Raw genomic sequence first — 72,089 nt, forward strand, 5'->3', positions numbered from 1 at the left:
ATAGAATACCTTTCATCCCCCTGCTGACATTGCTTCTCTGCGCCTTTGCCATCTTGTTTACTGATTATCACTTGTAGCCACTGACGTCCTCAACTGATACTAGAAAAAAATAAATACAAATAGAGCACACTGATGAATAAAGGTTACTGGCAAACACAAAGCCTTATCATATTTCACCTCCTTCTGGTGAGTCATTAAACTGATTTCCCATAAAGTCAAGAAATGAGGTAAAAAATATACTCTTAACCTCAAGGTCCTTCATAGTTGCAGCATCTCCTGCTTAGCTGATCTTTATTCTCCTTAAGCTCCAATTCAGGTTTTGTCACCCTCAAACCTGCTCTTCAAAGCACATTTATTTAGTAGCACTGCAAACTGATGAGAAAGGAAAGTGACAGTGCCTTTATTCATTACGCCTTTAGGAGATATTAATTTCTGGATCCCGGTAGATCTATGTTGCTTGCATCTTTATATCATTTGGGCAGGGCACCAAGCTTGATCAATTGATTGGTTCTATGAATAAAGTTTTAATCACAAATTAAAGTTTCTCTCAGTAAAACAACAAAAAAACGTGACGCTAACACCAAGAAAAGGCTCCAGGATTGGAGGTATTTGATGGAGCTTTTCATGTGAAGTTAGGAATATACTATCTTGAGTTAAAAATAATTCTCTGTTATACTCTAAGCCAAGATGCCCCTAATCCTAACGGACCAGGCTGTATATATCCACGGAATTCACCAGACGCTAGCAATTTTTTTCTGAATATAAATCGCTCTGTTTGCCAATTTCTGATAATCCAAAGTAATGGCAAGCTATTCCCCAAATACTGGCAAACCATTGCTGCCATGTGAAAGTTACTGTAATCTATTATTCTACACGGCTGTTACTTTCACCCCAAACCCTTTTCAGAAGTTGAAAAACAGTGAATAATGAAAAACATAGATGATGGAGAAATCATGGCCATCGTGCCCATTCGTGATCTCTATGCATTGATCTGAAAATCTAAACAGATCCTATGTGTGTACAATTTGTACAGATGTACTCCGTTCAGGCCTTTAAATCAAAATTTGGTGGCTTATGGTCAAGGGTCATCTTGTTGTCCCTACATGTTTTTATTATCTATCATTTTGATCATCTGAGGAAAAAATGATTGTGGTAGTTTTTAGCGTTAGGTCATAGCCAAGTTTTCCTATATGTTTCCCCTCAACGGTCTGTTGTTAAGGGGTCCTAAGCAAAAGCTGTGATCAGTGAATTCTATGCAATCCCTCTTTGTCAAGGAAAGCAAGATGGAACTTGAGCTGTAACCACAGAAACAACTGCTCCTTGCTATGGTTCTTGTGTAATCATGGAAATTATATGTGCCTGCATATGCAATTTAAGCAAGCATTAAATTAGAAGAAATGTTTGCTTTTCATCTCCTTAACTCCAACTATATTTCCTCGCTCCGTGTTATATAATAAACCTAATTTTTGTTCAGGGAGTAATTGAATAGGCTTATTCCATTCCAAATTAACAACTTTCAGCCAACTTACTAAAAAAAGAATATGACAATCTGTAGGAAGTTTAAAGTTCAGAAGCTAGCTTGATTATCATTTATTTTATGTATTTTTTTATTTAGTAAGATTATGTGCTGCTTAATACTTACCGGTATATAAAATAAGCATTAAAATCACTGATAAAACCAGATGTTTAAAAAGAAATTAACCCCCATATTTTCACAATATAAATAAAACCATCAGTTTAAATATATATATATATAATGAAATTGCATGTTAAGATAAGAATTTACTTAACTGGGTTGGCTGGCTTGAACAAAAAAGTTAACAGGCACCAGAAACACTACTTTGAATGTGCCTGCCTAATTTCACTAGACAAGGTGTTCCAAAGTGTAGATTATTTATTTAACAAGATTTATAGTGTATAGCATTTAATCATTAAAACTTCTAAGGATTTCACCTAAGATATACATTAAAATTACCATTGCAACCAGATGTTAAAGACAATTAACCTAAAGAAATAGAATATAAATAAAACCAGCAGTTTAAAAAATATACAATATTTCTGAACATTTTTACAGTACTAAAAATTTAATTTAGCACTCCCATTATCTCTATTAAATTAAGTTCCTGCTGGCTGTCTATCAATTTATAACAAACGTTAGAGTAGATTTAATCTCAGTGGTAAAACTAGAAAAAGCAGACTCACATCTAATCAAGTTTATCCAATGACTATTGCAATAATAGGATATGAAAAGGGATTAAGACTTTTCAAAGGGCCCCAGGAATGTCACAGAACAGTGTGCAGGTTACATTGATTAGATTCGGGACAGGCAAAAGAAAATACTTCATACTATGCATCATTAGGAATTCAGTATCTCAAAATGTAGCCATGGTGGCATATTAATACTGTGAAATCCACTATTTCAAGATTCCTGCATTGCAGGTGGTTGGAACAGATGGTCCTAAGGATACCTTCAAAGTCTGCAATTCTAGGATTCTGTGATGTTGGCCAACAGCTTGGATGGCTTTTAAAGGGAATTGGGCAAAGTCATGGATAATGATAATGATGTTTGTTTGTTTGTTTATACATACATACACAGGGGACACTGGTGGCTCTGTGGATTAAACCACAGAGCCTAGGACTTGCCGATCAGAAGGTCGGTGGTTCGAATCCCCACTACGGGGTGAGCTCCCGTTGTTCGGTCCCTGCTCCTGCCAACCTAGCAGTTTGAAAGCACGTTAAAGTGCAAGTAGATAAATAGGTACCGCTCCAGCGGGAAGGTAAACGGCGTTTCCGTGCACTGCTCTGGTTTGCCAGAAGCGGCTTAGTCATGCTGGCCACATGACCTGGAAGCTGTACGCCGGCTCCCTCGGCCAATAAAGTGAGATGAGCGCTGCAACCCCAGAGTCGGCTACGACTGGACCTAGTGGCCAGGGGTCCCTTTACCTTTACATACATACATACCCCACCCATCTGGCTGGGTTTCCCCAGCCACTCTGGGCAGCTCCCAACACAGTATTAAAAACACGATAAAGCATCAAACATTTAAAACTTCCCTCAACAGGGCTGCCTTCAGATGTCTTCTAAAAGTCAGATAGTTGTCTATTTCCTTGACATCTGGTGGGAGGGCGTTCCACAGGGCAGGTGCCACTACAGAGAAGGCCCTCTGTCTGGTTCCCTGTAACTTCACCTCTCGCAGTGAGGGAACCGCCAAAAGGCCCTCGGAGCTGGACCTCAGTGTCCAGGATGAACGATGGAGGTGGAGACACTCCTTCAGGTATGCAGTGGTACCTCGGATTACAGGCGCTTCAGGTTACAGACTCCGCTAACTCAGAAATAGTACCTCGGGTTCAGAACTTTGCTTCAAGATGAGAACAGAAATTGTGCGGCGGAGCGGCTGTAGCATGAGGCCCCATTAGCTAAAGTGGTACCTCAGGTTAAGAACAGTTTCAGGTTAAGAACGGACATCCAGAACGAATTAAGTTCTTAACCCAAGGTACCACTATACTGGACCGAGGCCGCTTAGGGCTTTAAAGGTCAGCACCAACACTTTGAATTGTGCTCGGAAACGTACTGGGAGCCAATGTAGGTCTTTCAGGACTGGTATTATATGGTCTCGGAGGCCACTCGCAGTCACCAGTCTAGTTGGAGGATAAGACTATAAATGGTTTGGTTCATAGGCATTTTTATACCACTCAACGTTTAAACACCAGAATGCTATACCTTTTAAGACATGAGAGCATATGCAAAATAAAATGCAGAAAAACAGTAAAGCATCTTCAATAGTAGGCCACACTACAAGGAAAACTTCCATAAATATTAAATATTGTCTCCAGGGTATTCTACCTCTGTATCCCAGTTCCTGGGGATCATTAGCAGAAGAATGCTAACACTGTGGCCTTCAAGTAGTCCTGTGGTTGTCTAACATTCAGCCCAATGTGAGCATACAGATCTATCTGTGTCCCTTTCATTTTTACTAAAACTATATTAGAATTATGTTATTTTTATAGGGTGTATTGTATTGTATTGTATTGTATTGTGTTGTGTTGTGTTGTGTTGTGTTGTGTTGTGTTGTGTTGTATGTTGGAAATATTCCCTTGTGTACTATTTAAATTGAAGGGGAATAAAAGCTAGGTTTGATTTTAAATTGTTCTTGGCAGTTTTAAAAAACCTGTACACTTATTAGAGATAACTTTGAGACTTTAAATTACTTTTGAAAATACTTAATAGGGTGAATAGGCAGTTTAATGGACCTGTTTATTGGGGTCCAGTTGATCTAAAACTTTTTCCATTGTACATTAGAAACATTGCCTTTGAACCGTACAGAGATGGATACCATATAAAAAATAAACAGCAAACCTCAAAATGTCCCTTTCTTGCTCATTAAATAGCAATTGTTTCAAGATGAAAATGCCAGCCTACATGCCAAGGCTGGCTACTTCTGCTTTAATTGACCGATATACTTCGGCCTGAATCCCTTAATAAGAAAAAGAAGAAAGAAATTATTTTTGCTTTAAATACCCCATTAGTCATTATAATAAAATAAGCACTCAGTATTCACACTGCAGCGGTCCTTTTGCTCTTGTCCATTGGCCTTTCCAACCTGCTCTGCCATATTTCTTACCCTTGTGTTTTCAGAAGCTATTTATTTTAACAGGAACCTGTGGTGAAGTGAAGGCGACTTATGCCAATGATATAAATTGGCTCCCTCACAAAGTGCTTGGCCAAAAGGCCGATCATTTGATACACAAGCAACCAGCACATACAAGGTTGATGCAAATAATTAACATGGTTTCTTGAATCCCAGCTTTGTAAGGGTTTGAAGGCTTTTTTCCCCTTTTTTGTCTGTTCTCTGCTACAAAGCAGAGCCATCCAACCATCGTCAAACCTAGGCCTGGAGTTAGGACTTCTCCTGATGCCCATTGATGGGTATGTTCGTAGCAAAAGGAAGAACAAAGAAACAGTGGGGTCACTCAGAGGAGAAGATGGTGAAATGCAAACAGGGGACACAGAAAGGGCTGAACTCCTCAATGCCTTCTTTGCCTCAGTCTTCTCCGATAAAGAAAACAATGCCCGACCTGAAGAATTTGGAGCAAATGATTCAGCAGAGGAAACACAGCCCAGAATAACTAAGGAGATAGTACAAGAATACTTGGCTAGTCTAGATGTATTCAAGTCTCCAGGGCCAGATGAACTGCATCCAAGAGTATTAAAAGAACTGGCAGATGTGATTTCAGAACCACTGGCAGTCATCTTTGAGAATTCCTGGAGAACAGGCGAAGTCCCGGCAGACTGGAGGAGGGCAAATGTTGTCCCTATTTTCAAAAAGGGGAAAAGAGAGGACCCAAATAATTACCGCCCAGTCAGTCTGACATCAATACCAGGGAAGATTCTGGAGCAGATCATTAAGCAAACAGTCTGTGAGCACCTGGAAAGGAATGCTGTGATCACCAATAGTCAGCATGGATTTCTGAAAAATAAGTCATGTCAGACTAACCTGATCTCGTTTTTTGACAGAATTACAAGCCTGGTAGATGAAGGGAACGCAGTGGATGTAGCCTACCTTGATTTCAGCAAGGCATTTGACAAGGTGCCCCATGATATTCTTGTAAAGAAGCTGGTAAAATGCGGTCTTGACTATGCTACCACTCAGTGGATTTGTAACTGGCTGACTGACCGAACCCAAAGGGTGCTCATCAATGGTTCCTCTTCATCCTGGAGAAGAGTGACTAGTGGGGTGCCACAGGGTTCTGTCTTGGGCCCGGTCTTATTCAACATCTTTATCAACGACTTGGATGATGGACTCAAGGGCATCCTGATCAAATTTGCAGATGACACCAAACTGGGAGGGGTGGCTAACACCCCAGAGGACAGGATCACACTTCAAAACGACCTTGACAGATTAGAGAACTGGGCCAAAACATACAAGATGAATTTTAACAGGGAGAAATGTAAAGTATTGCACTTGGGCAAAAAAAATGAGAGGCACAAATACAAGATGGGTGACACCTGGCTTGAGAGCACTACATGTGAAAAGGATCTAGGAGTCTTGGTTGACCACAAACTTGACATGAGCCAACAGTGTGACGCGGCAGCTAAAAAAGCCAATGCAATTCTGGGCTGCATCAATAGGAGTATAGCATCTAGATCAAGGGAAGTAATAGTGCCACTGTATTCTGCTCTGGTCAGACCTCACCTGGAGTACTGTGTCCAGTTCTGGGCACCACAGTTCAAGAAGGACATTGACAAACTGGAACGTGTCCAGAGGAGGGCAACCAAAATGGTCAAAGGCCTGGAAACGATGCCTTATGAGGAACGGCTAAGGGAGCTGGGCATGTTTAGCCTGGAGAAGAGGAGGTTAAGGGGTGATATGATAGCCATGTTCAAATATATAAAAGGATGTCACATAGAGGAAGGAGAAAGGTTGTTTTCTGCTGCTCCAGAGAAGCGGACACGGAGCAATGGATCCAAACTACAAGAAAGAAGATTCCACCTAAACATTAGGAAGAACTTCCTGACAGTAAGAGCTGTTCGACAGTGGAATTTGCTGCCAAGGAGTGTGGTGGAGTCTCCTTCTTTGGAGGTCTTTAAGCAGAGGCTTGACAACCATATGTCAGGAGTGCTCTGATGGTGTTTCCTGCTTGGCAGGGGGTTGGACTCGATGGCCCTTGTGGTCTCTTCCAACTCTATGATTCTATGATTCTATGATTCTATGATTGAACTAACAATGCAATCCCAATCATGTCTACCCAGAAGTAAGTCCTATTGAGTTCAATGGAGTTGACTCCCAGGTAAGTGGGATTAGGAGCGCAGCCTGACTAATTAACTCTTTATTTTCAATTACCATGGGCTTAACTGGCAGGGGTTTTTTTATGTAAATGTCTTTGTCATTCCCATTTTGCCAACGGACAACAAACAGAGACCGAGAACCACTAGTCATCTCCAGAGCTTATGTCCTATAGGCTGAGTGGGACTTGGACCCAGCCTTTCCAGATTGCAAATAAATTATAAATAAATAAAACTTCAGATAATCAGACTCACTAGTAACCAACGCAATTGCTTCGCTTTCCCCGTTACCCTCTGGTAACATAGATATGCTTGCACTAGGAATCAGGTCTCATGGTGATGGGCTCTTTACCACGTGTAGATGAAAGATCCTTTCTGACCCGTGTTATGTTAATGGCCCCAAAGGGACAGAATGCTTCTCAGATGTGCAAGTTCTGTTTTCAGCTATGCAGTGTTACAAGGTGCATGTCTGAACACACATATATGTAACCCACTCTCCTGAAAGGAACGGAACATTTTGCGAGGGGTCAGGATGTGCATCCATTCAAAAATGTGTGTATACCTTTAACCTTTATGCCTGCTGCAACACCAGTAAGTAGGAAAATATATTCCAACCACAGAATTCCAGTGGTTTCAGCAGATACATATTTCTCCCTCCAGGCAAGAAAAAGCATTATCAGAGTTCAAAAACACTTTCCAGCCAGGCAAGGAGAGTGAGGAGCAGGACCAATGAAGAAGACTGGTCTGAGAGTAACACCCATCTGACAGAATTTCCTCAGCCACTCTGGGCTGCTCCATTAGAAGGAAAAGTCAATTTGTTCCTTAGTCTGTACCAATAACAGACCCTCCAAGGGTCCCTATTTTCCAAGGACAGTCCTGGATTTACAGAGGCTATCCCAGTTTCTGATTTGATCCCAGAATGTCCCTATTTTCCTTAGGATGGCCCTATTTTCATTGCAGAAATATTGTAGGGTATGGTAGGATGTCCCTATTTTCATCAGAGAAATGTTTCAGGGTATGGAGTTATCCAACCCCCGAGCCAACTGAAGGCAACCCAGTATAGGGAAGGTTTTTTTAAAAAATAATAATAATAATGCTTTATTATGTTGGAAGCCACCCAGTGTGGCAACCCAGTCAGATGGGTGGGGTATAAATTGTAAAATAATAATAATAATAATAATAATAATAATAATAATAATAATAATGGAATAGGATGTCTTTTCATCAGAGAAATGTTGGAGGATATGCAATAATCATGGCATGGTTTGCATACTTGTCTAATTTCCTTTACTTCAAAAAATTAAAACGACTAATGAAATATGCTGTCCTTTGTAACACTAGCAGGTGTTTAAGGGGGAAGGGATCCAAGTGAATCCCAGTAAACAGAAGATCTGGAAAACCTCAGCCACATGACTTACACAGTGGAAAGGTATTCATGACAACCACTCATGCAACCTTATTTAAATATATCCCAGAAGGGTTTTTCTATTCATCCTATTATGCTGGCCAAGTAGCTACAAAGGAAAAATAGACTGGAAAAACACACTGCCTCCTCTCAATGTTTATTCCCTTATGCGTGTCATTTACAACTGAAGTTGAAAACAATACTCGGGTGTAATAGAATTGGCTTTCCCACACAGCACCAGGTGGTCAAAGAGTTCCCCATTCAAACCTCAGAAATGTTAAGTTAACTTCATGTTCTGGCAAGGAAAGCTTTTAAGAAGTTCCACATGAGGAAATATTAACATGACCTCAACTTGAAAACGGCTCCTTCCGTCTCTCCACCCTGCCTCACAGGACTCCTTCAACCAAGACATTCTCTTAAAGAAGTCTCATCCCTTCTTATTTTTTCTCAGAATGTATTTGTTGGCTCAAGGTTTATGAAGCCTTTAAGTCAACTGACCTTTAGCAGTTCCTCCAACTGGTGCCTGTTAGCTCCCTATTAGGTATGGTAAGGTAAAGGACCCCTGGATGGTTAAGTCCAGTCAAAGGTGTCTATGGGGTGCGGCGCTCATCTCACTTCAGGCCAAGGGAGCCAGCGTTTGTCCACAGACAGCTTTCCAGATCATGTGGCCAGCATGACTAAACCGCTTCTGGCACAACATGACGGAAACCAGAGCACACAGAAACGCCGTTTACCTTCCTGCCACAGCAGTACCTATTTATCTACTTGCACTGGTATGCTTTTGAACTGCTAGGTTGGCAGAAGCTGGGACAGAGCAACAGGAGCTCACTCCATCACGGGGATTCAAACCGCAGACCTTCCGATCAGCAAGCCCAAAAGGCTCCGTGGTTTAGATCACGGTGCCAACCGTGTCCCAGCTCTCTATTAGCTCTTTCAGAAGTAACTGGTGCTCATTGGATGGGTAGTGTGGAAGAAAGGGAGACCAGCAGTAGGTGGAGCCAAAGCAAGATAATAGGAAGGGACCATGAGGGTCATCTAAGTCCAACCCCCTTCAATGCAGGGATCTTTTACCCAACATGGTGCTTGAACCTACAACCCTGAGATTAAGAGTCTTATGCTTTACCAACTGAGCTATCCAGCCTCAGCTATTTTTGTCCCTCATCCTTCTCCCTGCTGAGTTCCACATGGACAACAGCAAGGCTAGAGAGGAGAAAGCTGACAGGTTGTGCTACCCCACATAACTGGTTGTAAGTAGGAAGCCCAGGAAGCTGGGCTGGTTGATGGAGCAGTGCTTCATTCACCCTAAAGGGCCAGATTCTACTATCTAGTCACTAGAGTTCTATTACATTACAATCATATTGTTGAAATCTTTTACTGAACTGCTTTCTTCACTATACAGTGGTACCTCGGGTTACATACGCTTCAGGTTACATACGCTTCAGGTTACAGACTCCGCTAACCCAGAAATAGTACCTCGGGTTAAGAACTTTGCTTCAGGATGAGAACAGAAATCGGGCTCCGGTGGCGCGGCAGCAGCAGGAAGCCCCATTAGCTAAAGTGGTGCTTCAGGTTAAGAACAGTTTCAGGTTAAAAACAGACCTCTGGAACGAATTAAGTACTTAACCCGAGGTACCACTGTACATTACTGTATTATTTTATACTCTGGGTAAGAAAACTTATTTCCATCTGCAAAAAGACTAATTTGAGCAGAACATAAAGCACACAGCTCCCTTATACTAAACAGTGTAAACTTCAGCATAAATTGCGGCCATATTTTTCTCTGGAAATTTGCTGCTCTGGTTGCAGCTGGGCAATATGTGCAATATTATTGCTTAGAATTTATCACAAGCACCCTTTGCTTTGCCATGCTTCACTTACACCTTTATCTTTCTCCATTACTGACTCAGATGTAGCAATCAAAATATGGCATCAAATAAGGCAACACATATCAAAGGAGCTATGAGAGTTGCTATAAGATCCCTGGAACTGTGAGCAAGCATACTTTCCTGCTTCTGAACCACCTAGGCCTTGTTTGGCTTTTACATGTGGGCTGCCTGGATTTCCTTGTATAAAACTGTTCTACAGACCAGATTCTATAGTCTCCAGGGCACATGAAAGAATCATTCACAGTCCTAATGAAAACTCTGGATTTATCTGGAATGTGCATTATGGCACAAAGTCATTAGAGGCCTTATCACTATTCATGTATTCAGTATCCATGGTTACATCCAACAACTAAGGATACTATGCACATAGATTAGTGGCTTTAAATTCCAGCCCCAATTTACTTGTGTTCATTCAGAGTCCTCACACAAACAGCTGTATACATGGAGGGCTCTCTATATATAACTGAGAATGCTTCAAGGAACTAGGCTACAAGTATGTACTCTCCACTCGAGTGATGAGTACTGGTGCAGTACTTGTATAAGCTTCTAGTTTCATATGGCCTTTTTACCATTTCTGATCTTTCAGAAACATACACATTGAACATGGAAAAGCAGGCAGGTACCTTCACTAACAGTGCTATATTGTACAGCAGGGAGATCTTCTCTATTATCTATTGAGAACTAGCAGTCTCAGACGCAATGTTGCTTGGGAATTCAAAGAAACTAGAAAAAAATCAGTGCCATTTCGAATTTCAAAATGGCGCCCAATGGTTTCCAAACATAGGTGAAAACTTGCTCCTTGATCTCAGGAACCATCATGCAAAATTGGGTTACAATATGCTAGGAGGTGGGCAAATGCATAGTGAACAGGCAAAATGTATAGCAGATTTCCATAAAGGTTTGTTTCTGAGCACACTTCAAAGTTATTCCCCATAAACCTGTCCAGGTGTTAAGATCTTCTTCCAAAGCAGCCCTTCTGCAGGTCCCCTGCCTTCAGAAGTGAGGTGGGTGGTAACCTGATAAACAGCCTTCTCAGTGTTAACGTCTCATCTCTATAATCGTCAGAGATGTTCAGCAGGCATTACTTCTGCTGCCTTTTCGGCACCAAGTGCAGTCTGTTTTCTTTGCCCAGGATTTTGAGATTTTCTGCTTTAGCTCTGTAATTTAAACACTGCCAATTTCTAGCTTATCCTGCTGTTCTGAGCATCTTTGAGCTGGAGCTCACAGTGATGACGTATCAGTTTTCCTCAAAGCAAGAAGCATTCCATTGATGCTGCCTTCAAGCTAGCTTGAAAATTCAGACCTGCTCCAGCCTTCCTGGCTTACATGTCATGACTTTAAACCAGTGGTGAGGAAACTGAGGTTTGTTTTGACTCCGCCTACCATCAGCCTCAGTCAGCATGGCTAATTGTCGGGAGATTAGGAGATCTTTGGCCCTCCAGATGATTGCTGAACTATAGCCTCCACCTGTACTCTAAACTGTTTCCCCCCACTTCATGCACACACACTCAGAACCACCATGTTAGTAGGTAAGGTAAAGGTAAAGGTACCCCTGCCCGTACGGGCCAGTCTTGCCAGACTCTAGGGTTGTGCGCTCATCTCACTCTATAGGCCGGGAGCCAGCGCTGTCCACAGACACTTCCGGGTCACGTGGCCAGCGTGACAAAGCTGCATCTGGCGAGCCAGTGCAGCACACGGAACGCCGTTTACCTTCCCGCCAGAGCGGTCCCTATTTATCTACTTGCACCCGGGGGTGCTAGGTTGGCAGGCGCTGGGACCGTGCAACGGGAGCGCACCCCGCCGCGGGGATTTGAACCGCCGACCATATGATCAGCAAGTCCTAGGCACTGAGGTTTTACCCACAGCGCCACCCGCGTCCCCATGTTAGTAGGTAGTAGTTACCAATTGTCATAGGCATCTGAAGAAATATATACTAGCCATTTGTGTCTGTTGGAGAATATCCTGGTCACTAGACAAGACAAAAGATGGCTATTTGTAGGTTGTTACAGAATATTCATTGCAATATTCAAAACTGATGAACGAGGTTTCTAGTGAGTTCAACAGTAACCAAAAGAGAAAGAAAGAAACCTGCTTACATAACTTGTGTGGTTTAAGGATGGATTATTTGACATTAAACATTTTCTCCTACGTAAAGGGCAGGTGAAGTCTGTGGACATGCCATCTGGTAGCCAAGTTCCAGTTTTGTATGTATTTAAGGAATGCTTACAACAATCCTTTGAAAGGGCTTATCTCAAATCAGATTATTATTATTTTTTACAATTAGCTCTGTCGTTCACAACAACACATGTTGATCAGTGATCCCATGTGATTCAAGTTCCATCCCCACACTTCCCTGCCTGTAGGCCGTTTTTCCTGGAAAAACTCTCTTGGTTTTTCCATCTTTGAGATATTATTCATTTGCATTTGTGACTATAGAGGGAAATATTTTAAGCAGGAAATCCAATGAGAAAGTGTCTAGATTTGTTTCCATTTTGAGTGCCCAACTAGGTTACTGTCGGTGCAAGGGGAATTAGGCAAAAAGCTACTTTGCTGCCACTGAATAGCCAACTCATTTACATAATGCTTTTAACACAGCCTCTTGTAGAAAAGACCTCAAAGCATCTTACTGGGCCATTTAAACCTGCTTATTTGATGTGAGGAGGTTTAATACGTTTAACCAGCATTTACTTTCACCTGGAAAAATTAATTTTTCTTAATGAAGCAGTATTCACACTGCTATCAAGCAACAGAGTGGAGCAAATTTAATGTGTGCATGCCTATCCAAGTGTATAGAAGGCCAGTTCTTTACCCTTCAGTAAATCAGAATCAGATTAAACATTACACTGATCATAAACTTGGTGATTATTGCCATTTTTGTTTCCAGAAAGCCTGGTTTAGGAAACTTGCCACACAGGATTTGAGGCATCTTTATAACTATTGTAAAATATCCCAGATTGTCAATATGGCTTCTCACGCTGCCCTCTAGATTTAACCTTTGGAAATGAATGGCACTACTTTGTGTGGTTCAAATGTGACATATTTTGTTCTTCTGAGGTTTTGTCTTCATTTGCTGCTTTCTACTGCTGCAGCTTTTCTAGCCACAACCAGATGTTCTTCAGTCAGAGACTTATAAATCATAAAATCCAGATTATGAACCCAATCTATTACCTGTAATCTGTTTTTCAACCAGCTATGCTTTCAAACAGAGAAGGGCTAATTGCATAGGTGCTAATGTCAAAACAAAGATGTTATGGCCTAACCAAGGATATCTAGACTATACAACTATGTTTGGACATTTTTAGAAAATGAGACTAAAAATACAGTAGGGTTTCTTCACATTTGAACACAATTTTGAACACATTTGAACAATCAATCAATGGAACACTAGCCTCCTTCACACATTACTAACAATAAAGGGGGGCAGGATCATGTGATCGCTGGGGGGGATGGACCACAGAGTCTACCCATTAGTGTGGTCATCTGTGGGTGGCAAGGAAGTAAAGTGTGAAGCAAACTTCTATGGTTCTGTTTGAAGAATAAAAGAGACATAAATAGGCTGATTATCTCCAAGGGTGTTTTTTTTCCTGGATGAGATGTTCAACATTTTTCCTACTCAGCATTCTAATGAATCTGGAGTTTACATTGTGTAGAGGCATCATTAAGACTTATTATCTGTACTGTCTGAATCAATTCTTTCAGAGCAGCTACGGGAACATTTCTGAACCTTCTGCCAAACAACACTCCAATTCAACTAATATTTGTAGACTGCATGAGATGTGGGACAAATAATGTCTTTCCAATTTACGTGATGCAAATGAACCATTTAGGCCTGGTGGCTTCTGTTACCTCATGCTAGTGGTATTTATTCATTAGCCTAAAAAATATCTCATTTAAGAAATAGAACATTCATTTCCAATTGCTCATCACTTTCTCTTGTTCACACATTTTTGGAAAAAAGAAAAGAAAAGAAAAGAATGAGCAGTACAAAATGGCAACACATAACCAACAAGGATTAATTTTCTATACTAAAAAACAAACTGTATACACTATGGAAAGAAAATATTTAATGAACAGCTGAAATCTTATATCGACACTGAATTATTGACCATGACAGAAATATTGTTTGGTGATTACAGTCACCTCTTTTCCTCTAATTTTTTTAATGCTCCCAAGGGTATGCTAAACATATAAATAAAAGTTTTGTTTTACTGTGATTATATTCACTTTTATAATTAGCAATCTTTCAGCTGCCATTTTAATTTATTTATCAATGTATCACATTTGTATATGGAGCTTAGAGTGGCATAGAATAGGAGCCCTTAATGGTTTGCTTTATTGCAACAATTTTATAAATTAAGGTACTTACTCAATTTGAAAGAGAAACAAATCTTTAAACAGGCATGGCATTCAATTCTTTATAAAGATAAAGTATCCTTAATTTGCTTGCCTTACCTTTTGAAGGAAGAATTCTATTGCCAGGAATCAACTTTTGGAAACAGACTATTAGTAAACGGATGACAGTGGTAAAGACTGAAGAGAGACGTGTGTATTTTCCACTGAGTACTAATACAATTGTCAACTGTTCACAACAATATTCCTATGAAATTGCATTTGCTAAAGTCCATAGCAGAGGTCACCAATAATTTCACCTCATGGGCTATTTGCAAACCACATAAACTGTTGTGGGCACCCCACAACCAACTACACACCACAGCCTATTCTATTGACTAGAACCAAGGGCGCCGGCTCCTGGAGAGCCAAGGCACTGTGGCTTCCCAAATCTTTTTTTTTAGGAAGGGGTCAGGCCCCCTTAATATTTGCGTGGTGCCTGGATGTCACGTGGCATCATGAGTGTGACGTCAGGACATTGTGCAGCATCGTGCGTGGGCCTCCTCAGTCCTCCAGAGAAGATGGCACCTCTGGCTACAACAAGCCAAACTGCAGCAGGGGACATGAAATCGGGAAGGTATCCTGTGGGTGTCAAGGAAGGCCCCTCTGGTCTACAAATACCAGTAAGTCTCCTCTGTGCTTGGCATTAGAGGAGCAGGACAAGGTACCACTGCCATCTAACACACACTTTTAGCCAAGAAAAGCACATGTGCCCCCAAGATATAGGACACAACATACAATTTGAGGATTGGGGAAAACTGTGGAAAATAGATTTAAAATTCTTCTGAAAGAAAACTATATGAAAATGATGTATAGATGGTATATAACACCAGTACGGATAGCAAAAATGTACAAAACCGGGTCAAACATATGCTGGAAATGTAAAGAAAAGGAAGGGACTTTTTATCATATGTGGTGGGAATGTAGAGAAATTTTTAAAAAATTAGGAAATGATATATAATGAATTGAATAAAATGCTTAAAATGATATTTGTAAAAAAAAAACAGAAGCATTTTTGTTAGGGATTGTAGGACAAGACCTGCCAAGGAAAACAAAGAACTTATTTATGTATGCAACAACAGTGGCAAAAGTCTTGATAGCATAAGGATGAAAGAATGAGGAAACCCCGACAAAAGAACAATGGCAAGAGAAATTGATGAACTATGCAGAACTGGCTAAATTGACATACAAACTGCGAGATAAGGACAAGTGTGACTTCGAAGAAGAATCGGAACTTTTTACAAATTACTTTAAAAAAACAAAACAAAATGAATTGGACTCCTTGGCAGGTTTTGAATAAACATACACAAATTTATTGATTGTTAACATAGTAGACAGATAATATAAGGATTTAGACAATTTTAAAGTATGCAGAGAACAATATGTGTTGAGAAATCAGAGAGAGGAGCTGAGGGAAGTCTTGGGGGGAGGGTTCGATGGGGCGGTGGCAAAAAGGGGGGAAATAATGAATATGATATGTTTTGATATTTTGTTATGTTGAAATTGTTACTTAAAAAACTTTTAAAAAGAAAAGCACATGTGCCCACCACCAATTAGCGCAGGCCAGGTGGATACAGTGGTACCTCTGGTTACATACTTAATTTGTTCCGGAGGTCCGTTCTTAATCTGAAACTGTTCTTAACCTGAAGCACCACTTTAGCTAATGGGGCCTCCTGCTGCTGCCACGCCGCCAGAGCACGATTTCTGTTCTCATCCTGAAGCAAAGTTCTTAACCTGAGGTAATATTTCTGGGTTAGTGGAGTCTGTAACCTGAAGCGTATGTAACCCGAGGTACCACTGTACAGGTTTTGTGATCTGGGTTGAACCAGAAAAGATCTGCAACAAACATATACATTTGAGGGTGAACTCCAACCTCATACGGGTCTTCCTTGGCCACTGTGGAAAACCCTGTGCTTCTTGGCTTACCACCACCAAAGGTCCAATGTTGGTACAGCCTGGGAACAGATATGGGGCATGCTGGGAGGTGAACTTGGGAAAGATTTGAACTGGAAAGAGTCACAGCCTTCCCATTCCCTTGACATGTTCCTGAAAGGGGGAAATACAAACAATATGGAGCTAGTATATCTATCTTCCCACCACAACGGGAGGGGAAATGTAGACTGGATCAGACTGGAAAGGAAGCAGAAGGTCAAATTCCAGGCCCCCTTCCCTTCTGCTCAGCTGCTGTACATCCAGCAGAGTTCTGGACTGCTGGCTTGCCCACCTCTTGTTCTCTCTTACCATCTTAGAAGAGGAATTGCTCTGCCAATATCCTTGTACAATGCAATTATATTTGGGGCATGATCTAGCCAAAGTTAAGCACATTAAAGTCCAACTGAATTTGACTTAATCACATTCTTAACTCTCCCCCTGAGGTCAATAGTTCTTAAAAGTGCTTAACTTTGGCTGCATTGTATTCTTTGCATGCAACTTTCATCTAGCTAAGCTAAAAAATTATCCACCACTTAGGAATGCAATTTATTTTTTTTAAAAAAAAAACATTTTTGAAGTGCAGGAGATCCTTTGAAATTCATCAAAGAAATGCAGTATGGTAATGGAGGAAAGGAGAAACATTGTTTTATTCTAAGGAATCAAAAGAAATAAATTGGTTTTTAGCTGCTTACCTGTTCAGGCAATGCTGGTTAATTATTATTTTTAAGGGTGTAGTTTCATGGTTGTCAGAAATAGAAAAAAATACCGTTATGTTTTGCTGTTGCACAGAACACAGATTTAAGAAACTGGGATTTATTGGGGGGTTTTGGGTTGTTGTTTTTATTTTGATTATATATTTTGTGGTTTTATATTTTGATTTTGTTCTGTGAACCGCCCTGAGACCTCCAATTATAGGGCGGTATATAAATTCAAATAATAATACAGTACAACCTCTACTTACGATCGTAATCCGTTCCGGAGGCCCGTCTGCTGGGCGAAACTGGACGCTGTTGTGCACGTGCGCATTTGGCAGCAACGCACTTCTGAGCATGCATAGAGGCGGTAGCCACTTGTGCACATGCGCAGATGGCAGAAGCCACTTCTGCGCATGTGCGAATCGCGGCAAACCCGGTGTTTACTTCTGGGTTTGCCGCGGTCGCAACTTGGAACATCCGCAAGAAGATGTAAGTTGAGGTTCCACTGTAATAATAATAATAATGCAGGTGATATCTAGAAAGATAAAAATAAATCATTTTATTGTTAATCATTCACAAGTGATTAATTGAGGCATACTGAAATATCCAGTTTCCAGCATGACCTGTTGCTTTCTAGTCCTTTTTTGCTTGAATTAAAGTTAGCCAGTTCAGACTTTTAGGCTGCAATCCGATGCCCAGGTACCCGAGAGCAAGGCCTATTGAATAGTGGATCACTCAGGTAAGCACATTTCCACAAGCTGGGCTAATTGTATACATGAAGGAGCGTCTCCACCCCCATCGTTCTACCCGGACACTGAGGTCCAGCACCGAGAGCCTTCTGGCGGTTCCCTCACTGCGAGAAGCCAAGTTACAGGGAACCAGGCAGAGGGCCTTCTCGGTAGTGGCGCCTTCCCTGTGGAACACCCTCCCACCAGATGTCAAAGAGAACAACAACTACCAGGCTTTTAGAAGACATCTGAAGGCAGCCCTGTTTTGGGAAGCTTTTAATGTTCGATATATTATAGTATTTTAATATTCTTTTGGAAGCCGCCCAGATTGGCTGGGGAAGCCCAGCCAGATGGGCGGGGTATAAATAAATTATTATTATTATTATTATTATTATTATTATTATTATTATTATTCCACATACTGGTTTTTGACACTTGATCTCAACTTCACAAAAAAACTGTGGTTGCAGCTGGGAGTTACTAAGTGTGCTCCAACCACTCTGTGGAGATGCACACACTAAGCATATGCTGGCAATTGAGGAGCTCCATAACTTCAGATCCCCGCGGACCTTTGGATCGAAGCCAATGACTTCATTCCAAGTAGTAGATATGCATTATACTTCTTACTTTCATGGGTTAGTTTACAGCTAACAAGTGTTTACAACAGTAAATCTTCCCAAAACGCAGACCGTTATTGTCTGAAAAATATTGTTTGTCATATGACCTTTATTCCATGACACGGTTAATCAATCATTCTTCTCAAATGGTGTTTTTGCAGATTTTAATAGCACCATGGGAATTAATGGCTTGACAGTGAGTCTTTTTTGAACCTCTGTAATTTTAATAGTACCTGCAGAACATGAGTTAAATCTTCATTTACAAGGCAGCTCTGTAAAGCCTGCCAAGATTAGCATTTGTCAAAGTCTGCTTGCTAATAGGGAAATAAAAAAAATGCTAAAAAAAAGTCTTGGAAGAATGCAAATACCTATATTTTTCTCTTTCCCACTAGAACAGCTTTTAAGAACCTTAGCATACATCTATTTCAAAAATATAATCCATTTTTCCTGCTCTTAGTTAAAAAAAACTACGACTGAGCTACAGATAATATTTCCAAGTGCCCCATATTAGTAATTTAGGCTGCAATCCTACAGCCGTTTACCTGGGAGTAAACTGCATTATACTCATTGGGACTTCATTCTATAGGATACTGCACTGGAAAACAATATTTTTAAAACCGTCCAAATCATTACAGACATTTCAAGAAAGTCAAACTGGTATTCAAGGTCCTGGGTGTGTATTTTATTTATTTCTTGAATATTTCCAGCTAAGTGCAGTGTTGAAATGCACCAGTTGCCTGGTGTGGCCAGAGGCAAAAAAATATGCAGAGCAATAGATGTTACTCTTACATATGTACCGCAGGCTACATTCAAGCCATGCAAAATTCAGAGATTCCTACAAACCCACGTCTCTCCATCGAGAGATTATCGTGCCTCAAGGACCAAGCACAGAATGTGGCCGGTTTCAAAAGCAGAACTCGGAAAACATCCCATTCCGCACATTAATACTTTCTTTATCTTACTCTCTCTCTCTCCCACAGCTGTGGAGCCATTGGGTGTGTTTGTATTTGTTTATTCATTTATTATTATTTATTGTCTATCAATTTGGGGGGCACCCCTAATATTTTCGGGGTGGGACCGACCGAAGGGACCTGGGCAGCAGCAGAGCATATGCTCACCAAGGGGTGTTAGGCATGCCCCCAAAGGGGTGGTGTGAGCCCCCAAGGGAGGAGTGCACAGAGGGTGCCCTCCCCTGCGCCACAGTCCAGGGGCGGAGAGGGGCAGGGAAGCTGCAGCCTAGGCACAGCTTCTTCATATATCAGTTCCAACAGTCATACAACATATCTTCACATCTTATACAATATTTTTGACTTCCCTCAACACCTCTGATGATTTTCCGTTCTTTATCACTTGTTCTGCATTTGTTGATTTCCTATTACATTTAATTATCCTTAACTAATAATTCTCTTGCAATATTTCAAATAATCCACCTGACAAAACTTCTTGCAGTCCTACTAGCGTAATCTGTTCATCACAGTTACTTTTCAGATAGTTCATATATTTACTCCAGTCTTCTAAGAATCTCTGATCCCACAGGTTTCGAATCCTTCCTGTTAATTTATCTAATTCTGCATAGTCCATCAACTTCATCCTCCATTCTTCTTTCGTTGGGAGTTCTTCTTGCTCCATTTTTGTGCCAATGATATTCTTGCTGCTGTCATTGCATATCAAAACAACTTACAATCCTGTCTATTAATATCCTCTCCTGCAATGCCAAGTAAAACTGCTTCTGGTAGGCACATGTCCTTCTCATGTGGAGCCAGGCTCCGATGAAGGTGCCTGCTGTTGGGGTGTCTGTTTGTGCCGCCTCACAAAATTGAGCCCAGGACTACACCCTCCTCTGGGCCTGGGTCCCTTAGAGTTGGCACCCCAACTACATTTGGTCACCCACCCCTGAAATACAGGATTACGAGCTGCTTTTATAAGCCTGGACAGATCCTTTGACTCTTCCACACACCACATTCCTATTCCTCACCACAGACCTATAATGCACCATACGTTTCTCTCATATTTTATAATAATAATAAAATTTTATTTATATCACGCCCTCCCCAGCCGAAGCCAGGCTCAGAGCGGCTAACAACAGTTTGTTATCTTTTTTTAGCTTTGTTATCACATCAAACAATGTTTTCTCATACACAGCAAGCTAATTCTGAATTGTGACTTGAGGCCTATTGGACGTACCGGCAGCAACCTTAGCAGCATAACCTGTCAAAAAGAAAGAAAAAGAAAACTGAGAGAGAGAGAGAGAGAGAGAGAGAGAGAGAGAGATGAACAGCTATCTGTTTAAAGGCCCTAACTTCATTTGACAACAGATTTGATCCATGATCAAATCTGCAAGCACATTTTAGTTTTACTTGAAAGCAGCTGCTGGAACAGGTTGCTTCAGCACTTCCTGACACATGCATCATTTTCCTGGTTGAAATACCCCTTTCCCCCCCACTAAGCAGATTCAGTGGTACCTTGCAAGACGAATGCCTCGCAAGACAAAAAACTCGCTAGACGAAAGGGTTTTTTGTTTTTTGAGCTGCTTCGCAAGATGATTTTCCCTATGGGCTTGCTTCGCAGGACGGAAACGTCTTGCAAGTTTGTTTCCTTTTTCTTAACACCGTTAATACAGTTGCGACTTGACTTCGAGGAGCAACTCATAGAACGCGGTGTGGTAGCCTTTTTTGAGGTTTTTAAAGACTTTGGTGATTTTTGAAGCTTTTCCAAAACTTTCCCGACACCGTGCTTCGCAAGATGAAAAAAATCGCAAGACGACAAAACTCGCGGAACGAATTAATTTCGTCTTGCGAGGCACCACTGTTCCTATCTTTGTCTACAGTGGGACTCCTAGTGACTTCAGAGGACAACTTAGGCAGGAAAAACAGCATCTCTGTTCCCCTCAGATTTGGAGCCACCCATTCCTATCCCAGCTGCAACTGCTATAAAGACAAATCCAATCACAGATTTTCCATGTTCAACCCTGGGAATACAGGTCTTTATTTCCCTCAAATTCAAGCAGTTGGGGGACGGGGAAGAAATTCATGATGCGTTATAGCACCGATGAAGTCTTTAAAAACTGTAAGTGATCCACTTTTTGCAAGAACGCAATTTATTTCTAATTAAAGAAACAGCTACCAGAGTCATCGGGTGCAGGAATTGTGTGTGTGTGTGTGTGTGTGTGTGTTTATTTTTTTAAAAAAACACCTCTCTGTGGGATTTAATTTCAGAAAAGCAATTATACCCTGCTGTGTTACTAAATAAATCAACTTCACTCAATTATGTTTTCTTCTACTTGCGTATCTCCATGTTGAAACTGTTGTAAAGCAACTGGAAAAAATTCGTCCACAATAAAATGATATTATTCCACAGAGACCTGTAGTGCTTGCTATTAATAATACTTAAACGAAATAAAGCTTCAGCTGTCAAATGTTTGCCAAATTAAGTGATGGCTACAAGACGATGAAGCAAGGACAGACAAACCGAGAAGGTGCCGCCTCGCCCCCCCCCCTTCAGCAAGGGGGAAAAGCAGGGGGAATACTTCCATTTTGAATTCTGGTGCTGGAGGAGACTCTTGAGAGTCCCATGGACTGCAAGAAGATCAAGCCTATCCATTCTTAAGGAAATCAGCCCTGAGTGCTCACTGGAAGGACAGATCCTGAAGCTGAGGCTCCAATACTTTGGCCACCTCATGAGAAGCGAAGACTCCCTGGAAAAGACCCTGATGTTGGGAAAGATGGAGGGCACAAGGAGAAGGGGACGACAGAGGACGAGATGGTTGGACAGTGTTCTCGAAGCTACCAGCATGAGTTTGACCAAACTGTGGGAGGCAGTGGAAGACAGGAGTGCCTGGCGTGCTCTGGTCCATGGGGTCACGAAGAGTCGGACACGACTAAACGACAACAATTTGCTGGTAGTGCTCCCATACTGACAGCATAGCATCATTTCTGGAGACATATGTGGATAAAGAAAGCATGTGTATGAACTTAACACAAGAAGCAGTTCACAAACTACAGAATGTCTCTCCCTCTCTCCCCCCCCCCCCGGCCTACCATAAAGGAGGGGAAAGTAGCCAGAGTTGTGAATTTATTAAATAAGGTGGTTATATAGCGAATGACCCTTTATGAAGCTCCTCCATGCTTCTGAAGTTCTGTTTAAAATAAACACCATGCCAAACTCCGAAGCAATTCTACTAAAAATATTTCTTAGCAAAAGTTATTTCTCCCTAGAGTATCGTAACTCCTTCAGCAAAGTTTCAGCTAACAGTTTGCCTTTCACTTCTCCAAAAATAGTATGTTCTAGCATTTTATATACAGAGTGGCATTCAGATTTAATTAAAACATTTAACTTGGGAGGTGGAGGGAGGATTCGCTCTACCCCACATATTCCCATTCAACCATTTCAGTCAGTCAAACTGGCACCGTTACAGGTACCACTAAAAATTGATCTTTTAGCGTGGCAGCAACCAAACTTTGGAACTCCCTGCTTTCACTCTACTGCTTTTGGAGTCTGCTAAAAACATTTTTGTTTAGGCACTCCTATCCAGACACGTAGTATTCTGACAGGTGTTTAAATCTGGTTTTTAGTTTATTGTTGATTTTAATTATTTTTGGATGTTTTAAAATGTTGTTTTTAACTGGTTTTTGCTGATAGTTTTATTGTTTTATTCTTTTTGTAAACTTATTCAAGGTTTTATTACAATCTAGAAAATAAATCTTGTGAAATAACTCTATTTTCCCTTGAATGACTGATGGAAAGCACAACAACAAGAAGCACCAGAGTCAATCCTTTTTGCCCACCACTTGTGATGAATTTCATAACGAAATGCATCATTCCCTTATTACTAAACTGGAGGTGAAGGTACCTTGTAGTTAGCATAAACATATATTACAGATTACAGGAGGAGAATTGAGACATGGGAATTATTATTATTACTATTATTATTATAGGGAAAAGATCAAAACATGCATCTGCTAAATGCAAAATACCCCAAATCTTGGGCATGTGCACAAATTGCCACGCAGTTACAAACTAACCTGGAGAGAATTGCATCTACGAAATGCTCTGTAAATTACAGACAATGACCCTTTTGCATGGGGGTTCCATTCCCAGCCCCCAGCCCCACCTGACGGAGTATGCAAAAGGGTGCCCCACCCTACTATGCTCTGTCCTGCCCCCGTTCTGCCCTCTTCTGGGTCTAAAAGTATACCCGCATGTTGATGATTGCATGTCTATTGGACACACCTAAAATGGTCACCATCTGTACTGGCACTCAATCAGGTCTGGCTTGACTTAAAAGTAAAGGTAAAAAAGGTAAAGGACCCCTGGATGGTTAAGTCCAGTCAAAGGTGACTATGGGGTTGTGGAGCTCATCTCGCTTTCAGGCCGACGGAGCCGGTGTTTGTCCACAGACAGCTTTCCTGGTCATGTGGCCAGCATGACTAAACCGCTTCTAGTGCAATGAAACACCATGATGGAAGACAGAGCGCACGGAAACGCTGTTTCGTTGTCCCTGAGAGGGGGCAATGACAATAAAGATATTATTATTATTATTATTATTATTATTATTATTATTTACCTTCCCGCCACAGTGGTACCTATTTATCTACTTGCACTGGCGTGCTTTCAAACTGCTAGGTTGGCAGGAGCTGGGACAGAGCAACGGGAGCTCACCCCATTGCAGGGATTCGAACCGCCAACCTTCCAATCGGCAAGTCCAAGAGTCTCAGTGGTTTAGACCACAGCGCCACCCACGTCTAGCCTTGACAAAATCTTCCATTCATGGGGTTGAATTCAGGTTTAGAGATACTTAAGAGTAGACCCACTGATTTCAATTAATCTCAAGTCACATTCATCCCATACTTTTAAAGCACTATGATATCACTGTAAACTGTCATGGCTTCCCCCAAAGAATCCTGGGGATTCTAGTTTATTAAGGTTGCTGAGAGTTGTCAAGAGAACCCTATTTAGGATTCCCAGATCCTGAGGTTTCAGAACCCAAACCTGAGACCTAGGGACGGCCTCCCCCCGGTGATGTCACAGGGGTGGGCCCCAGTGATGTCATTAAGCATGACACATCAAGCATTAACTACAGTCACTGAGAGCACGTCGTTCAAATAAGAAACGCAAAATCTAACACATGAGCAAATATGTCACTGGCTGGAAAATGAGATAGAAACCTTAACTAAAGAGGGTGTTCCCAGGTCCAGCTGAAGTGGGGAGAAGTCATTCATTCTCACCTGCTTAGGGAGCCTGTAATAGATTTTGCAATGTATCATATATAGCATTGAAAAACACTTGAGAACGAAAAAAGGAAAGGAAAATAACTTGGAAATAAATGTCTGGAAACTGAAAACAATTCATATAGTATCCCTCTTAATACTAGCTATGGGAATAGTTCCAATTACCCTGAAGCAAAAGTTAGAATACACAGGCCATTGTTCCTAAATAAATACAGATATTAAAAGCTGCCTTTCTCCAGGCTTGCCATAGAACCAGGAAATTCCTCCACAACGATAGACAGTCCCTGCAAGATGAGGCTGGGATACTGGATCCTTGCCTGAATAAGCACAGCCACTGTCTAAAGGGAAAATAACAACTACAAGAAGAATACTCATCCAAGTTGTTGTCTTTGAGAATTATGCACTCATGATTTCCCCAACTTACAGATAGAAGAGGGAGGAGATGTGGACCCACATGTAAAATGTCAGGTACAATGATGGCAACATCTATTTTACTTCATGTTGGAAGCACATCAATTAACTTACAGAAACAGTGAGCAGATCCCCAACTAAAGTGGTTCGTGATATGTCAAACCCACTCCCATGAGACTCAGAATCAAAACCACTAAGGAAGAAGGACCTCTCTTCGGCTTTGAATTCAGACCCAAGCAGAGCTTTGCTTTTTAAAAAAATAATAATTCTGCATTTCCCCCTACAATTATCCATCAACTGAGAAATTATTCTAAAATTATCTAAATAAAGATGCTTATGCAGGGGTTTTGTTGCACTCATCTCAGTTTTGAGGTGGCCAAGAGTTTCTGAGTGTCCTTTCTTTTATCACCTCTCTGGTGGTCTTCATTTCATAGTCTTCCAAGGGCCCTCTTGTTTCCTGAGATGGGTTTCCTGGGAAATCGAATACAGCTGCTTTTTTCTTTTCTTAAATAAGTGTTTCTACTCTTAATGGAGTTCGTGCATGTTGGGTTATGGTGTTTATGTGTTGGGATATAGAAGGAAGAACTTCCTTAGAACCACATTCAGTGAGCACACCTGTCTCAAGCCCTCAGTTGATAGCCTCTCCATTTTCCTGCACCTTGATTGAAGCCTAGGGGTAGCTATTCTTATTGAGCTTTTTTTCAAATCAGAAGGCATATTCTGCCAGGGAAGCTGAGGAATGTTGGAGAAATGTTTAACGGGTAGAAAAACACACCACTACGCTTGACCACCTTGCAGTGATAAGGGCCACATTCACACGTTCAAAGCATTACAAAACCACTTTAAACAATCATGGCTTCCCCCCCCCCCAAAGAATTCTGTGTGCTGAGGTCTGTTAAGGGTGCTGAATATTATTCCTCCCCCGAGTTACAATTCCCAGAGGTCCTTGTGTTGATTGTTAATCCCCTCCACCACACCCCTGCAAACTGTAGGGGTCTCCTAAAAACACTTTTTAGCACCAAGGCAGGACTGCTCGTGAGGTGGACTGAAGCAGCCACCTTGGGGGTGGAGACTCATGGGGCAGCACCCTTTAAGGTGTCCCACTCTGATTATAGGACAAGACCTGCCAAGACAAACAAAAAACTTATTTATGTATGCTACAACAGCAGCAAGAGTCTTGATAGCACAAGAATGGAAAAATGAGGAAATCCCAACGAAAGAACAGTGGCAAGAAAAATTGATGAGCTACACAGAGCTGGCTAAATTGACATACAAATTGGGGGACAAGGACAACTGTGACTTTAAGGAAGAATGGGAGCTTTTTACAATTTATCTAAAAAGACAACAAAATGAATTGGACTCCTTGGCAGGTTTTGAATAAACATACAGAAATTTATTGGTTGATAACATGGTAGATAGATAATGTAAGGATATGTATAATTTTATAACATGCAGAGAATAATATGTGCTGAGAAATCAGAGAGAGGAGCCTAGGGAAGTCTCTGGGGGGAGGTTTTGAAGCAGTGGGAGGGGGGAAATAATGAATATATGTTTTGATAATTTGTTATGTTGAAATTGTTAATAAAAACATTTTTTTTAAAAAAGGTGTCCCACTAAACCAGGGTGGCAGCTTCCAGTGAACTCTCCCAAGATCTCCGAGAGCTCATATAAGAGGTCTGTGAGATTTTGTTGGAAACTGCTGCCACCGCACAATGCCAGTAAGCAAGGCTTTTGGGGGAGAGTTGGCATGGTAGCAGTGGCTCCTTCCCGTTTCTCCTCAGGAGGCAAAACAGGACAGGTGAACCTTGCCCAGCACGCTTAACAAATTGCAGCTCTCGCTATTTCTCACAGAAGCCATGGCTGTTTAAAGTGATATTGTAGCACTTTAAATGTGTGGTGTGGATGCATCCGAGGTAAAGTCAAAGGTATATCCCACAAATTTATAAAGGAATGCCCTATGAATGAAACAGAAAGGTGGAAGTCGCTTTTACAGGGGAGGAAAAAGTTGATAACATCAAAGGGTTTGGCACCATACTAGTCCCCAGGAGATGCTGTAGCGACTTTATGGATTGGCCACCCGCAAAAATAACAGTTTGCTATGCTGCGTTCCATCTTTCTGCCTGACAGTTTATTAAATTTAATCATTTGTCAGATCTTCATGTAACTCTTGCACTTTATCAACTTCATCTGTTACATTAATCTCATCCATGATTGCTCCATTATCCCGTTTATTAATCATGCATTATATTTTGCATCGAGATTTTGATCTTTTAATAAAATCGTTTTAACTGTATTTTGGTATGAAGTTACACCCTAACACCCTGTTCACATGTAGGATTTGCATGTGAACAGAATACTGAATACATATTTTGTCTTGTTTTTTCATTCACAGAAAACTTTGACACCCTCTCCTCTGTCTTACAGCCACCTATGACCACCAAAAAACCCCTGTAGAAGGCCAGGGACCCCTCCTGAGCAATAGAGAATGAGGGCCAAGGAAATGCCAATAAATTTTACTACAGTGGTACCTCTGGTTAAGAACTTAATTCATTCCAGAGGTCCGTTCTTAACCTGAAACCGTTCTTAACCTGAGGTACCACTTTAGCTAATGGGGCCTCCCGCTGCTGCTGCACGATTTCTATTCTCATCCTGAAACAAAGTTCTTAACCCGAGGTACTATTTCTGGGTTAGCGGAGTCTGTAACCTGAAGCGTCTGTAACCTGAAGCATCTGTAACCTGAGGTACCACTGTACTGTCAATTTCCATTAAATTAACTGACCTTAGGATCCAAGCCCGATCTGAGTCAATCCGCCCCCTAGCAGCCCCCTGTACGGCATCCCACTTTGATCAGCAGGGAGTCATCAAGTCTCCAAAGAAGACTTGTTTATGTGGGTTATGGGGGTCTGCTGGAGATATAAAACCTCCTTGAATTTCCTTAAGGCTGCACTCCTATGCACACTTTCCTGAGAGCAGCTCCATTTAGTGCATTGGGGCTTAATTCTGAGGAGACGTACATAAGATTGCTTGCAAGTTTGCTCATTTCAGGATTCAAGTAATGCTCTGGGGTGTCCAATAGATTGGGAAATGACACTTTTGAGCTCTCAGACAGTGGTAGACCTAAGCAGAATCCCCTAATGGTTCATCCCAGTAACCAAACCTGATTGGGAAGTTTTTATAATGGACAAGGTATATTTACAGGGAGGGCCCTACCATTACGCAGAGTGAGGTGGCCACTTCAGGCAGCAGCTTTAGGGTGTCATGAAATTTAAGTCTGGAATATTATGCACTTTGACTTTTGGGTGGGCCACCATTTGCTGTTCTGACAGTGTCTCTATTTCCTTATTTATTTCTTTGTGATTCTCTCCTTTGACCAGAGCTGAATGACTCCCAGACAAACCTCAAGTTCAGGACGTAGTGGAAATTCAAGTCCTACAGATAAGAGAAATCTTACATAAAACATTTATATACTGCTTAATTATTTGCCTTTCTCTTCCCTCAAAAAATCCGAGAAACTAGAATTATGAGTAGGCCAGCTAATTAGCCGAACACAGATAAGGTTTAGACACTGGAGCTTCAACTGAATGTTTGCTTCTGTTCCCAAATGCAGTCAAATTCCTCAGATGAAGAAACAGAAGAGAGAGTAACACTGTGGGTTTTTTTAATGGGAAGATTATCCTTAGGAGCACAATGAGTTTTGTCACAGTACTTTTGTTTGTTTGGAGTTAAGAACAAATGTTTTTATAGCAAAGCCTCCGATGATACCAATGTAATCCTTTGTTTTTCCAATTTCCTGTTATGTCTGCATATGACAGATTCGGGGCTAATATATGAACAATTCCAATATTATTAATAATAATTTCTAAAATATATTGCAAGCACCCCAGGCAATAACATTTTTGCAAAAGCACACACATTTCACTAGGGGTTAGCTTTTTTGTATGAATAGCAACAAAGTTATGTGGTACATTTGTAATTAAATCCCCTCATTACAATGTAGGGAAACGGCAATAAAATAGCATGCCATCATATCTGTTCTGATGGTTGCTATGCAATATTTGGGGGGGAAACAAGAATTGATTCCACACCATCCATTTTCTATGCAATTGCCATTCTTTGTTCAATCACTTCTTCTTTTTTACATAATCCATGTGGCATAATACTTTAATTGGTCCCTCCAGTATTCTTATATTTATTTGTGTCAAAAATTTAGGTTGAACTTAGGAAAGTTCCTAATGCCAAGTCAGAACATTGGTCCATCAAACTCATTACACTGGTACCTTGCTTCTCAAACTTAATCCGTTCCGGAAGTCCATTCCAAAACTAAAGCATTCCAAAACCAAGGCGTACTTTCCCATTGAAAATAATGCAACATGGATCAATCCATTCCAGACTTTTAAAAACAACCCCTGAAACAGAAATTTAACATGAATTTTTCAATCTAATGAGACCACTGATCTATAAAATGAAAGCAATAAACAATGTACTGCAGTCACACAATCAATCAGTAGCTGAACTGGGTTCCACACAGTAACAAAAACAAAAAAGTCACAAAAAAGCAAAATAAATAGCAAAAACAGACAAACCTCAGCATAACACTCAAAACGGAAGAGTGGCACTCAAATCGGAAGCGTGGACTCAAAATGGAGCACGTTTGGCTTCCGAAAAAAGTTTGCAAACCGGAGCACTGACTTCCAGGTTTGCAGTGTTTGGGTTCCAAGCTGTTTGAGTACCAAGGCATTTGAGAACCAAGGTACCACTGTACTGTCTTCACTGACTGACAGCAGCTCTCCTGGGTTTCAGGCTGGGGGACATTACCAGCTGTACCAAGAGATGCCAGGGCCTGAACCTGGGGTGCTCTACCCTTACCCAACTTTTTAGCAACATTTTCCCCAACAGCATGCAATCAGAGTTTTCTAACAAACAAGCAAATTAAACACTGACAACTGTTACCATGTGGTTCAACAAGTTCATGTTTCTTGGAGAATCAGGCAATCCATTGCTACTAGCCATGATAGCTGTTTTTCCCCTCTTTTTCAGAGGCTGTATGTGTCTAAATTTCAGTTGCTGCTGGTCACAAGTGGGCAGAAGGCTTATTACACTCAGGTCTTTGCCCAAACTGGCATCTGGTTGGCATAGGCGCCAACTCTATGGGGCTGAGGACAGCTCAGTCCCCTGAAATATGTGGGGATGGGGCAGAGCCTCCCCAATCTTGAGGGGCAGGCTGTGGCGGGCCTCACTGGGTGTCAGGGACTGGACTGGACAGGAGGAATGGGAAATGAGCCCTCGGTCTGATCGGCTCCTCTCAGAAGAGGAGGAGGCGTGGGAAGTTCCCGCCCCCATCATCTCCAGCAGTTTCAGGAGGAGAGGGAGACAGGGGTGATGTACAGCTGAATGAGGAAATGCCTAGTTATGAGATAGTAGAGGGGGCTGGAGTTAGAGAGCAGAGGCAGAGACTGTCATGTGACAAAAGTATTTGAGAGTAGAAGCTGTAAAGGAAGCAGTAAAGGAGCCTAGAAATGTTGTGAAATGCTGAAAAGCTGCAGAATCAGTTAGCATGCTGAATCACTGTGACTCATCTTGAGGATGACTCATTCTCTGTAGAAGTATTGTATCTGCTTGCAGGCAGACTCAGTGTCTGTGTGTGTCTCAGCATCTCTCTGTGTGTGGTGGAGCCTGGGCTCAATGGAAACTCTGTGTATGCTCTGAAGCTAGTTTAATCTTCTGTTCACTATGCTGTTATTTGCAAACAAGTTTATTTAAACTCAGTAAAGCCTTTATTATTTTACTGAAGAAGACTCTGCATTATTAATTTATGCTGCGCGTCAGAGACCGCCCTGGAGAGTATGGGAGACCCTCCTAGTTCAAGGGCTCAAGAACAGAGAATGAGAAGGGATGTGACTCCTGTGACTTCCCATAGGTTTCCAGGGTGTTGTGGGAGACAGAAGAGAAGAGACTCAGAGCAGCCAATGTCTCCTATGCATGGAGACCTGGATCTTTTGTCTTGCAACCAAATGACTGAATAAAAAGCCATAAAATATGAACTGTTTGTTCTTCTTGCCTCTGAGGCTACCGGAGGAGGAGAGGATACTCCACGCCTGACGCTGGGCCTCCCCACAGTGGCTGAGGGCCCTGCTGGGACTCTCAGCCTCCTCCCAACACAAGCTCCCCTCCAAATGTTGGGTGGAACTTGCTGCCTCTGCTGGTTGGACAGTTTGGGAACTGGAAGTGGTGCTAGACAGGACTTTGGTCTGATCTAGCAAGGCTCTTCTTAAATTCTTAAGTACCACTGAAATTAATGGGAGAAGTGTTTTCAGATACACTGGAATCCTACTGACCATTGCTGGAAGTGAATTTGTTTCTACTTGATCTAGTAATGCCACAGTAAGTACTTCTCAGTACTGTGGAACGCCCTCACACCAGATGTCAAGGAAATAAACAACTATCAACTATCTGACTTTTAGAAGACACCTGAAGGCAGCCCTGTTTAGGGAAGTTTTTAATGTTTGGTGTTTTTAATATTCTGTTGGGAGCCACCTAGAGTGGCTGGGGAAACCCAGCCAAATGGGTGGAGTATAAATAATAAATTATTATTATTATTATTATTATTATTATTATTATTATTAAAAGGTTAGGCATTGTCATAAAGAATTGATGTGCAAATGCAGTCGGTTCCTTATGGATATGGTGTCTGTAGTTGTGTGTTAATTATAGGACTTTCTAAATGAATATTCTATTTATCCCTCCCTGTGGAACACCCTTCCTTCAGATGTCAAGGAGATAGAGAATTACACAACTTTTAGAAGACATCTGGAGGAAGCCCTGTATCAATAGGTTTTTAACACTTGGTGTTTTATGTTTTTAGATATGCTGTAAGCCACTCATAGTGGCTGGGGAAATCCAGCCAGATGGGTTGAGTATGTATGTATGTATGTATGTATGTATGTATGTGGTGCTGTGGGTTAAACCACAGAGCCTAGGACTTGCAGATCAGAAGGTCGGCGGTTCGAATCCCTGCAACGGGGTGAGCTCCCATTGTTCGGTCCCTGCTCCTGCCAACCTAGCAGTTTGAAAGCACGTCAAAGGGCAAATAGATAAATAGGTACCGCTCCGGCGGGAAGGTAAACGCCGTTTCCGTGCGCTGCTCTGGTTCGCCAGAAGCAGCTTAGTCATGCTGACCACTTGACCCGAAAGCTGTATGCTGGCTCCCTCAGCCAATAAAGCGAGATGAGCGCTGCAACTCCAGAGTCGGTCACGACTGGACCTAATGGTCAGGGGTCCCTTTACCTTTACCTATGTATGTATGTATGTATGTATGCATGTATGCATGTATGTATGTATGTATGTATGTATAAATAAAAAAATAAATAAATCAAACCTCACTTCCCCTCCCACCTCCATCTCCTGCATATTTATTTACTCAGCAGGTCACATTGATCAAGCTGCTTTTCCATATACTTTATAAAGAATGGAATATAATAAGGAAGAGCTTTAAAACAGGTTGAAAAGGAAAGATTCCAAACTCCTGATATCCTGCTGCCCATTTTAGATGCAACACCAAGCCAAACCATGGCTTAGCGCAACTGAGCAAGCATGCAGGTCCTGGGAGTGAAGATCACAGCCTCAACAATCCTATCTCAGTCTTGCTGCTGTCATGCTTCCTGTCAAGCACTAAGTGAGTCCCATACATAGGCAAGAAACCCAGCTATGACCATCCTGAGCCTCCTGACTTTGCTCTTCCTTCTCCTCCTCCTTCTCCTTCTTCTCCTTGCTGATGCTGCCTATTCACTTGTCCCCTCCAGGGGCTGAAGCATGAAATAATATTTCCCTTTTTGAACAGTATGTCTTAGCTGTTGGAAGCTCTGCATTCCATGCACTGACAGGAGCAAGGAAAAGGAGAAGGAGCCTCCATTTGCCTTGCTGCCTCCTACTAAGCAGTGATGCACACTTGGTCCAGATGGAGATGGCAGGTGGATGGGCACTGGTGGTAGTGACAAGGAGTTAAACCCACTCAAAGCGGGGAGGACAAAGGGATCTTCCCCGAGCCATACCCTGCAAATCTGAAACCAATACTGCAATTTTGTTTTAAGTCAGAAAGCATGGAATTTCTCCGTTGCATGGGAATTACTGAGTTGGAATATTTGATGCTAGTGTCCGTGATGTGTCATATACATATTCCAAGTTCTGGTTTGCAAACACAATGCCTTTCGAGAGTAATAGACGGAATTTAGCTGAAACTTTCTCCCGCAACGCTTCATTAGCTGTCTTAATCCAGACAAAGGATTACAGAATATTGGAAAATCAAGATCAATGATACACACTCAGATGCTAAGCGTAGTAGGCAAGGGAAAGGCGGCCTTCTTGCCATCTCTCTGGTTGTAATTAGAGATGTCATGGTCTGAATGAGCGTGTCTTGATCAAAGCTGAAGAAAACAACACTGGGTTTTTAAATCGTGACAAGATAGACACGTTATGAAATTCAGGAAGACGTGGACAAAAAGATGGTCAATAAGATGAAAACAGATTTAATATTTTTTTTTTGTGGGAGGGAGGGAGACTAATTCTGGTGTATTTCTGCAGTAGATAAGACCACTACAGAGGCACACGGGAGCTAACAGGTTTATAACAAGCATGCAAAAATAGTTTTGTAAACAAGGAAGACAATGGATGCTCCAATTTCAAAAACACGAGAAAATGCAAGCCAGATCTAGAATGTACCAAGCAGGGGAGGGATAAAAGAACTTGGCACTCTCTATATGCAACAACTGTAAATTTAGGCTGCATGCACATAGCATTTTATTATAGTGAGCAGGTGGTTGTGGACCAGATCCGTGCTCTCCTGGATAAAATTGCATTTCTCTTGGGGTTTGGTCCTGGTTTTGGTATGGAAACAGCATTGGTCACGCTGTATGATTATCTCTGTTTCGGGAGAGACAGGGAGAGTGTGACCATGCTAATGTTCCTTGATCCCTCACTGGCCTTTGATACCATCAACCATGATGTTCTTCTGGAGCCGATGTCTGAGCTGGGGGTGGGTGACACTGCTTTAGGTAAGGTAAAAGGACCCCTGACCATTAGGTCCAGTTGTGACCGACTCTGGGGTTGTGGGACTCATCTCGCTTTACTGACCGAGGGAGCCGGCGTACAGCTTCCGGGTCATGTGGCCAGCATGATTAAGCCGCTTCTGGCGAACCAGAACAGTGCACGGAAATGCCATTTACCTTCCCTCCAGAGCAGTACCTATTTATCTACTTGCACTGGTGTGCTTTCAAACTGCTAGGTTGGCAGGAGCAGGGACCGAGCAACGGGAGCACACCCCGTCGCAGGGATTCGAACCACTGACCTTCTGATCAGCAAGTCCTAGGCTCTGTGGTTTAACCCACAGCACCACCCGCGTCCTGACACTGCTTTACAGTGGTTCTAATCCTATTTAGGTGATCATTTTCAGAGGGCGGTGCTTAGGGAGTGTTGTTTGGCCACATGGAGCCTTCAGTGTGAGGTTCTGCAGGGTTCAATTTTAACTGCATGAAACCAATGAGCTGGGTCATCTGGAGTTTCCGAGTATATTGTCAGTAATATGTTCATAATACATAACTTCAACCACATATCAAGTAAGCATACCCTCCCAATTGGCAAACAGTTTACATGTCATGAGGTGCCATCAGTGCCATTTCTCACATGTTCTCATTCCAGCTGCAGATGGGATGGAGAAAATCTGACTCCACTCAAGTTCAGAGGGACATGTTACGATAAACATATTTATGAAGGCAATGGAGTTATTTCCGCTTGCTCAAATATATGGGCAAATTGAAACCAAGTCCTTGTGAAACTACATGAGAAAATATACTTTAATTTGTATTTAATTGGCACTTCATTAAGTCCCGTTTATTTAAAAAATGTGTTTTTTCCTCTTGACACACTTTAAAACAAATATTTGTGGCATTTAAGATGACAGTTCCTCCTCTCCAATTAATTTAATATTTCTGAATTTTCATAATGCCACAGAGACCAAATATGATGAAGGCATAACTAAGACATAATTCATGCTACCATCTGCATTCTCATTCCTTTTAAGAGTGCTGGGTGACTAGGGCACTAAACCTTTTCTGCATGAAGGTGAGAATAAAGTTATCAGAGTTGAAGATGCCTGCTATATTAACTAGGACTGTACATGCCAGTGGCAGGCTTTGGACTTTCAAATTTCAGGGAATCCCTTTGTGGCACCAAAATTCACTGCACCCCCCTTACTTCTGGCCTTCCATTCTAAGTCATTGTTGTTGTGCCCTCTCAGCAAAGTGGCCCGTGTGGTTGAACTGGTCACACTCCCCTAAATCCATCCTCAACCCATCACTTTGGAACAGCCCAAATGTGATTTAGGGTAATCCAGGGCTGATTCAACTTGGTCCTGGCCCCCAACTGATTTTGGAGTCTTTTGGTTGGCAGTTGCAAGGTACACATAGCACCTTTAAGGCTTCTTTCTACATTGGTTAGCATTTCAGGGGCAGAGGGTGGCATGTTTCGTTCTTTAAATAGTTAATTTCATTTTGCCAAGCATGACACCCAAATCAGCAAAAGCTCCCCAGTAATAATTACTGTGCAGAATGCAGATGGAAACAGGCTGTTTCAATAAAGCTGTACAACATGACTAGGGAACCAAAACCTAGACATAAAGAAGACCAAAACAAAGAAGACATAGATCTTGTAATACATATTCAAAAGCAGATTTCAGTCACACCAGACAGATTTAAATCTGCTATGAATAACATGCCTTATCAATCTATATTCAGCCGGCTGTGGAACCCGAACAATGTCCTGTGTCAGCAGAGACAGCGAAAGGAAGCCATGTGGGCAGGAAATCTTCACTTTTAATCTTATTTTTTAATTATATGAGCCTATAACAGGAGACATAAAAACAAAACAAAGTCACCGCTACTTTGTCCCAGAAGTCCACCTAATACATTCCCATCTTAATGAAGAAGCCCAAAAGATTCGCTTCACCATTAGCAAGCAGCCAGATGGCTTGTCTGACTCTCAAGGGGAGGCTGGCTGGCCCACTCCCCCAATCCTGCATTTTAAGGAGCCAGCTGGTAGGCCTAATTCCACTAAAAAAAAATTCCCAGTATGGCATTTTTTATGGAGGTGGCAGGATTTCATTGATATGACAGCGCACTCTGCAGCATGCTAGGCCGTAAGTACTTTGCATTCTTGAAAGGGTGGGAGCAGCTGGTGCCGCTGCTTTGGAATGCCAGCGAAGAGGAGAGAAAGCTGTTATGCCTCTCCTCAGAAAGACACACGCACAAGCACCCCGCCACTGTGCTTAAAATTAAGCAAGTACAGCAAAATGGCAGTAAATAGCTAGGTCAAGCGAAGAATCAAAAGGAAAGAAGAAGAGGAGTTTGGATTTGATATCCCGCTTTATCACTACCCGAAGGAGTCTCAAAGCGGCTAACATTCTCCTTTCCTTTCCTCCCCCACAACAAACACTCTGTGAGGTGAGTGGGGCTGAGAGACTTCAGAGAAGTGTGACTGGCCCAAGGTCACCCAGCAGCTGCATGTGGAGGAGCGGAGACGCGAACCCGGTTCCCCAGATTATGAGTCTACCGCTCTTAACCACTACACCACACTGGCTCTGTGGTGTCTGATCTGGTTCAGACTCGATGTAGTCCGGAGGTACATCGCAGGAGGGGGTCTTCTAATTTGATCCAAAACGCATCCATCCATCTGCCCATAAAACAGTCTGGGTGCATGAGCGTTTATTTGAGCACAATTTTATCTACAGTGTTGGTGGCAGAGCGATTATCAACAAAAACCGAGAATGCCCACGGCCATGTAATAGCCCTCTGGGCCCAACGGAGTGAAACCATGAATAAACTGTGTCAAATGGTGGAAGGAAAGATTGCGTTCCTTCACCCCAAAGAGAAAAGGGCTTTGTCTCTCACCCACCGCTCCCTTCCTCAATGTATGCTCCCAATGTTGAATGCTTCTATGTGTGCATAGGCAAAAATCTCAAAAATGCCTACCGTCTTGGTACATGCATGGCTATGCTAATTTAAAATTATATGCTTCCAGACTAGCCTGGGGCTAAATATAGTGGGCAAGCCTGTGCAGTGCTAGAAATACTGAAAGGAATCTTAACCAGCCAAAGACCATACAGCAAGAATAATTTGCCTTCTTAGACAATGTCAGAAAAAGTCAATAGAGTACAAACTATTCCTTTAACCTTATATCTCCTACTGTGCGAGCATGAGTGTGTTTGCACAAGATCAAGGTTCTTTATAGTCCATCAAGCTTAATCTTGATAGGTGTGCGTAGGACTGTAGTCCAGATTTCCCCCAAAATCCACGGATGCTTTCATGAATGTGTGGTGTAGTGATTAGAGGGTCAGATTAGGACATGGGAGACCAGGGTTCAAATCCAGCAATGAAGTTCACTGGGTGGCCTTAGGCCAGTCACTGCCGCTCAGCTTAACCGACCTCACAGCGTTGTTGTGGGAATTAAATGAGGAGAGGGAACATCATGCATGCCACCTTGAGCTCCTTGGAGGAAAGTTATGATATAAATGTAATAAAATAAACTAATGCTCTGAAACATACAAAAATATATGTATAACCAAGTTAAAAATGGGGGGGGGGGAATACATTTGGAAATGTGTATTTAAAATACAAATGGAAATTTCCATGCAGATTTTTTTTAAAAATATGAATGTGGAAATAGAATGGGCATCGTTCATGGATGAACACAAGTGAAAGTGACACAGACTGAGCCATCAATCTATAGATGCAATTAGTAAATGCAATGGAACATAATCTTGATTCTGGGATAGCTGTGCTTGAGAAAACTGATAAATGACAATTGCATCCTATGCTTTCTAACTGCCAGTTCCATGACTTCATTAGAAAATAGCAGAGTTGACAAGGATGGAGATGGGTGAACTACAACGAGGAAGCACTCCCTATTGCACTGGCATCCCAAATAGAAGGTCCTAGATTCTTTAAAAATTGTCCCCAAATCCAAGTCCCATAGCTTGAGTGTGAGCAGAATTCTGCTTCTGCAATGGGGTTTTTCTAGCCACCATCCTCACTAAAGCAGCTCTACACAGAGGAAGGTGAGGGTTGAAGAGGGAAGTAGAAATCAGCAGCTATATGGTGGCACCTTGTATGAACTATGCAATAACAGGTTTGAGTCCATGCCTAAATAAATTTTAACTAAGTGTCTGGTTTATCATTCCAGCTGTATGTAAACTTTGTAACAGAATAGAATAAACTGAAGGGATACACATCGAGGAGATGATATTGGGAGGAAGAATTAATCTGTGGTGGAATATTCCTTTAATCCTTGCTCACAGCTGTTCTTTTGTCTAGTGTGCTTACTGTTCTCCAAGAGATAATCTGACAAAACATTGGCTTGGTTTTCTCTTTTTAGATTAAAACTGTGAAAATACTACAGTAAACAGCTCAATAAACAAACCTGCTAAGTGTTAAGCCCTTGATTTGCGAGCTGCAATGTGGTGAAAGAGTTTAGAAATCTACCTAGCACTTTTATAGTGAAACAGTAATTGTTCCTAGGGAAATAAATAAATCAGCATACTCTATCTGATCTTAACTTTAAAATTAAACGTAAAATCCCCATATTTCCCCCAAAAAACTGCTTCAGAGCTATACCTCCTGCAGTTTACACAAGTGTGGTGTAAAGGAATAATCCCATACCCAGCTTTTTCTACATTTAGATGTGAAAAAATCATTTTTTAGCTTTTGGGCTGTGACTACAAATAAAACTACAGTATGCTCTCAAAAAATATATTATATTCCTTCTGTTTTAATTAAAAAGAAGTAACTTTATTAGCAGTTTAATGACTTAGCACCAAAACAAAATAGGTCTCATAAACAAGAAGTACGATTTGGTCTCCCCACTACTGCTGTCAATGAATTATGACCATAGCCCAACACTATATTGATGAGCCCCTTGTTGCTTCTTCCACCTTCTGGAATATGAAATTGTCAGCGAGCAATGGAGAAATCAGTTGGACCTTACATTCTTGGCAGAGTTTGAGTTCCAACAGATATCAGGAAGTTGAACTCTCCCATGACTACTATAGCTCTCCTTCTTGAACGTTTGGTAATCTCCTCTAGGAAGGCAACATCCAAATCTTGGCAGTCTATAGCGGACACCCACTATAAGGTCACCTCCTCTGAAAAGCACATTGTCCCACCACAATATCCTAGGCAGTGTTTTCAAATACTGAAACCGTTTAAAAGCACTGCAGTTTTGACTCAAAGGAGGCCATTGCCAAAGGAGCATAAAATATGATTTGCACAGAGAAAAGCCAAGCCAGATTCCTAGTCTTCATATCCTGGAACAGAGAAAAATAGTTCTGGTTCTCCATCACATCCTCACCTCCCCAATTAGAACTCTCGGTAGTCTGCTAAAATAAAATGGCATGAACAATTTCTCTTCACATATGCAGGCACATTCCACATAGAAAAGGGAAAATAAATGAGCGTTCGTTTCAGATCACTGTGAGCAGATGTGAAGATTTTTATAACACCATACAGAGATATTCTGCATTTTTACGGCAGATACCTAACATGCCAGTAGAGCTTATTGCATTGGAACCTGAGCTGTATTTATCCATTTAACTGAGATAAAGGAGACAGAGACCAAAATTTCTGTTATGACAAAATAGAAATACCAAGCATCTGTCAGAAATCTGGCAACCCTAAATCCTGCCTCTTTCAAAAAGTGTATGTTTATATTGTGGTGATAGCATAGGGCTGCCATGTGTTCGGATTTTTCCGGACATTATCAGGATTTCAAAGGCGGAATTGACACATCCGGGGTGAATTTCTGAAACCATTTGGGGGGTTTCTTATAAAAAAATAAAGCTCAAAAACCTTCGGGGTCTTCACTTTTTGAAATATGGCAACCCTATGATAGCAAAGTCTTGTGTAATTTAAGGCATCTGAAATTTATTGCCGTTACCGTAAAGGATATATTGCATTGATGTTATTCATGCAAATTGCTTTATTTTTAAAGGTTTAGGTTTCCATTGGTGACTCGGCTGTTAATTTATTAACACATTTGTCCTTTGGCCACAGATCCCCATAACGGATGAGCAAAGAAGAACCAGTATAATCTGATTTATTTGGTTTTTTTTCCATTCCTGATTTACCGCTTTAATATAAGTGGACATAAAGACAATTATGTCCCTGAATCATTCTTTTGCATAGTATTGACATGCCTTCAATATGTTTGGTGATAACTGACAGAGACATAATACTTCCTTTAAATGAGATACTAGATGATGGAGAATTGTTTTACAACTAAAATTCAGAATCCCTGGAAACTGGTTAGATTCATTCCCCTATGTCCGGAGGCTTACAAACTAATGTTGAACTGAATTCCCTAGGACTACAAACCAAATCAGACAAGATGTCATTCATGCCTATTTACTTTTTTAAAAAGTAAATAACGTACAGGGGGACCGGACCCTAAGCTGGATCAGGACCTTGGAGAGATAGGGGGGGATTTAACCATAAGTCCCCTACTGCCATCCCAGCCTGCACCATTCCTGCTGTTTTCATTGGAATAAAAGCTCCCATTCATGCCAATACTAATTGCATAGCTACTGTGTCACCTAATTTGACACTTAGGAGAAAGAATATTAGAATGGAATCAAGCACCCAACATTAAAACAGACATGGGACTTCATCAAGAAATACAAAATATTATACAGCAAGTGTTTGTACCTCAGTCCTGGAAATAGCTTGTGTATACATATTTCTTGTCTGCTGGTAATTATGCAAATTATTAATATTTTTGAAAAATCATGTTGTCCATGGTCACACTAAGAATAATAGATTATAGTGTTGAAGAAGCCTGCTCATCCAGAATGAAGAACAACAGAAGAAGAATGATAGAACTGTTCTCTGATTCAAGACTTTCCACCACACATTAACCTGGTACAAAAAAATAACCTTCCTAATACAGGTTTGGCATGTCATAAAGTAGGAGTGACTAAAGGACATGGTGCTGATGAAACAGGAAATGCTGATGAAACAGCACTGATGAAACAGGAAGAGGAAGTGATGAAAGCAAGTGAAGTTAAGCTACATGCTCTGAATGAAGAAGAATACAGTTAATAAGGCAACATTATAATTTTATTGCCCCAGTAAGTGCTAACCAATTTTTCCCACCACAATAAGACCTCTGATTAGTTCATTTTTTGAGGGTCATTGAAGATAAGGGTGTCACACTATTCAGTAACAGGCTCATGAAGGGCTCCGTAGTAAGATGGGTGGGGTATAAATATTATTATTATTATTATTATTATTATTATTATTATTATTATTATTAAGTAGGACATCGCTATTTTCATTGGAGAAATGTTGGAGGGTGTGTGCTTCCTGGTTATCCCCATTCTTTCTGACATTTCTGTGATACCTCATGTAGCTGGTGCATAGTAAATATGTAATTGCTTGGTGCTAGGGTTTTAAATATGTAAATAGGGAATATGTAATTAGATGTCCCTAGGGTTTTTACAAATAATACCTTTCACCACATTAAATAGGCTGGGTTATGTGAGGGAGAAATAGTTCCACAATAAATAAGTCTGAAATATGAAAACCTAAACTGGAACTTTAAAAACAATTATGCCTTTAATGAGATAAAAACATGGTTTCCACTTAAAATCTTGAACCCTGCAGAAATCATAGGACAAAAGTTCAGTGTTAGCAGATCTGCATGATTCCTTTGACAGAGAACATTTCAACCCATTCAGGAAATGGCCTCCCATTCTCCCCACCCACCTACATCTTTCTTAAGATGATTCAGACTATACAGAATCATGGGAACCAAAGTTTCATCCAAGTCTGAGAGAAAAAAAGATGGTGACTGATGGCAACATCCCTGCCTCAGCTGGCTCACAATCAAAGGAGACCTCTACAGAAAAAAGGGACACCTTTAGCTAACAATCATGGATCTGTAACAAAATGATGCATTCACAGGAAGGCATCAATCTGCACTTTATGCCAAGATCACACAATGTCCTCCTTGAGAGCATCTTTAACAGGATGGGGGAAAGCTTTGCAACATAGAAAGATATTCTATATCTTCCCCACCCTCTCCTGCTCCCCAACCCAAGTTCACCAAAGAGGCTTAGGCATTTACACAAAGAATTAAGATAAAGCAAAAGGCGAGCTAGATTTGAAAAGCTGGCTGCCAAGATGCAAAGAGTGTACGGAGGATGTGACAAAACAAATAGGAAGCCATTGCAGAAGCATAAACGAAGTAATGTAGGCGAAAGGGGGGAAAGGATTCCTTCTGGATAAGAGTCAGTTGCCCTGAAAAAGAAATTGGCAACTGCTTTCAGAACAATGGATGTTTATTTGCGTGGACAGGCGGAGTCCCCAGATCCCCCGCGGTCCCCCCGTCATGCGGAATAACGACTCGAGACAACGTGCTATGGGATTAAATTGGCCACAACTTTATTGAATTTCAAATGTGGGTAGACCTTGGCTCAGGCATTGGGCGTTCTCCCTCCCCAGTCCCCAGCCGGGGATCTAGGGAGCATCAGGGTTTTTCAGTGTGTGTGTGGGGGATGGGCCGGCTCTGGAGAACATATGTTCAAGCAGAGACAGCCGCCCCCGTTACGCCGCCGCCGCAGGGGAGAGCAATGACAACCTTTCGGCGCACGGCCAAAGCCTCCCTTCAGAAACCCCTTTAACGGGGAACCCTGGTATCGCCGCCGCAAAGAGGAAGATGGACTAAAGGATTCCGCCCAAGGCCTGATACTGCCAAAGTTGTGACGTTTTGCTACGGGAAAGGCGAAACCTGCCAATGCAGGGAAATTCCTTTCCGGCCCTTTAACAGCGACCTTACGTAGCAGCGCCCGCATACCTGTGAAGAAAAGTTAACCTGCGAAACCTGTGAAGAAAAGTTAACCTGCAAAATAAGGCATTAACTGAGGGTGGGTAGGGTGGGAGAAGCTCTGGAGCCAAGTGAGGATTCCCAGGTAAGATCCTCCCTCTATTGTGTGGGCAGGTAATCCCTCCCCTACCTGGACTGGTCTCCTTGGCAACGCTTCCCCCAGGTGGGATTGGGCAAATGACTGAGGTAGGCGGAGACCTCCAGGTACCCCACCTGAGGGAAGGCAAGGCCAAGCCTAAGCTATTGGAGCCGCTCGAGATCCAGGGGCTGCACGCGTCCACGCAAAGGGCGCCCCCCGTTTTTAAGCGGGGAGCGGTCATTGTCAAACCTGTTCGTTTCAACTCATGCACACTTCTCTTATATTCTTTTTTTTCTAGCCTAAGGGAAGAGAAAGCTGGGGGAAACCATTCTTCTTGATCTGAATGAGGAGTTTTGTGTTCTCTCTCCCCCCGCCATGTGATTATTGCTGCCTTTTGCATCTGCAGAGGTGGATTGCCATAAAGGAGACTTCAAAATAGCAAAAAAGAAAATGAAAAACCCCACTGTAGAGAGTTTTTCATTTATCAGAGGTTCAAAGCACTTACATTAATATCTCTCTGAAGTGGAATGTCCATTTGCAGACACCACCTGTGCCTAAAAGGTCAGCAAGAAAGGGTTTGTGTTATCATGAATTGAGGAGGCAGACTCCCCAGAACTCCTGGATGTAGTAGAAGTTAGAATCAATCAAAGTTTGATTGAACTTTGCCAAACGCAGAAGCAGCCTAGGTCTAGTTATGGCTAAGGAGCCAAGCCAGCAAACAGAGCTAGCTGGACGGGCCATTGGCAAGGGACAAAGTTTGGTGATGGCCCATCAAGGAAACCATCAGAAGGCAAGACTGCCAGGCAAAGGGGAGTGGCACCCCTTCTTTGTTGGATGCTAGTGGGCAGGTTGAGGGTTTCAACTTTGAATGACACAGGCTAAGGGGAGGTCCTTGGAGTCAGTTAGCAGCGAGAAGGAGAGGCAGAACTCCATGTGAGCTGGGGATGACAGACTAGTACTAAGGGACACAGAAGATGGCTTTCTGCTGTCCTTTGAATCCAATGCTACCCTTAATGGGGAAGCCAGCCCCATTGCAGTGCAGGTTGCATAACTATGTTTAAATAAAACCATACACCATATAGACACCACAGTCTCCGCTATGCCTTATTGTCCCAAAGGAGAACACAGACCTTGGCAAGCACACCTGCAACCCTTGGAATCTCCCACTGCTCATGGAGATTGGGGTGGCATATAATAATATTGACGGTCGAGCTTATCTACCCTTGCATTAAAATTCCTGGTAGGGAGGACTCCCCACCCCCACCCCAACTTTCTTGAAACTTTCTGGGGCCAGGGCTGTGAATGTGTGCATCCCTCATGCTGTGAGGAAACATCCCTGGCAGGAGAGAGCTGAGATCTGCTGCTGGCCATAGCTCAGTGGGGTGGGGGAAGGGCAACGACATTGGTTGAGAAGCAATAAACCCAACCCACTTTCCCATTGCTAACTTAAGGAATGGTTGGCTGGGATGACCCAAGAGAAATTTGCTTCATGGCCAATGGTTTCAGCCCTTCCAGAAACTGTTGAGCAGGGCACTATAGGAAGGCCATTGTCACTCAGGCCATGGTGACAGCCTCCCCAGGCTCCTATAACAGGGTGTAGATGAAAGGACTCTGAGGAGGCCAAATCCATATGTATCGTCCTGGTCTTCTGCCTCCCAAAAAGTCTAGTCATCCAGCAGTTTGCCACCAGACTCTGAAGAAGCCATTGTTGTATCTCTAGAACCACAAGCAACTCACCTGGTAGGGTGGGGGTGGAGGTGCAGCAGTGGTCTCTAGGCAATGGTGTCATGGCCACTTACCACTTTTCTTTTCCTACTCCTGTAAGTGGTAGTGATGTCACTTCCAGGAGGCTATAGCTACAGCTCTGTTCCACCGGCTAAGCCATTCTAGCTAAGAACTGTCAGTGATGGCACCAAGTTTTTCCACATGCCTCCCCACTTCATCTAGCAATACTGAATATGCTAAGTCCCACATTTAAAAAATCACAATAATCTTGATTCTTCCAGAAATAGCCAATTTTATAGTAATTAAAGTATTCAAATACCGTATTTTTTGCACCATAACACTCACTTTTTTCCTCCTAGAAAGTAAGGGGAAATGTCTGTGCGTGTTATGGAGGAAATGCCTACGGGTGGCATGTCTACGGATTTTCCTCCTCTAAAAACTATGTGCGTGTTATGGTCGGGTGCGTGTTATAGAGCGAAAAATACGGTAATTTAAAATCAACATTTTCTGTCAAACGCTACCATCTCTGGAAAATCACAAAAAAGGAAAAAAATATCACAGTCTGCATCAATTTTGCAGATTAAAGTAACTGTTTCATCTTACGAGTCAATATTTGTTTTGTTTTTCACCTGATAAGGAACCCTAAGGTATATTTGTAAATGCTAACTTCAATTACCAGGGAATGTAATTGATGGAGTTTGGGGAAATTAAAAACATTTGTCTTCTATGCATTGGCAAACCTACCGGTATATTCTCAGCTGAGAGAAAGAAACATGATTAAATTCTTTCAGCTGGCCCAGTTTCCTATAGTGTGAACAAAGTTGAAATCCCGCAGTGTAACTCAGTCTTGCAAACAGTATCTGGAAGGGAAGATTCAAACTTCAGAGCATCAGGAATGTTTTCTTTTTTAAGAAGAGGATCATCAGTCTGATACTGTTCTGCCTGATATATTGACAAGATGACTTTCCTTGTTTCTATAGGCCTGGATTTTAAAAAATAATTATAATCTGAATAGCAAAAACAACTCTATGAAAATGGTGACATTTGAAAATAGATACCCAGTTAATTTACTTTACTAATTATAATGGCTTACATGAATGAAATAGCAAGGATCTTCAAAAAGAATGGGCCTGTGCAGTTTTTGAAACCTTTCAGCAATTCTAGACTGATGTCATTGCAGGAGAATTTGGTTGCATTAATTTGCTGCTAAATAAATGAGCTTTACTTAATTAGGAAGGCAATGCTGAAGATAATGCTGGGGTCTAACAAAGGGACGTCTAGCTTTTCCATGAAACTCAGCTGAAAAATTGAGCACGTTGTCAAAGAAAATAAATACAATACCTCAGAAAGAAATAATTTGAACTTTAAAAGGCTCTTTTGTTACCAGTACTATGGAAGATGCTATGATGCAGACATGTTTGTAGAGAAATAGAGGAATTTGGGTGTATCAGTCAAACAGGCAAGTATGTGTCTGGAAACCAAACAAAAGAAGCAGGTTTGCTTATACAATTGTAAGGTATTCGAGGCAGTACAAACACATTAATATTATCAGAACAAAATATAAGCACAAAATCACATTTATAACTTTTGTCCGTCTGAAGAGAGTTCTATATTAGCTCAACTCCACCCATGTGAAGATCATTACCTATCAGATTTGGATGAATCTGGAATTACAAGGCAAAGCTGGAGGCCTCAGTCAACTCCCATCAGCCCTAGCTAAAATAGCCAGAGGTTAGCGATGATGGGTACTGTAGACCCAAAACACCCAGGGGAACCCAGGGTACTGCATTCAAACACTGGATTCACTAACAGCTAGGTTGATTTACAACAACAGTTCTCAACCTGTGGGCCCCCAGATGTTGTTGGACTACAACTCCCATCATCCCTGAGCTCTGGCCTTGCTAGCTAGGGGTGATGGGAGTTGTAGTCCAACAACATCTGGGGACCCACAGGTAGAGAAAGGCTGCTTTACAACTAAAGCTCCCAATTGGAGTTTCTCATTTTTCCAGCCTTAAATTAGTTCACCTCATTTCTGCATCAGTTTTATTAATTTTTTTAAAATCCTCATGGAAATGCATCAGCATTTTTTTAAGAAGTATTTATAATTTTCATTTATATACATTACAACAATTGTTTAACAATAATTTTAACATTTTCAACTTCGACTCTCTTCCCCCTCTTTCTGTGGTTCCTTACATTTATTCTCATCCTATCCTGCATACTCCAAATTGTCTTTATTCTTTTAATGATCTATTTCTGATATATTTCATATATATATATATATATATATATATATATATATATATATATATATTTGAAACTGCAGGTTTTTACAATAATTCTGCCAATATCTTGATCGGTTTACAATTTGTTAATACTCAACAAACCATTTCCATTCCTTTCTAAAAAGTTTGTTGCCTTGATTTCTTATTCTTCTGGTAAATTTTGCCATTTTTGCATACTCCATTAGTTTCTGTATCCATTCTTCTTTCATCGGGACCTCTTCATCCTTTCACTTTGGGGCAAATAACATTCTTGCATTTGTTCTTCCTATTAAATGTCATTCCTTCAACCAGCACAGACAAGATGCTTCGTAATATAATCTCATGTCTGGCAGGGAGAAACCCCCTCTCTCTTTCGTGTCTATCAGTATTTTATATTTTATTCTTATTTTTTCCCCTTGCTAGATATATTTAGAAATGTCTTTTTGCCATTTGTTGAAGCAGTCTGTCTTGCAGATCACTGGTATTGATTGAAACAAAGTAACATTCTTGGTAATACATTCATTTTTATGGGTGACACTCTGCCCAGCAATGAAAGTTTCATTCTACCCCAAATTCAGCAGCATTTTTATCTTAATTTCTTCTAATACATACATTTTTGTCTGCAGTTTTCCCTGATAGAATGCTTTTTACTAATTATTTTCACTAATATATGCAGTTTTGTGCCAAAGTTCCCCTAAGATATACACTCCTGCACTGATTGCCGCAGTTAGAAAATTGCATTACAAAACTGCATTGCAAAATTCAGAGAAGTGCAAACTTTGAAGGATGGCTACATTTCAGTTCACAGATTGTTTCAGGAAGTGCAAATTATATAAGGTAAAGGTAAAGGGACACCTGACCATTAGGTCCAGTCGTGGCCGACTCTGGGGTTACGGCGCTCATCTCGCTTTATTGGCCGAGGGAGCCGGCGTGCAGCTTCCAGGTCATGTGGCCAGCATGACTAAACCGCTTCTGGCGAACCAGAGCAGTGCACGGAAACACCATTTACCTTCCCGCCGGAGCGGTACCTATTTATCTACTTGCACTTTGACGTGCTTTCGAACTGCTAGGTTGGCAGGAGCTGGGACCGAGCAATGGGAGCTCACCCTGTCGCAGGGATTTGAACCGCCGAGCTTCTGATTGGCAAGTCCTAGGCTCTGTGATTTAACCCACAGTGCCATCTGTGTCCCTTTGCAAATTATATAGGTTGGCATTAAATAGCAGACTGAACTGAATTTTCCTCCCTTCTCTACTCTATCCATGTATGTTCAGAAGTATGTTGAGTTGACTTCCATGGGATTAACTCCCAGGTCAATATGCCTAGGATTTCAGCCTCAACAAAGCTAATAAACTGTGGTAATAGCACTCCAAAATGACGCTGTTTGGTAAAACAGCTACTGAATGTGTCCTAAGGAGAATTTATGCCAGCTTAGCCTGAAGGTTCCCACAGTACAGTCTTAGCACACAAACTAATATTTGTTGGCGTTTTCGTGTATTCATTTCATGGGCTGACACTGAAAAGGCCCACACGTGAGACAAACCCTCTAATGGAAAGGGAATGAAGCAAACAACATCATAAAACAATACTTGTAGGTATTGAGAAGACACTGCGCAAGCCTGGAAACTCAAGAGGGGGGAATTGAAAATGTGAGCTATGCAAAAGAGAAAGAAGAAAATGAGATCTCTGAGGTAAATGGAACAAAAGAAATGGAAATGAAGAAAACCAAGAAGGGAGAGAAAGGAAGGGCCGTGAACATTTAATAGGAAGAACAAATATAAAGGTAGAAGATCTGAATGTGACGTTCTGTGAGGAATATTTGGGGCTTCAATATATTGTGACCGGCATACAAATAGCCATTGACTTAATTGTCTCTAGAGAGTAAGAATTATTCCCATATAAACAGAGAGAGAAGCTTTTGAAAATTGGAATTGAATTGGTTCCTTTTTTTCACCCCATCTTTTTTCTTTTCTCTTTTCTTTTCTCTTCTCTTCTTTCCTTTCCTTTTCCTTTTCTTTTCTTATCCAGAATGGATGCTTGTTGTAAAAATAATAAAATAGAGTCCCAAAATAAATAAAGCAGAGCTGAAATGTTGGTGATTCTGCGCTGGTTCCCCAGATCCTTGGCCAAATTCTGAAAAGCTAAATTCTGCAACCCCCTAGACACCATGCAAATTAAGCAAATTTGCTATTCATTATTTCTCAATTGGCATGATGCATTTGGGCTTATAGGAATAACAAGGAACCACTGTTAATCTTTTACAGCAAGCACTCCGTCTTCAGAGATTTCCCTCAGGACTCTCCCATAAAGTTTTGTAACTATTTTTGCACTCATAAAAGGGGAGGAAAAACTTTTTTCGATGAATGTTTCATTTAAAAAGAAACATAAGTATCTAAAGACGTTGCGTTTTGTAGTTTTGTTACACTTGCATAGAATACGAGTCCAACATCCGCTCTTACTTATAGCAAATCGAGGCAGCTTACAAAATTTAAAAACATCCCATAGAGGGCGAAAAAAACCCAGCAGAACCATAACAATCAATAGAAAAACTGCAATGAAAATTATAGAAAGCAGATCAGTCATAAAAACAGTATGGAAATGTTGAGACGGCATCATAAAATCATAAAAGCTCTCCCAAAGTCTTGCTAAAAACGAAGTTTTACTGTGTTCCTTAAAATATAAGCAGGTTAAGGTGAGGGTGGAGTGGGCAAGGCTTCTTCAATAATATGCAACATAATGCAGGATTTAGCAGTAGATTTTAAAAAAAATACTTTGCAATCACTTACATAGAATTGTAGAGTTGGAAGGGATCCCAGGGTCATCTTGTCCAACCCCCTGCAATGCAGGAATCTAATCTGTGAGAGTTACCCCATTGAATTCAGTAGGACTTATTTCCATGTAGCCATGTGTAGCTTTGCACTGCACCTTATATCACTCACATTAGAAGCTCAGCAGAAAAAGTCTAGATGTTTAAAGGTTTTTCATGACAGGATGTTCCCTCATATTTTAATCAAGCAGATATGTAATTTAATTATTCTCAATAGTACATCTCAGTGGAATCACACCTTACTTCTAATTGCGCGAATTGTTTAAAGCTATGTCAGCTCCTGTCAACACAGCCGCTGAATTATCTATCTCAAGGCAAAATTTTAAAGAGAACAGTGAAATTTGATGCTGACTCTACTCCTAACACAGGGCAGACACTGACATGGTGATGGTTTCCATATACAAAGCAGATCATTCAGTTAAGTGCCTCCTCTAAACGGTAGAATGTTGTGGCTTGCTCTTTAACCAAAAAGGCTGTCAGAGTGGCTATATGTTCTAAGATAGCCTCTGCCCTCAGGTTCACAGTTTTAAAAGTCATGACACATGAGGAAAAAGGAGTGGGAGGGAGGAGGAAAAAGCAAGTTCAAGCACAAGTTCTCCAGGTTACAGTTCCTAAAATCACAGCTGACGTCAGCAGTGGGTTTGGCAGTCTTTGACAAAGACCAGTCATTTCACTAAAGCACTCTTCTCCCCAGATCAGATCCAGCAGGGCAGACAACAATGTCCTGGCCAGGATTAAAGGACTCACCCAATCATGTACATAAATTGTATAATTCTTCTTACTAGCTGTTAGCAAAAGCAATGGCAATGACAACTTGTACTGCAGGTACAACTTTTACCAAAAGGAAGGTTGAGCAGCCCAGTTAGTACCATTAAGCATTACTACAATACACGGTTGGAAACAGAATTAGAAGCATAACAAGGAACATTAATGGCTACTGTCATCAATTCAACTAAACAGAAGGAATACACCTTTCAGCAGCACAACAGATCCCAACTTGAAATGGGTTGTGCAGTTATAATGGCTTGATAAGTTGTCAGTTGCTTGGTTTTGTTTTCACAACTGAAGAAATTTATATACAGCTAAATATTGCTAACACTTGCATGAAACCTTGCATGGCTTGCAAAACTCACAAATGGCTGTGAGCAAATGGGGCTCAGTTTAAGTGCAAACTGGATTAGTGCAAAAACTAACTGCCACCATTCCGATTCAAATGTAGGACTTTCCAGACAGTCAGCATGCTTACAGTGAATATACTTAAAGGGAGTAAGAGGTGGGAAAGATCATAGCAACAAATTCTATCCTTCACCTATGCATGCTCACCAGGCCATGTATATAGTCCATGCATGTGTAGCAACTTGATGTGCATAAGCTCTAAAATCTCAAGTTGTGCAACATGTTTTTCACAGGGTCCCTAACCACTGAGAACAAATGCTATGTGCTTACAGTTTGTACACACATGGGGAATATATAAATCATCTTGTGAATGTGCAAATACCAGAATTTGGCTCTGTAGTCCCGTTCCACAGACACGTACATGAGTTCACTGTATGCACACTGATAAATGCTAGTGTTGCTTTATATGCAGAACTCTGAAAAATAAAAGGTTCATTTTAAGAAATGCTTTACATTAATTACTTCAACATTTTTGAAATAAGGTGTATATCATATACATTACAGCCAATGAAAGGAAAAACAAGTAGTGGAACAACATATATTTTTTATTATGCCATGCATAAGAGAATTAAGACAATCAGCTAGGGTTTGATCAGGGTTTCCTGGATAACATTAGCTGCATATCGTCTCTAAGGAGCAAGATCTAGTTTTCTTTACTTGTGTAATTCATGAATTAGTTTCAATTTACAGCTGTCAGCATAGATTTAGAACAAAGGACAGGCAGCCATTTTCTTGGTTTCAAGAACATGTAGTTAAGGAACCTAAGCGACTGAAATTTCCTCATTTGTTGCTAATTTCAGTTACATCACAAGATAAATATGGAAATTATCCTAACAATTGTGGGTTTGTTGCTGTCTTGTTTTGCTTATTTACCAGTCCTACCAAATTATCTCTCACACAGAAGAAGAAATAGGGCATATCTTGCTTTTAATCTTCAAGAAGTTCAAAACAAGATTATTAGACAGAACAAAGAATCCTGAAACTTGTGTTTGCCTGCATAATTTTCATTACATAAATGTTTTATCAAACAAAATTGCTTGCATGAACACATTAGTGAAATCCATACTGTTTGTGTCGCAGAGTAGGTTCTTTGCCAACACACCCAAGAAGATTCGAGACAAGAAGGATGAGTAAGAGGTTATATTTATTAAAATATAGCATCTATAGAATCTGTCAGTCAGAATAATTCAACCAAATTAACCAAAACCAATGACGGTGTAAGGTTGATTGACAGGAGATTTCAGCTCTGAACCAGCTACCAGCCACATGCTGTGATCATGCAACAAGGCTCAAGGAAACTTCCTCACTGTGTGCTCCTTGGGTATATGAACTTTACAGGCACACTGTAGCCCTCCTGGCCATCATTCACCCCAACGTGCCTGACAGGCCCCAAAATCACTCTGGTTCAGATATTAATTGGGTATTTTCCAAAATCCATTCACCCACCCAAACCAAATGCCACAGGAGGCAATCAGCTTCTGCTAGTTCTCCTCCACCCACAAAAGCTCAAAAAGAGCTCATTGCAGATCATCCAAGTGTTACCTTCTGCAGACAGATGAAGCCATCATTCTTATATAACTTTGGGGTGTAAAACTTAATCATACAGCTAATCTTCCGTTGTGCCCCGTCAACCTTATTTGTGTGGTTGGCCCTCCACCAGACCTGTCTCTCCAAAAGCTCTGACTGTTAAAATTCCTAATCTATGATTGCAGTCATGGGATTTTTGTCTTTCACATGACGGTATGTGTTTTGACTCCACAGAGTGGGAAGTGATGAAGACGGGGTGTTTGTGTTACTGTGTTCCGTGAAGTGGGACTATTGTCCTTTGTTCTTTTTCTCTTTGCTGTCTGATGCTAGAGAGAGGGAGCCATGTTGCAGTGCTCCGTGTGTGTTTATATGTAAATAAAGTAGATTAGCCAATATGCTGAGTTGCTGAGGTCTGTTACACAACTGCGCAAACTCTGCAGATCCCTAAGTGTGCTGGTGTCGGTTGGCATCGGTTGCTGCGATGTTCGGGCAGAGGAAAGCTTTTGAAGCTCCCAAACGATCAACCAGGAGGGAGAGAACATGCCATTTGGGCATGTGTGCCTGCCAGGGTCCTACTCAAGTGTAGGCTCAACTGCTGACACTGACAACATACAGTAAGCATTGCTTCTGGGACATGGAACTGAAGGTGACAAAAATCCTTAGTGATCTGTGCTAGCAGCTCCAAGCCTGTCTGTTGAACCAAATCATTCTCTCTCAAATGAATGACTACAACATATTGAGCCCCAGGTGGTGCATGGTGGGCAAAAATTCATCCCACAGCATTCCCATTCTGGCCAACCACAGGACAGGACAGAGGTGTGGGCAACTGGGCAACTCAACAGGAGTGTACAGGGTGGATCAAGGCGAAGTGTTTTCTCTATAACGTAATTGTACGTTCATGATAATGGTTGGCAAAGGAAGAGAGCCTACGCCTATCAGTAATGCTTAGAGAAGATTATGGCAGAGAAAAAGAAACAAACCTGTTTCTTACACTTGCAAGAAATATAATCTTGTTGATTTTTCACACATACAATCTATTCCTTTCAATGCATGATGTTATGTAATTCAGTACTCAGTATATGCCCATCTAACGCAGCACTTCATGAAAATTATAGACCTGGTAGATGGGAAAAGTCAGTACCAGCAAAAATGTATACTGATAATAAGCAGTTATAATCTTCATACAATACCAGTTTTTTAAAACAAACAAACCCACACACATCTCAGTCTTGTGGAGAAACAGATAAGCTTTAACAGGAAGATGAAGGCCAGGAAGTCAAGCAGGTTTAATTTAATATTTATTCGCAGAACATTTTTATACATCAGTCGCATGCACATAAGGAAGGAGTGTTGCTGGTTCTTACAGGAACTGTTACCCCCCAGGTTCCTCTGATGTTGGGAAGGAAGTCTCTCTAGAGAGCTTTTTCCTTCCCAGACAGATTGAAATCTGCTACAGAAATATCTCAGGTGTCAGAGACTGAGTCCTTTGAATGGAGAGCAGGTGCTCTGAAAACTACATTCCTCAATACACAAAGAAAACTGCATTTCCCAAGATTCCTAGCACGCTTCTGTGGCATGCACCAGAGAAGGAGGGAGTCGTTCCCAAACTACAATTGCTTTAGCCACTGCTAGACCAGGAGATTTCAGGGCAGGCTATGGGGTCACAGGAGGAGCATTTGATTAAGATGTTATTGTGAATGCAGCAAGTTCCAAACTGAGCTCAGAATTAAGTTTGGAATAAATGAAGCTGGATGAAATCAGTTCTGTTTAGTTGTTTCTTATTGATGTGTGGCTTCGAGGTGGTATGTACCTTGAATTAAATGGGATGTTCCTCTGCCTCAGGCAGCAAAATGCCTTGAGCCCGTACTGGTACCTGGCCATACAATCTTTTCGAATACCTGCAATATAATTCTGAGCACTGCTGACATTTCCATTCCACCTTAAGGAACAAACATGGGATTGTTACGTGTCACATGTCTGTTTACATTCCAGCACAGTATGCTGGGAACTTCCGTTGTGTGTATAGCTTTTGCTTTTAGCTATTCTCTCTGATATGACATGAGAGAGAGACGACATATTTCTTTGTCCTGATTTATGCTTAATAAATCTGTAGTTGTAGTATGCTTCCACAAGCCTCACGCCTATTCTGTGTGCGCAGTTTGATCTGCTGATAGTGTGCCCTGGCTCAGAAGCCCGGCTCGCTGATTTACGTTGAGAGCAGAGGTGATGGTCTTTGCAGCGGGACGGCTGAAAGGGAACAGCCCAGCCAGGGCTAGCCAGCTGGCCTCCCGGCCCTCTGCATGCCAACAAGCACTTCACACCAATCTGATACACATGAATATAGGTCATCTTTGACTATATTCACAGCAATGCATTGGCGTTGATTATGTATTTGAAGCATGTTATGTGTTAAACAATTTGTATCACTATTACGGTGGTAAAATAATAATGGCTTTGTGGTGGTTCACAGTACAAAGGAGGGGGGACCATTCATTTTTATTGTGACTGGAAATTCTGCATTGCGACTGGTGCTAAGCCTCCATTGATTTGTATTGTAATCAACTACTTTGCCAGTTTGGCTATAGAAAGTTAGAACACATTAGCGGATGGGGAGGAGTGTCTTTTTGAAGAAAAAAAATTGATTGCATTTTATAACAGCAATAATTTCCTCAAATAATTACCTCAGCTATCGTTCAGCTTGTTAAGGGGCTGAGTGAGCTGCAGGTACAAATCGATTTGCTACAGATTGTTAATAATGGGCTATTTTCAAAACTTATAGCAGTTCCTTCTTCTCTTAACCCCCACCCCTGTTTGCAAGCCTTAATTCCTTTCACAAATTGGCTACTTAATTAGAGATGAGTCAGGGCTTTGTTTTATGACTCAAAGTTCACTTCCGCTTGAAAGGGTGCAAAGAATTACAGAGGTTATTTTGTAGATAGAGAAATGAAACTCTAGGTTCGATCGCAGCTGTTTTAAACTGCAATCTGTATTTATGGAAAAGACTGGGCAACCAGATTTGGAGCATGCATGTTGGAAAGAATTTGTAATGAGGCTTTGTAATCTAACTCTATTTATACATTGTCGCTGTTGATTCAAAAGGAATCCTAAACGCCCAGCAGTGAAAGCACAGACTTCCTGTAGTGAGTGTGGCCTGCTTCGTTAAGAGACATGTGTTGTCTGAAATAGAAAGTCCGGTTGCCTCTATAGCTTAGTGGGAACTGTGTAGCAAGTCTAGATGGTTTGTTGATCTGCTGTTTACCAATAAATACAACCACTGAAGTTACCCTGACTCCTGCTGTTTCCTGGTATGAAGGCAGATCGAGACAAGATTTCATCACACAATGTGTACCATTTGCAAAACCAATCAAATACTAGATTTCCACCAGGTGGATACTAGCAGAGTCTGTGTCAAGTTCTAAAGTGCTTGGAGCCACTCAATGCTCCTTCAACACCTCCCCTAGTGCCTAACCCCTGCCAAAAGAAAAAGCTTACCAGAGGCAGGTTGGCATGGCCATCAAGTCTGGCAATGACCATGACCACCAAAGAGTCTATAGTACAGGACTAGGTTCCTGACAAGGAATCAGATTAGGATCCCATTGAACCTCAGGTGGACAAGGCAGGATCTCTCTGAACCGAAGTATATAAAAGCAGAGTCAGAAACCCCCACTGGTGCTGTCCCCTCAGCCTAAGGAACTGCATGTCTCCTAAACTAATTTATCAGTCCAACAACAAAGATGGAAGTCCAGAGTCAAGCGAAAGCGCCCATACTCAGATCAGAGAGTTGGCCCTTTAAGAGTTTGAAGACACCATAGGCTCCAGCTCCTAGGAGCTAAGCTCCCTTGCCCCCCATAAAATATTTGAGGGGGTGGGGCCCCAAAAGCTGATGGGCATTGCCATGCGATCAATAATCCAGGACGGGGCTTTCCTGCCCCACCATATTTTTTTTCCCCAGTTGGCACCCTTGGAAGGCAGAGTGGGCAGTGGAGGAAATTTAGAGGGCACAAACTTTCAGGTGATCAGGATGAGTTGTGGAGTGAGATGATCCCCCTCAGACATTAGGATGCAGAGGTGAAATTTATTTAATACTTGGCATGGTGTCAGCGGGAATGGTGCTTGTGGATTTCACTTTGGCCTAACTTTTGAGCACTGAGGTGAACCTGGGTTCGGATGCTTCCTCAGCAATGAAGTTCACTGGGTTATCTTAGTACAATCTCTAGCTCACAGGGTTGATATGAAGATAAAATGGGAAGGAGAACACAATGTATACTGCTCTGAGCTCCTTGAAAGTGAATACATGCAAGGAAGGAAGGAGGTTTCGAACTGCATCGAGGTCAGGCCTGGAGGTGTGAGGGCAGACTGGCAATGGGAGAAAGGCACTGGTGACGATATCTGGGGAGGTGAGATGTGGAAAGTTAGCACATTAATCCCTGATCCTACAGCTGACTTCATTTTGGTTGGAGAGGTCTCAATGAAAATGGTTCAGCATAGTCCCTAGGCATCGTACTGGACCTCTAAGGAAACAGCTTCAGTTTTGTTCCATTTTGAAACTTGCTAGTTTCATCTATCTGAAAGGACATATTATTTTTACAAACCATCAGAAAGAGATGCTTTCAGCCTGAGTACTTCTGGACTTTAATTGAGAGCAAGAATCAGCTACAGAGATACTTGGGTTTTACCTGCCTCAAAGCAGAGATCTACACTGCATCACTGAACTACCTGTTGAACTTTAAATCTGGCTAATTTGATTCAGCTCTTTTGAGCAACAGAATATAAGATGCTCTTGTCCTTCCACCCTTTTATTATTTTAGTGCAACAACAGCTTTTAGTCCTGCCTTAGGTTTGCAACTATCAAATCAGCCTTTATCTACTGGTAGCAACTGGTTGGGTGGGCATTACTCTACACAAAATAATGTTGCTAAGATCATAAACTTGCTTGTTGCAAAATGCAAAACGCATTAGCCTGGCTAGTACTGGATAATAAGCAGATATTTCTTCCTCAAAGAATGATGATGACAATATTTCAAATTAATATCAAAAAAGTTATATTTTTCTTGTTTTAATAAAGCACATTAAAAGGTCTAAAAGAACGAGCTGTAATTTGTGCAGAACAACTACATGGTACCTTGGGTTACATATGCTTCAGGTTACAGACTCCGCTAACCCAGAAATAGTACCTCGGGTTAAGAACTTTGCTTCAGGTTGAGAACAGAAATCGTGCAGCGGCGGTGCAGCAGCAGCAGGAGGCCCCATTAGCTAAAGTGATGCTTCAGGTTAAGAACAGTTTCAGGTTGAGAATGGACCTCCGGAACTAATTAAGTTCTTAACTCGAGGTACCACTGTATATCAGTCACTTCTTTCCGACCCCAAGCCCTGCAGTTCTAGACTTTGTGGTTTTTGAAAGCTCAGAACTCAATTATATGCAGAAAAATTGCAGCAGAACAAAACTGGCACTCAAATAAAATACATACAGTGGTACCTTGGGTTAAGAACTTAATTCGTTCTGGAGGTCCGTTCTTAACCTGAAACTGTTCTTAACCTGAGGTACCACTTTAGGTAATGGGGCCTCCCGTTGCCGCCACTGCGCCGCTGCCACGCGATTTCTGTTCTCATCCTGAAGCAAAGTTCTTAACCCGAGGTACTATTTCTGGGTTAGCGGAGTCTGTAACCTGAAGTGTCTGTAACCCAAGGTACCACTGTAGCTCTCTGTAAACTTTCTCCGAACCAGTTCTTCAGGGAAGAACTACATTTCCAACGTGTAGCTCTACCCAGAGATTCTTTGAATTGTTGACCCAGTAAGTGTTCATTTAGGATACTAGTTAAGTTGAGTTGATACATGCACAACTTCCAGTTTCCAAATCCCTTGTGAAGCCTAGCCTCCACTATATCTGCCATTGTAATCTAAGAACTCAGTAACTCCCATCTCATATTTTTCTTCATTGCTAGGTGTTCTTTTCCTAAAACAAAGCTCATTCTGCAAACTACTGTTGTTCAGTCTGACAGGGTCAGCTTGGGGCAGTGGAGACCTCAACCAATTACTGTCTTTCCATCTATAGCTTTGGAGTGGGATAGAGATCTGGTGCCTTTTCAGAGTTAATGTGAGCTGAGCACATGAAACAGGATTAGGATGGATAAATGAGAGTCTTCTCATTTTGGTGGAAAGTAAAATGAAACAAAACCTCTTTGATGGAGATTGGTTTTGATAAAAGGTTGTGGGTTTTCTTAACGGATGTCAGAAATCCAATGTACTGTAACTTACTTTTTTAGTCAAGCTTTGCTTCAAGAGGTGTGTTATCTGCACCTGACCATAAGGATTTTCCCTTCCATTCCTGGCGGGTGCGTCAGACTTACCAGTTCTTTTCAGAACCCACAGAATTCTTAGAGCCAATGTTTTGCAATGTTTGTTATGGGAAATTGTCAACTTTTGGACACCAGAACTGCTTTTCACATTTCTCAATGAGTAGATCAGGCTTCCTCAACCTCAGCCCTCCAGATGTTTGAAACTACAATTCCCATCATCCCTGACCACTGGTCCTGCTAGCTAGGGATCATGGGAGCTGTAGGCCAAAATCTGGAGGGCCAAGGTTGAGGAAGTCTGGAGTAGATGATGCTGTGAACTAGATGCTACTTATACTCATTCCACATCTAGATCATTAGTCTTTAAACTATGTTATTAAACTTTTTCCATCCTTCCTGTCTGTTTCACCTAAATCTATTTGTAACACCAATCTGGTTCTTTCACAACTTGGGAACAACTGGGTTGTGGGGTGTTGACCAGATAAGCCAAGATGTATGATTTATTTATTTTCCCATTTCATTTATGAATCGCTTCCTAGAAAATATCTCAAAGTGATTTAACAATAGAAGCATCAACAATTAAAACAATTCTGCCTATAAAAACAACTTCAAGTCCAACATAGACACAGACTGGAATTAAAAAGAAAACTCCATTTTAAAGGCTTGTTGAAAAAGGAATGTCTTCAGTAGCTGCCAAAAATACAAAAGAGACAACTAAGGATTGTTCAGAGACACTTTTGCCAGTGATGACTGGAGAGAACAGAGCAGATCACCGACACTGTTTAAGCTCTAATCACCCCTTCCCTGGCCCTAGGAAGATGGATAGAGATCCTTGCCCTCTGAGGAGGCCCCAGTCTCAGGGGAGAATCAAAGCCAACACATCTGGTCATAAACAGGGCTTTGGCAAATCTACTGCATGTGGAGGATCAACAAGAGTCCCAGTATCGTGATACAGAGGTCCCCAACATCCTAATCTCAACTTCCTGTCCTCTTGGTCACTCTGACTCTCCTATCTTGCATAGGAATTTTCAGAAGCTTTCTTATACCAAGTTAGACCCTTCATTCACCTTGTCTAGTACTGTCAACACTGACGGACAGCAGCTCTCTGGTATTATTATTAATAATAATAATTATACTTTATTATTTATATCCCGCCCATCTAGCTCGGCTTCCCCAGCCACTCTGGGCAGCTTCCAACAAAATATTAAAATACAGTAATGCATCAAACATTAAAAGCTTCCCTAAACAGGGCTGCCTTCAGATGTCTTTTAAAAGTCTGGTAGTTGTTGTTCTCTTTGACATCTGGTGGGAGGGCATTCCACAGGGCAGGTGCCACTACCGGGAAGGCCCTCTGCCTGGTTCCCTGTAACTTGGCTTCTCGCAGTGAGGGAACCATCAGAAGGCCCTCGGCGTGGGACCTCAGTGTCCGGGTAGAACGTCTTTCCTGGTCCTACCTGGAAACTCCTGGGACCTTTTGCATGCAGAATGTGTGTCCGAAAAGAGCTGTCTTTGCGTCCCTTGCTCTTTATCTTATCAGCTGGCATTTTACCAATGTCACACAACAAGCCAATGGTAGCAGTTTCACTAAAAGTGGAAGAACCCAGAAGCAAATCTCCTTCAAACAATAAGGCAATGAAAGAGTGACACTATTTCTAAAACTGAAGTTACTTTGACTTTGATAACTATGTTGCTCATAGTAGAGCCACAAAGGTGTAGACTGCTGTGTGAATTAGAGACTACTTCATCCATATTTCTTGAAAGGAGTCTGGATCACCCCAATTATAAATATGCTTACACTTGACAGTTTTGGTGATGCAAAATGAGACCAATAATACACCACATACTTTCACCTACAATGAAGTTTGTAAGGCAGAAGTGAATTACATCTGTGAATTGACAAAGCGGGCAGGGGGCGGTATGTTTTAACAGAACCAAACTTAGATGCATTTTACTCCCACAGCCTCTGTATGGAATATTGGCACCACAACATTTTATGATAATAGAAACTTCTTCACCATTCTATTTCATATTACTCACAGAATAATGAGAAACTCAAACTTTCATTTCGCGACAAAAATGGAAAGAGCACACAGGGAATGAACAAAGATATTGACAAATGTCCAGGGGCCATTTTCTATCTGGAAAAGTGCAGTAACAACTTTTTCTAGCCAGGAAGGGTCACCTGGCACTTTTGTTCTATATCTTTAAGGCACCAGGCCAAAACATTCCTCTTTTCCAGGCCTTTGCCTAATTAAGCAACTTGTGGTGTTTTAAACTGAGGAGGGCATTGTTTTTGTTTGTTACTGTGTTATGTATTTATGTGTTTTTCTATTGTAAACCGCCCTGTGATCTTCAGAGGAAGGGTGGTACAGAAATTTAATAAATAATAAAATAAAGTAAAATTATATTCGCCATCAATGAACCTGTTTTCTAAAAAGCAGAAGAAGCAGAAAAAGAAAAAGAAGAGGGTCAGGGAAAAGAGCATTTCACAGTACAGTGGTACCTCGGGTTAAGTACTTAATTCATTCTGGAGGTCCGTTCTTAACCTGAAACTGTTCTTAACCTGAAGCACCACTTTAGCTAATGGGGCCTCCCGATGCCGGAGCACGATTTCTGTTCTCATCATGAAGCAAAGTTCTTAACCTGAGGTAATATTTCTGAGTTAGTGGAGTCTGTAACCTGAAGCGTCTGTAACCTGAAGCATATGTAACCTGAGGTACCACTGTAAACCCAATTACATAATCATAATTTTGTCTTTGGTAAAAGAAACATTATCCTGAAATCAGGCTCCTCCCCATAGCTGTCAACTTTTTCCTTTTCTTGCGAGGAATCCTATTCGGAATAAGGGAATTTCCCTTTAAAAAAAGGGAAATGTTGACAGCTATGCTCCTCCCTCAACTGTCATCAAGTTACGGGGGGGGGGCAGCTCCAGATTCACCTCCTTAGGCAAGGGGTTCACCCTGGCTAATGGAAAGGCCCTCATCAAAGGCTGGAAATGTCCCCAGCAGCTCAGTGAAGAACCCCTTTACCAAAGACTTAATCTAATCACACAGACAAGGAGCGCTTATTTATATTCCAGGCAGGAGCTGGTTACATAGCAATCAAGGGTCAAGATTTCGGGAGGGGTGGGGAAAGAGAGAGAAGCAGCAGACACCAGACATTCTGGGAATGTCAGAATGGCTGGAAGCCTGTTGCAAGGCATCTTGGGGTGGGGAAAGCAGGAATCTGGGAATCTGTGTGAGCTCTGGGCATCACACCTGCAGCATAACTGCGGTGGGCGGAGGTAGTGAACTATTCTGCCTATGTTCCAGTCAGAGACCAAGAATTTCAGGACTGAATACATGCAAGCAACTTAAGGATAGAAGCAGATATGTGATAAGGTGAATTGTACAAAATGCTGTACCTTTGATACTCTTAGCATTACTCCGTGGCATTTAGAAGCGAAAGCTCGGTTTTTACACTTGTTAAGAAGGCAAATTGACAATGACAACAGATAACAAGATATCCTAGCACTGCCTCTCTGCTTCACTCAAACTGGAAATGCTGATAAGCACTGTGCCTATTCCTCTATGTGTGCACTCAAGGAAAGGAGATTAATATTTGAACATCAGAGTCCCAGCAAATGCAAAATCATCAATAGGAGTCATTGTTTCTATTATTATCTTTAAGTGAACCTGAAAGGAGCCAGCCACTGAGAAAGTATCAGAGTCCAACAACCAGTTTAAATTCATTAGGACTACAAAGAGCCCCCGAGACAAGGAGAGATGAAAATCATTTCCTACAAACGAGCTAAGGCAAAAGATTTCATTCCCCACTATTACCACAGCCAGCGTCCATATGTCAAGGGGCGAGGGAAGCTGGTTCAAATCTCCAGAACTGTAATTGGCAAGCTCATCCTTTTAGGCACAGAGGTGTGTTTTCCTCCTCCTTTTTCAAAGAAAAGTTCAGTAGGCTTAGGTAGGGGATGGGAATTTACAACCGGGTGCTGTGAGCCCTTGAATCTGTGTAGATGCAGCACAGCATGAGACGCTCTGGAAAAGATTGTCGTTGCAGCCCAGCTTCAAAAGCCTAGAATTTCATCATAGCCAACTCCTTGCGGGGGGTTCTGTTTGTAGGGCTGCCACTATCGTTTTGGGTAATGTGACCAAGCCTCAGCTGCTGTGGGATGGATTCAGCCAAAAACGCTAGGGGTAGTGCAGATGTGGGTGTAAACATGGGAAGTGCAGCGATGGAAGATGCCTGGAAATGACATCTACTGTATTTTTCGCCCTATAGGGCGCACTGGCCCATAGGACGCACCTTATTTGGGGGGGGGGAATGAATAAAAAAATTATTTCCTCCCCCAGCCGCGGGGCTGGGGTGGGGGAAGCCTGAGCTTCCCCTGGCCCCAGCCCCCAGAACAGGTTGCTATCCGCAAGCCTTGCGAGCCCGCGGGAACTCCCCCCGGGCGCGCAAGGCTTGCGGACACCTGCGCGAAGCATGGGGCGTACTCTGGAGGGCGCGCCGTGCTCCGGGCTGCAGGCTGCCGCCCGCAAGCCTTGCGTGCCCAGGGGAACTCCCGCTGGGCGCGCAAGGCTTGCGGATAGCTTCCTGAAGCCTGGAGAGTGAGAGGGGTCGGTGCGCACTGACGCCTCTCGCTCTCCAGGCTTCAGCAAAAGCCTGCATTCGCCCTATAGGACGCACACACATTTCCCCTTCATTTTTGGAGGGGAAAAAGTGTGTCCTATAGGGCAAAAAATACGGTAATTTGAGGTATGGAATGACATTTAGAAAGGAGAATGCTTTCTATCATTCCGAATGGATGTTTAAGGTAAAGGCATCTTAAATATTGAAATGACCCATCTCTCCCGTCTCTGTCTCATGCAAGGGAACCAAAGTTTTCTGGATTGTGGAGATACCTAAAATCGCTCTCCATGCCAGTTTCCCTGGTCGTAATAATAGCATTATAACAACAGCAACAACCCTCCTGCACACTCTCCTTCTTATCAACAGGTTCTATCATGTTCCGTTACTGAAATCATTGCCCATTTAATATGAACTGTGTTTGCCTCTTACGTTCATCCACTCTTAATTATTCTATGCTCACCGAATTAAGGTAGCTTTCAAAACAACCTTTGTTAAAAAGACCTCTCAGAACTATACCAAATTTGTATGACAGGAAGAAGAATGGTAGAGTAAGTCTGGAAGAAGACTTGACAGGTAGGGTGAGCTCATGGCAGTGATGTGTCAGGAGGCACACAGGTCCAGAAGGAAGAGAAAATTGTGCAAAACTGACCACACTTCAGCTTGCTCACTCTTCCTTTAGTAATATACCAGTAATAAGGAACCAAGGCTTACTTGACAAGAAAAATTCTTCAGTCCCCCCCTTCCTTCCTCTTTCTTCCCCTCATGTTCTGCTTGAGTGAGGAGGATAGGTGTGGGTGCTTCCAAGAATTTGCACTGCAAATTTCTTTTTAAGTTACAGCTGAGGGGGAAATTCTCAGAAGTATTTTCCTTTCCTTTTCCTCATACATCCCCTCCCTGTGAAAAAGGCTGCTTCACAATTTTTTCTCCACCATTCTTGTGACATCTAAAGACATTGCATGGGACGAAGGGCAGGAAGATTATTGGTCCATGCTATTTGTGCACGGCTGAAGATTGAGTAGTCATTCACTACACAGAAAAGTTCATCCCAATTATTTTTATTTTGTCCACCTAATGATTTTTATTTCCCTTTATATTGTAAAATATTATCTTTTTCATTCATATTCAGTGCACCTGATGGGTTGTTTTATTCACTAAAAGTTGTTAGTCATCATTGTCTGAAGAACTATGCTGATGAGCAGTTTCCATTTTCCTTCCACAGCCAAATATCAAAAAGATTTTTTTGGGTAGAATCTAATTGGTGCCCTTGATGCATGGGAGGATGTTGACATAGCAACGAAAATGAGGGGAGGCAGTTCTGGGTGATTCTCCTTCCTGAAACACCTCAGAGCTCTTGAAGAAAGTTGGAAGACCCTTCAGAACAAGCAAGGGAGAATAAGCAAAGGATGCCTCCACTCCTCTTCCATTAGTGAATTAAAAGACATTCCATGAGAACAATAGCACCAATTAGATTACAACCTCTGTCTATTTCTTTCTGTCAAAACATTTCACTTTTTCCCCAGCCTGCAGGCACCTTACGCTTTGTCATATCATCCTTACTAATAGCCTAACACAGGAATGGTACTTTGTCTATATAAAGTATGCACTCAAAATGTTATGCACCAGGAGAGCCAACTTGGGCCCCAGGTTATGGGTGCCCACTGCATGTGACATCATATTGCAGCATGATGTCATGACGTCATGCACACTCCCCAGCATCAGAACCAGACTTCCAGTGACACTGGAAGTCAGGTTTTGAGACCTTGGAAAGCATCTCTGAGATCTTGTGAGGCCTCAGAGATGCTTTCTGAGGTCTTGCATCAGGGGTCCTGCGGTATGGGTGCTCAGGCACCCAGAGCCCTCTATAGTTGGCACCCCTGTTAACCATGTTGAGTTTAAACTGTTTAAGTTCTGAATCAAAATATTCATATACAGTGGTACCTCGGGTTACATACGCTTCAGGGTACAGACTCCGCTAACCCAGAAATAGTACCTCGGGTTAAGAACTTTACTTCAGGATGAGAACAGAAACTGTGCAGCAGCGGCACAGCGGCAGCTGGAGGCCCCATTAGCTAAAGTGGTGCTTCAGGTTAAGAACAGTTTCAGGTTAAGAACGGACCTCCGGAACGAATTAAGTACGTAACCAGAGGTACCACTGTACTTTAAAAAAAAGAAAGTATGAACCAAGGGACCCCACTATGGCGTAAGCATTTTCAAATAAGATCACTGTTACATGAATTTCTCAGTCAATCATATGCTCAGAGAATTAACAAAATCTGAATACAAAAAATAAGGTTCATCTATTGTTAAGGCCAGATTATCAGTGGTGCAATTGGAGCAATTGTTCCAGGACCTGTGTCTGCAAGAGCCCACTTGTTTTGCATGATTCACCTCACTCAGCATCAGTGATGGATCACTAGCAAGCTCCTTCCACTGCATTTCTTAAGCATCCAGGCCAGACCATTAGCAAATAAATTGCTGCTGCTTTTCAGTCTATTGGCCAGATTGTTGACTGGGACTGGCTATAAGGAACACACAAGTCCCTTGTTACAGCAGCTCCACTGGCTATCAGTCTTGTGTACGTTTTGTGCATTCTTTTCTGGGAGAAAGGGGGTCTGTTTTAGCAAAAGGCACCAGGAAATCAAGTACCTTAATCCAGCTTTGCCTACTGTCCAAAATATATAGCATGCTCTTTAAAGATGCATGGATCCTGTACAAATGAAACTGGGAACAAGATGCACGAAATAATATCTCAATGGAGGTTTGGGGAAACCTCTGCTGGGATACTGCCAGGGAGACAAAGGCCATCATGCCTCCACGTCGATTCTGGACGATCCATCAATCTCCCGTAGAACAGTATCAGTCAATTAGCGACACGAGCCTCATAAATAGTTTGCCACATTCCAGGGCTTGTGCACGCCCTTTCAGCAGAGTTCGCACAACGAAAGATGCACCCAGGAGAGCATTATTTACAACTTTGTTCAGCGTTGGTCAGAACAAAGAAAAACATGACTGCCAGCCTGCGTGTCCAGGCACAGAGAGAGAAAAACAACAGCTATATACGAAACAGAAACTTCCTGTGAGCCAGAAGTGCACAGGCTGTGACACAACAACCTGCTCCCTTTTTAAGGTGGAACGGAAATATCCTAACAACATCTGCAACAAATAACATTTTCTTTCGATATGAATATAAGAGGAAATTGTTTTGAAATAATGAGGTAGTATATAACTCCTGTGGTTGGTTAAATAAATAAATAGGATAAATAAATAATTTTAGGATAAATAAGAGCTACCTGAAAATATGCTGGAAATGCCTGGGGGAACAGGGGACTGTTATCATACCTAGTGAGAATGTCACCTTACTAAGAAATACTAGGGAAAGATTAAATGTTTAACACTGAAGCTCATGGATTAAGAAATCCCACTTGACCCGACGGTATTGTTACTAAACTATACGGATCACTTTAGTATAGAAATAAAAAATGTTTTCTCATATGGCAACTGCAACAAAAACATTGTTTCCAGAAGAAATGGAGGTTGCAAGCAACACTCACAATAAGTGGAGTAGATAGACAAGCTTTGGGAATTCATTTCACGGCAAAGCTGACATACTTTTCTGAGATCAAAGGAAACAGAACAAAGACAATATAATTCTTATAACTAATTGGATCCCACTTATTATTTACTATAGAGAGAATTGTTTGCTCCCCAGTGTGGCTTTTCGATGTTTTGAAATTGATGGACTTCGTCTGTTCTATTTCCTTTTCTTTTTCTTAATAAAGATGTATCACATTTATTTTTAAGATCATTCGAAACCCCTAATTGTGACCAGAAAAGATGCAACATCAGGGGAAAGGGCTAACAGTATGGTTTTTTCCTTTCTCTTCATCCTTATGAATAATGTGTGAGCAGGGCTGGTGCCAGTGCTATATAAATAAGATCTGATTCTTTCTGAAGTTCTCAGTTGACTGAGTTTCTTTTTTATTTCCTTTAACAGATTCTTAAGTATGGATCAAATATTTGCTAACTAAACTTTTCATTCAGTATTCTTTCTCTGTACCATCTGGATGTGTGTTCTATACGAAAGGCAGAAATAAAATGTAAAACTGCATATCTCTACCAGCTGATTAATTATAATCTTTTTGACAGTCACAATAACATGTCTGTAGGCTTCAGTGACCTTAAAAACATAAGATTTGACACCAGCTGCATTCACATGGCAGCTCTTCGCTTTTGTGACGTTTCACTAACTGTTAATTTCTATATGTAAAAGCCACTTCTGGCAATATAGTGGAAAACAGCAGAACTACAGCGGGGGGGTTTCTGGAAGCAAACAACAAGGAATACTAAACTTGCAGTATATTCCAGACACACTCCAAAATGCACACACACTCCAAACCTCTGCAATTTAAAAAATAATAATAATGGGCATTTAAATCACAGATCTTCCATGCAGTGACGTAGCTTGGGTTGCTGGCAGCCGGGCCGGGACAAGTGTTGTGCCCCCCTGGTGGACTGGGCAACAGGGGTGGAGGCGTGCACTGGGGGGGCCTTTGCCCCTCGGGCACTTTCCAGCCTTCCTCTTCCCCCCTTCCCTTCCCCCCCCCTTGGCTGGGCCAAGCAGTGTGCAAGTGGCAGTGGCGAGGTGCAGCATATCAGTGTTTGTAAAAAAAAAAAAAAATAGGTTCTGACCTCCCTTTGTTGCCTCAGCCTGGTCCTTGGGCCCTTGTCAGCATAAAAGAGTCCACGAGAAGAGTATCCTTGCAGAGTACTTTCTGCTTTTATTCTTAAAAGTCTTTCTGCAAAAGCGACTGACTGACAAAAGTACACACATCAACACTACCAGCTTTGACTTGCGTGTCGAGGTCCCCAGGGCCTCCCCAATAAATCACACCTCACACAAAAAATTTTGTTTAAGGTTTTCGGCATAATTTTGACCACAACTTTATTGAAATACAAAAATGTGAGTGGTTGCTTGGGCATTGGTTGCGACTATCTACTCCCCCATGGGGGACAGACTGACATTCCACACCCCTGCGAAAGTCAGAAAAGGGGAATACACTTGGGGGTAGCGACGGAGCAGGGAACCTGCCCTCAGCCCTCCCCAAATGCAACCAGGGGCTCTTGCATGGCCCTAGCCCCTTGACAGGGTGGACAAAAGCAATAGTGAGCCCCTGTATTCCTTTAACGGAATCCCTTGCAGCAGCAGCATTAGAGGGGCAGGCACAGCCAATCCATGCCCCTCAACCAACCAAACCATAAACCAATGCCTAACCGCAACCTTACAAGCTCTGACTATTTGCTACACAGTAGGCAAAATCCAAATGGCCCCAGCCAATCAGCCAGATGGACAAAATTCCTACCGGGCCCCTGCCCCAAGAGCAGACAACCCCATGACAGGCATAGCAAGGTCAAAGCAAACAACCCTATTCTAGGGAGGGAGGGACGGGCAATCTGATGCACGGGGCGAAAAGAGGAAGCTCAATGCCTTGTGCAGGGAGTTTTAGCATTTCTGGCTGTCAATCAACAAATAGCAACATTAACTTCTTCCCAACAACAAGGGAAGCCCAATCACAACAGTGGCCAACAATCAATTAGCCCGCCCCACAACTTTGGAGTGTCCTGTCGGCCCCCACCACAACACGTGCTCTCCATGAAGGAGAACACACTTAACCAACCAACCAACCCAACCCCAAACTAACATTTCTCACTCTCTATATACAACCTGGTGCAGGCCGCTGACTCATGCTGACCCAGCTTTTTAAGCATTAAAGAAACAGCGGCCAATTTTTAACCGTGACACAGCAGTGGGGGGCATGCTGGCAAGAACCCACACTGGGAAAGCTCAGGGCTTCCTTTGTGCACCCAGCTATTGTGCTCTGGCCATGCCCGGCCCCCACCACTGTTGCTGCGGAGCACAGATCATGGCCAAGGTGCATGGCACCAAGATGCACACTGGGGAAGAGGGAAGAGGGGCTGGCTTGGAGCAGAGACAGCTTCTGTCCTGTCTGCAGAGGAGCCACCCTCCTGCCTTGCTTTCTGCTCTGCAGTCCCGACAGGTCACACAATGCACAAGGGTTAAGCGGCCCAACCTCGCCTCTGAACCAGCCCAGGGGTGGGACATGGGGGGAGCACATCTTTCCACTGTCCACAAGGAAAAGGATATGCCACCCCAGCCCTGAAGGCCTGGCCTGGGGACAGCTTATCTCGCCGCGGCTCCAGAAGATGGCAGGAGCTCAGCAATGCTACCTCAGTGAGGGAGCCTGTCACGTGGGCATCTGGTTATGCTCCTCTCAGAATTTTAAACCCTGGGCCTCTGCCACTCTGCCACCCCACTCCGCCACTTCTCCATTATATCATCTAATTGTACTCTCATACAGCTATACCTGGACGCGGGTGGCGCTGTGGGTTAAACCACAGAGCCTAGGACTTGACAATCAGAAGGTCGGTGGTTCAAATCCCCAGGACGGGGTGAGCTCCCATTGCTCGGTCCCTGCTCCTGCCAACCTAGCAGTTCGAAAGCACGTCAAAGTGCAAGTAGATAAATAGGTACCGCTCTGGCAGGAAGGTAAACGGTGTTTCCGGGCACTGCTCTGGTTCGCCAGAAGCGGCTTAGTCATGCTGGCCACATGACCCGGAAGCTGTACACCAGCTTCCTCAGCCAATAAAGCGAGATGAGTGCCGCAACCCCAGAGTCGGTCACGACTGGACCTAATGGTCAAGGGTCCCTTTACCCCTTTTACAGCTATACCACCTTTATTGAAAATATTAGGAGGGGCGGGGACACAAATCCAAATTATATTCCCTCTGCCATCGCATTTTTAAAATGATTGCTTCTGGCTTGGGATGAAATAATTCTGAATATCTTTAATTTTCATAAAGTTATGCACTGCCCTATGTTATTAAAGGGCTGTTAATATTGGATAGATTAAAATAAACATTTTGGCCTCCAGCCACACGTACATAGTGTACCTGAGCTATGCATTTATTGCCCATTAATGTGTCCCTTGCCACATCTTATTGCTTTATTATTTTACATGCTGAAGATCTGGAACCAGCCTCTTAGTACCATTAATCTAACATTTCCCACAGAAAGCCAATGAATTCTATCACTGTTCCCACTTGTCTATTATTCATCCATACAAGTGTGGCATTTGTAGCAAACAAACAAGTGCCAAACTACAGGTGAAGGAAGCAAGGTGGTGCACTTTTTATATATTTTGTTGCAAAGGAACCTTTTCTGCTTAGTAATAATGAAATTGATCATTTCTGCAGTGACCTAGACAAACATTGTGTAAAAGAGTAACACACTGAAACAGCATTCACACTGACCATTACCACCCATTTTAAATTGTATCACAATCAGAAAGGGAAACCCACAAATAATTTACAGTCCCTGGAAAGAGAAGCTACTTTTGTTAGTGGGTGAAAAAGGTGTCTCAAACAAAGAGATTCCAATACTTCATTCATCTGTAATATTCATTGCTTTAAAGAATCTGAGGACCAGGTTACATGCGGTATCAGCGTCTCGCGTTCACTTTAAAAAGAGAGAGAGCCAAGTTCCAAGGTTGATCATAGCAACAGCACTGAGAGAGAGAAGGGTTAATCCTCCTCCCACCCTGGCCAAACCATTTTCCTGATCTAAATGTCCCTTGAAGCTGCTACAATCCCAGCAGCAGGAAAAATTAACGAACTGTGAGAACCATTGCTTTTGCAAATCCGGATTCTCTTAATTTAAATGTCATAGTGTCATCTAGAACATTGTCAATGAAGTAGCAGTTACTTGTCCAAACTTCTCTCCCCATTTTTCTCAACTACACCCCTCTCATCAGTTTCAGACCTTACATAAGTGCATAACCCTTTGAAAGAATTCAGATATTTTTCATGGGAAAATGGCACACGATTCTTGTTGTTTATAAGGTTCCTTCCCCCCCCCCCCGCTTGCATCTTCACTTCAAATATTTAACAAAAGACAAAACTTGCTTGCTTTCTGTGAAGCTTTGGCAATTAGGGACCCTTAAGTATTGTAACTAGGAAAAGAAACCTTTTTTGTTCTGTTTTTCAATCTTAAAACAAGTAGCGGGGGGGGGGATTCAGAAGAGCCTCTGTACATAGCTGGTAGCTTGGTCAAAAATTCTGCAGACCTGCTGTTAAATATCACAGGACATTTTATATAGAATCCCCCTTGTTTCAAATTTTTGGTCTGCAATCCTGTGGACACTTACATAGGAGTAAGCCCCACTGAATCACTACAAAATGCAAGTCCAATTACGAGGCTCCCACAAAACATGCAAAGGATTGTGCTGTTCCCATGTTCCTAAATATTTCACTCTCCAGCCTCCGGCAGTATTACTCAAATCCTGAAGACCAAAACCCTGATTCAGAATATGAAGTGCATACAGCTGAAAGTCTTGATCAAGGTGACACTAGGGAACATATATATGTGCTCTGCTGATTTAGATCCAGAACCCTCGGCTTCTTGAATAAAAAGACTAGATTGCCCCCTCACACATGCCAGTAAAGTTACCAGATCGATAGAAAATGAATGATGCCTTCAGAACTTTTTTTCTTTTTTCTTTAT

Source organism: Podarcis raffonei, chromosome 11, assembly GCF_027172205.1.
Source record: "Podarcis raffonei isolate rPodRaf1 chromosome 11, rPodRaf1.pri, whole genome shotgun sequence".
NCBI classification, from domain to species: Eukaryota; Metazoa; Chordata; class Lepidosauria; order Squamata; family Lacertidae; genus Podarcis; species Podarcis raffonei.